We start from the raw sequence: 60,948 nt of genomic DNA on the forward strand, positions 1-60,948 counted from the left end.
GGGGCGAGAAAGGTTATACAACCTACTACTGGGGAGGGGAGCTCCAGGCTGGAGGTCAATAGCACAGTCGCACGAGCAATGAGGCATCAGAGACGGGGTGTGGTGCTTACTGAATACATGAGTTAAACTGTGATACTCTGGAGGAACAGAAGACAGGTCCGGGGGTTCTGGAATGGACTGGGGTACAGACAAGGCAGGTGGAAGGACAGAATGTAGACATTTGGAATGACAAAATGTACTCCAAGTAGTAACCCTCCCGGTGGTACAGTCAATCTGTGGGTTGTGTAGTTTTAACCATGGATGGCCCAGAACCAGAGGAGAGTAGGGACTGTCAATTATGTGGAAACTGATCTTTTCTTGGTGATTACCAGAGAGACGCAGGATGACTGGAACGGTTCTCACAGACATGGGAGAGAAGCTTACCATTAAGAGCGTAGGCATCGAGAGGTGAATTAAGAGGAACAGTGTCCGGGCCCAACTGGTTGACAACAGCTCGGTCCAAAAAGCTCTCGTCGGCACCTGAATCTATAAGAGCAGCGAGAGGAAAAGCCTGACTCTGCCACACAAGGTTGGCCTCAAACAGGGGTCTGGTGGAAGATGGGCAGACGATTTGACCCAATAGTATTTTCCCCATATCACCCAAGCCTCTTCTTACTGGACGCAGGGAACAAGTGGAAACCAGGTGACCAACCTGGCCACAGTATAGACAGCTCCTAGTATCGACACGCCGCTGCCTCTCCTCTGGACATAGGCGGTCCGGCCGAGCTGCATGGGTTCAGGTTCAGAACATGCCTGGGGTTGGGATACAGTCTCAGTGAGTGAGTTCAGGAATGCTCCCTGAAGAGGCTCCTCATCCCAGCCGCTCCCTGCGGCGAAGGTGCGGAACTCACATGTCATTTCAGCAACACTCTGGGAGCCTTAACGGAGGGACAGGAGTCGTTTAGCAGCGTCCTTTCTGCAGACCGGGTGGTCAAAAACCTTCCTCATCTCCTCCGTGAATCTACTATAGGAGAACAAATGGGTGACTGTCTCTCCCACACAGCAGTGGCCAAGGAAAGCGCTGCTCCACAGAGGCAACCAATCAAAAACATAATCTTGGCTCGTTCACTAGCATTAGAGTAGGGCTGTTGCTCAAATACTAGTGAACGTTGTACCAAAAAGGCTCTGCAGGTTCCGAGATTACCATCGTAGCGCTCTGGAGTAGGAACAAACGGCTCCCGGGGCGGAGAGGAGGGACTTGGGACAGGTTGTGAGCTTAAGGCGTAGGTTTGACTCTGTAGGACAGACGGGTGCCGGGAAAACTCATTGATTGTCTCCAGAAGGGTTTTAAGCGCTTGGTCATGTTGATTGAGCAGGGCGCCTTGACCAATGAGCATTTGGTGGCGAGTGTCCAAGTCTGCTGGGTTCATATCTTGGCCAGATCGTACTGTTAAGCGAAGCAGCACAGCGGAACCCAAGAGCAGACCAGGAAACAGAAATGAATGAACCAAGGTATTTATTGTAACACAGGGAGATATGGAGCGCAGATCCGGGGAAGCTTGGATGAGTTGTAGGAAACCAGATGTGGAGGCTGAAGTTGGAGTGTGCTGGGTTGGGACAGGGTAAACAGGTCCGGACCGGAATCCAAGGGAGTGGTGGTGTGGTGAATCCAGAACAGGGTAGCAGGGAGGTGAGATGTGGAACAAGAGCCAGAGTCAGGGCGGCAAAATGAGCAGAGATTACGACCTGGCAGAACTGAGTATTTGTAGAGGTCTTGATAATGGAACGAGTTGCAGCTGGTAGGGACCTGCTCTGACTCCGGCACACCTGTCTCCAATCACACACACACACAGAGAGAGAGAGAGAGAGAGAGAGAGAGAGAGAGAGAGAGAGAGAGAGAGAGAGAGAGAGAGAGAGAGAGAGAGAGAGAGAGAGAGAGAGAGAGAGAGAGAGAGAGAGAGAGAGAGAGAGAGAGAGAGAGAGAGAGAGAGAGAGAGAGAGAGAGAGAGAGAGAGAGAGAGAGAGAGAGAGAGAGAGAGAGAGAGAGAGAGAGAGAGAGAGAGAGAGAGAGAGAGAGAGAGAGAGAGAGAGAGAGAGAGAGAGAGAGAGTAAGCGTACGTACGTACTGGGGGAATGGCTGCAGGTCAAGCAGACACCGGATGACCACTAGGGGGGGGGTGTCAGGAGCAGATGTGACATTAACTGAACTGGGGTTACCAGTGAGTGAGTGTTTGTCTGTGTGCGTGTGCAACCTTTCTGAGTGCCTGGGCGCTCAGTGTACCATGCTAATAGCACTCAGACCTGGTCTCCCGGGATAACCAGATCTAGCAGTGAAGGGCCGGGTGACGGTGTTCTGTTACAGTACTAATGATCCGTTTAACAGAGCTGTCACAGGGTTGTCATAAAAATTCCTCTCCACTCTTCTCCTGTCCTCTGTTGTTTTAGTAATGTAAGTTGTGTATGTTTCTGTTCGGTTGAACCTGCTATTTAAAGTCTTCTATGGTCTGGTCGTTTAATAAATTGCAGGTTAGCAGTTTATATAATGTGTGATGTACGTACTTGATAAGAGTGTGTAGGTAAACAGTATTATAGACTGTAGTGTGTAGGTAAGCAGTATTATAGACCAGTATTATAGACTGTAGTGTGTAGGTAAACAGTATTATAGACCAGTATTATAGACTGTAGTGTGTAGGTAAACAGTATTATAGACCAGTATTATATATTGTAGTGTGTAGGTAAACAGTATTATAGACTGTAGTGTGTAGGTAAACAGTATTATAGACTCTAGTGTGTAGGTAAACAGTATTATAGACTGTAGTGTGTATTATAGACTATTATAGACTATTATATACTGTAGTGTGTAGGTAAGCAGTATTATAGACCAGTATTATAGACTGTAGTGTGTAGGTAAGCAGTATTATAGACCAGTATTATAGACTGTAGTGTGTAGGTAAACAGTGGTATAGACTGTAGTGTGTAGGTAAACAGTATTATATACTGTAGTGTGTAGGTAAACAGTATTATAGACCAGTATTATATACTGTGGTTTGTAGGTAAGCAGTATTCTAGACTGTAGTGTGTAGTTAAACAGTAGTATAGACTGTAGTGTGTAGTTAAACAGTATTATAGACTGTAGTGTGTAGGTAAACAGTAGTATAGACGGTAGTGTGTAGGTAAACAGTATTATAGACTGTAATGTGTAGGTAAACAGTATTATAGACTGTAGTGTGTAGGTAAACAGTAATATAGACTGTAGTGTATAGGTAAACAGTAATATAGACTGTAGTCTGTAGGTAAGCAGTATTATAGACCAGTATTATAGACTGTAGTGTGTAGGTAAACAGTATTATAGACCAGTATTATAGACTGTAGTGTGTAGGTAAGCAGTATTATAGACCATTTTTTATAGACTGTAGTGTGTAGGTAAACAGTAGAATAGAATGTAGTGTGTAGGTAAACAGTATTATAGACCAGTATTATATACTGTAGTGTGTAGGTAAACAGTATTATAGACCAGTATTATAGACTGTAGTGTGTAAGTAAGCAGTATTCTATACTGTAGTTTGTAGGTAAACAGTATTATAGACCAGTATTATATACTGTAGTGTGTAGGTAAACAGTATTATAGACCAGTATTATATACTGTAGTGTGTAGGTAAACAGTATTATAGACCAGTATTATAGACTGTAGTGTGTAGGTAAACAGTATTATATACTGTAGTTTGTAGGTAAACAGTATTATAGACCAGTATTATAGACTGTAGTGTGTAGGTAAGCAGTATTATAGACCAGTATTATAGACTGTAGTGTGTAGGTAAACAGTAGTATAGAATGTAGTGCGAAGGTAGGGCCTCCCGGGTGGCGCAGTGGTCTAGGGCACTGCATCGCAGTGCTAACTGCGCCACCAGAGTCTCTGGGTTCGCGCCCAGGCTCTGTCGCAGCCGGTCGCGGCCGCGACCGGGAGGTCCGTGGGGCGAATCACAATTGGCATAGCGTTGTCCGGGTTAGGGAGGGTTTGGCCGGTAGGGATATCCTTGTCTCATCGCGCTCCAGCGACTCCTGTGGCGGGCCGGGCGCAGTGCGCGCTAACCAAGGGGGCCAGGTACACGGTGTTTCCTCCGACACATTGGTGCGGCTGGCTTCCGGGTTGGAGGCGCGCTGTGTTAAGAAGCAGTGCGGCTTGGTTGGGTTGTGCTTCGGAGGACGCATGGCTTTCGACCTTCGTCTCTCCCGAGCCCGTACGGGAGTTGTAGCGATGAGACAAGATAGTAATTACTAGCGATTGGATACCACGAAAATTGGGGAGAAAATGGGATAAAAATAAAAAAATTAAAAGAAAGAAAAAAAAAGAATGTAGTGCGAAGGTAAACAGTAGTATAGACTGTAGTGTGTAGGTAAACAGTAGTATAGACTGTAGTGTGTATGTAAACAGTATTATAGACTATAGTGTGTATTATAGACTATTATAGACTATTATATACTGTAGTGTGTAAGTAAGCAGTATTATAGACCAGTATTATAGACTGTAGTGTGTAGGTAAACAGTATTATAGACCAGTATTATAGACTGTAGTGTGTAGGTAAACAGTATTATAGACTGTAGTGTGTAGGTAAGCAGTATTATAGACCAGTATTATAGACTGTAGTGTGTAGGTAAACAGTGTGATAGACTGTAGTTTGTAGGTAAACAGTATTATAGACTGTAGTGTGTAGGGAAACAGTATTATAAACCAGTATTATAGAATGTAGTGTGTAGGTAAGCAGTATTATAGACCAGTATTATATACTGTAGTTTGTAGGTAAACAGTATTATAGACCAGTATTATAAACTGTAGTGTGTAGGTAAGCAGTATTATAGACCAGTATTATAGACTGTAGTGTGTAGGTAAACAGTAGTATAGACTGTAGTGTGTAGGTAAACAGTATTATAGACTGTAGTGTGTAGGTAAACAGTAATATAGACTGTAGTGTGTGGGTAAACAGTATTATAGACTGTAGTGTGTAGGTAAACAGTATTATAGACTGTAGTGTGTAGGTAAACAGTATTATAGACTGTAGTGTGTAGGTAAACAGTAATATAGACCAGTATTATAGACCAGTATTATAGACTGTAGTGTGTAAGTAAACAGTATTATATACCAGTATTATAGACTGTAGTGTGTAGGTAAGCAGTATTATAGATTGTAGTGTGTAGGTAAACAGTATTATAGACTGTAGTGTGTAGGTAAGCAGTAGTCTAGACTGTAGTGTGTAGGTAAACAGTATTATAGACTATAGTGTGTATTATAGACTATTATAGACTATTATATACTGTAGTGTGTAAGTAAGCAGTATTATAGACCAGTATTATAGACTGTAGTGTGTAGGTAAACAGTATTATAGACTGTAGTGTGTAGGTAAGCAGTTTTACAGACCAGTATTATAGACTGTAGTGTGTAGGTAAACTGTGTTATAGACCAGTATTATATACTGTAGTGTGTAGGTAAGCAGTATTATAGACCAGTAGTCTAGACTGTAGTGTGTAGGTAAGCAGTATTCTAGACTGTAGTGTGTAGGTAAGCAGTATTACAGACCAGTATTATACATTTACATTTACATTTAAGTCATTTAGCAGACGCTCTTATCCAGAGCGACTTACAAGTTGGTGCATTCACCTTATGATATCCAGTGGAACAACCACTTTACAATAGTGCATCTAACTCTTTTAAGGGGGGGGGGGGGGGGTTAGAAGGATTACTTTATCCTATCCTAGGTATTCCTTAAAGAGGTGGTGTTTCAGGTGTTTCCGGAAGGTGGTGATTGACTCCGCTGACCTGGCGTCGTGGGGGAGTTTGTTCCACCATTGGGGTGCCAGAGCAGCGAACAGTTTTGACTGGGCTGAGCGGGAGCTGTACTTCCTCAGAGGTAGGGAGGCGAGCAGGCCAGAGGTGGATGAACGCAGTGCCCTTGTTTGGGTGTAGGGCCTGATCAGAGCCTGAAGGTACGGAGGTGCCGTTCCCCTCACAGCTCCGTAGGCAAGCACCATGGTCTTGTAGCGGATGCGAGCTTCAACTGGAAGCCAGTGGAGAGAGCGGAGGAGCGGGGTGACGTGAGAGAACTTGGGAAGGTTGAACACCAGACGGGCTGCGGCGTTCTGGATGAGTTGTAGGGGTTTAATGGCACAGGCAGGGAGCCCAGCCAACAGCGAGTTGCAGTAGTCCAGACGGGAGATGACAAGTGCCTGGATTAGGACCTGCGCCGCTTCCTGTGTGAGGCAGGGTCGTACTCTGCGAATGTTGTAGAGCATGAACCTACAGGAACGGGTCACCGCCTTGATGTTAGTTGAGAACGACAGCATGTTGTCCAGGATCACGCCAAGGTTCTTAGCACTCTGGGAGGAGGACACAATGGAGTTGTCAACCGTGATGGCGAGATCATGGAACGGGCAGTCCTTCCCCGGGAGGAAGAGCAGCTCCGTCTTGCCGAGGTTCAGCTTGAGGTGGTGATCCGTCATCCACACTGATATGTCTGCCAGACATGCAGAGATGCGATTCGCCACCTGGTTATCAGAAGGGGGAAAGGAGAAGATTAATTGTGTGTCGTCTGCATAGCAATGATAGGAGAGACCATGTGAGGATATGACAGAGCCAAGTGACTTGGTGTATAGCGAGAATAGGAGAGGGCCTAGAACAGAGCCCTGGGGGACACCAGTGGTGAGAGCACGTGGTGCGGAGACAGATTCTCGCCACGCCACCTGGTAGGAGCGACCTGTCAGGTAGGACGCAATCCAAGCGTGGGCCGGGCCGGAGATGCCCAACTCGGAGAGGGTGGAGAGGAGGATCTGATGGTTCACTGTATCAAAGGCAGCCGATAGGTCTAGAAGGATGAGAGCAGAGGAGAGAGAGTTAGCTTTAGCAGTGCGGAGCGCCTCCGTGACACAGAGAAGAGCAGTCTCAGTTGAATGACTAGTCTTGAAACCTGACTGATTTGGATCAAGAAGGTCATTCTGAGAGAGATAGCAGGAGAGCTGGCCAAGGACGGCACGTTCAAGAGTTTTGGAGAGAAAAGAAAGAAGGGATACTGGTCTGTAGTTGTTGACATCGGAGGGATCGAGTGTAGGTTTTTTCAGCAGGGGTGCAACTCTCGCTCTCTTGAAGGCGGAAGGGACGTAGCCAGCGGTCAAGGATGAGTTGATGAGCGAGGTGAGGTAAGGGAGAAGGTCTCCGGAAATGGCCTGGAGAAGAGAGGAGGGGATAGGGTCAAGCGGGCAGGTTGTAGGGCGGCCGGCCGTCACAAGACGCGAGATTTCATCTGGAGAGAGAGGGGAGAAAGAGGTCAAAGCACAGGGTAGGGCAGTGTGAGCAGAACCAGCGGTGTCGTTTGACTTAGCAAACGAGGATCGGATGTCGTCGACCTTCTTTTCAAAATGGTTGACGAAGTCATCCGCAGAGAGGGAGGAGGAGGGGGGAGGGGGAGGAGGATTCAGGAGGGAGGAGAAGGTGGCAAAGAGCTTCCTAGGGTTAGAGGCAGATGCTTGGAATTTAGAGTGGTAGAAAGTGGCTTTAGCAGCAGAGACAGAAGAGGAGAATGTAGAGAGGAGGGAGTGAAAGGATGCCAGGTCCGCAGGGAGGCGAGTTTTCCTCCTTATAGACTGTAGTGTGTAGGTAAGCAGTAGTCTAGACTTTAGTGTGTAGGTAAACTGTGTTTTAGACCAGTATTAAATACTGTAGTGTGTAGGTAAACAGTATTATAGACTGTAGTGTGTAGGTAAACAGTATTATAGACTGTAGTGTGAAGGTAAACAGTAGTATAGACTGTAGTGTGTAGGTAAGCAGTTTTACAGACCAGTATTATATACTGTAGTGTGTAGGTAAACAGTATTATAGACCAGTATTATAGACTGTAGTGTGTATGTAAGCAGTATTATAGACCAGTATTATAGACTGTAATGTGTAGGTAAGCAGTATTATAGAATGTAGTGTGTAGGTAAACAGTATTATAGACTGTAGTGTGTAGGTAAGCAGTAGTATAGAATGTAGTGTGTAGGTAAACAGTAGTATAGACTGTAGTGTGTAGGTAAGCAGTATTATAGATTATAGTGTGTAGGTAAACAGTAGTATAGACGGTAGTGTGTAGGTAAACATTAGTATAGACTGTAGTGTGTAGGTAAACAGTATTATAGACTATAGTGTGTATTATAGACTATTATAGACTATTATATAATGTAGTGTGTAGGTAAGCAGTATTATAGAATGTAGTGTGTAGGTAAACCGTATTATAGACTGTAGTGTGTAGGTAAACAGTATTATAGACTGTAGTGTGTAGGTAAACAGTATTATAGACTGTAGTGTGTAGGTAAACAGTATTATAGACTCTAGTGTGTAGGTAAACAGTATTATAGACTGTAGTGTGTAGGTAAACAGTATTATAGACTCTAGTGTGTAGGTAAACAGTATTATAGACTGTAGTGTGTAGGTAAGTAGTATTATAGACCAGTATTATATACTGTAGTGTGTAGGTAAGTAGTATTATAGACCAGTATTATATACTGTAGTGTGTAGGTAAACAGTAGTATAGACTGTAGTGTGTAGGTAAACAGTAGTATAGACCAGTATTATAGACTGTAGTGTGTAGGTAAACAGTATTATAGACTGTAGTATGTAGTTAAACAGTATTATAGACTGTCGTGTGTAGGTAAACAGGGTTATAGACTGTAGTGTGTAGGTAAACAGTATTAAAGACTGTAGTGTGTAGGTAAGCAGTATTATAGACTGTACTGTGTATTATAGACTATTATAGACTATTATATACTGTAGTGTGTAGGTAAGCAGTATTATAGACAAGTATTATAGACTGTAGTGTGTAGGTAAACAGTATTATAGACTGTAGTGTGTAGGTAAACAGTATTATAGACCAGTATTATATACTGTAGTGTGTAGGTAAGCAGTATTATAGACCAGTATTATAGACTGTAGTGTGTAGGTAAGCAGTATTATAGACTGTAGTGTGTAGGTAAACAGTATTATAGACCAGTATTATAGACTGTAGTGTGAAGGTAAACAGTAGTATAGACTATAGTGTGTATTATAGACTATTATAGACTATTATATAATGTAGTGTGTATGTAAGCAGTATTATAGACCAGTATTATAGACTGTAATGTGTAGGTAAGCAGTATTATAGAATGTAGTGTGTAGGTAAACAGTATTATAGACTGTAGTGTGTAGGTAAGCAGTATTATAGAATGTAGTGTGTAGGTAAACAGTAGTATAGACTGTAGTGTGTAGGTAAGCAGTATTATAGATTATAGTGTGTAGGTAAACAGTAGTATAGACGGTAGTGTGTAGGTAAACATTAGTATAGACTGTAGTGTGTAGGTAAACAGTATTATAGACTATAGTGTGTATTATAGACTATTATAGACTATTATATAATGTAGTGTGTAGGTAAGCAGTATTATAGAATGTAGTGTGTAGGTAAACCGTATTATAGACTGTAGTGTGTAGGTAAACAGTATTATAGACTGTAGTGTGTAGGTAAACAGTATTATAGACTGTAGTGTGTAGGTAAACAGTATTATAGACTCTAGTGTGTAGGTAAACAGTATTATAGACTGTAGTGTGTAGGTAAACAGTATTATAGACTCTAGTGTGTAGGTAAACAGTATTATAGACTGTAGTGTGTAGGTAAGTAGTATTATAGACCAGTATTATATACTGTAGTGTGTAGGTAAACAGTAGTATAGACTGTAGTGTGTAGGTAAACAGTAGTATAGACCAGTATTATAGACTGTAGTGTGTAGGTAAACAGTATTATAGACTGTAGTATGTAGTTAAACAGTATTATAGACTGTCGTGTGTAGGTAAACAGGGTTATAGACTGTAGTGTGTAGGTAAACAGTATTAAAGACTGTAGTGTGTAGGTAAGCAGTATTATAGACTGTACTGTGTATTATAGACTATTATAGACTATTATATACTGTAGTGTGTAGGTAAGCAGTATTATAGACAAGTATTATAGACTGTAGTGTGTAGGTAAACAGTATTATAGACTGTAGTGTGTAGGTAAACAGTATTAAAGACTGTAGTGTGTAGGTAAGCAGTATTATAGACTGTACTGTGTATTATAGACTATTATAGACTATTATATACTGTAGTGTGTAGGTAAGCAGTATTATAGACAAGTATTATAGACTGTAGTGTGTAGGTAAACAGTATTATAGACTGTAGTGTGTAGGTAAACAGTATTATAGACCAGTATTATATACTGTAGTGTGTAGGTAAGCAGTATTATAGACTGTAGTGTGTAGGTAAACAGTATTATAGACCAGTATTATAGACTGTAGTGTGTAGGTAAACAGTATTATAGACAAGTATTATAGACTGTAGTGTGTAGGTAAACAGTATTATAGACTGTAGTGTGTAGGTAAACAGTATTATAGACCAGTATTATAGACTGTAGTGTGTAGGTAAACAGTATTATAGACCAGTATTATATACTGTAGTGTGTAGGTAAACAGTATTATAGACTGTAGTGTGTAGGTAAACAGTATTATAGACTGTAGTGTGTAGGTAAACAGTATTATAGACTGTAGTGTGTAGGTAAACAGTATTATAGACTGTAGTGTGTAGGTAAACAGTATTATAGACTGTAGTGTGTAGGTAAACAGTAGTATAGACCAGTATTATATACTGTAGTGTGTAGGTAAACAGTATTATAGACTGTAGTGTGTAGGTAAACAGTATTATAGACCAGTATTATAGACTGTAGTGTGTAGGTAAGCAGTATTATAGACCAGTATTATATACTGTAGTGTGTAGGTAAACAGTATTATAGACTGTAGTGTGTAGGTAAACAGTATTATAGACTGTAGTGTGTAGGTAAACAGTATTATAGACTGTAGTGTGTAGGTAAACAGTATTATAGACTGTAGTGTGTAGGTAAACAGTATTATAGACCAGTATTATATACTGTAGTGTGTAGGTAAACAGTATTATAGACTGTAGTGTGTAGGTAAACAGTATTATAGACTGTAGTGTGTAGGTAAACAGTATTATAGACCAGTATTATAGACTGTAGTGTGTAGGTAAACAGTATTATAGACCAGTATTATAGACTGTAGTGTGTAGGTAAACAGTATTATAGACTGTAGTGTGTAGGTAAACAGTATTATAGACCAGTATTATATACTGTAGTGTGTAGGTAAACAGTATTATAGACCAGTAGTCTAGACTGTAGTGTGTAGGTAAACAGTATTATAGACCAGTATTATAGACTGTAGTGTGTAGGTAAACAGTATTATAGACTGTAGTGTGTAGGTAAGCAGTATTACAGACCAGTATTATATACTGTAGTGTGTAGGTAAACAGTATTATAGACCAGTATTATAGACTGTAGTGTGTAGGTAAACAGTATTATAGACCAGTATTATAGACTGTACTGTGTAGGTAAGCTTTTTCAGGGGACTGTAATGGGACGTGTGTGTGTGTGTGTGTGTGTGTGTGTGTGTGTGTGTGTGTGTGTGTGTGTGTGTGTGTGTGTGTGTGTGTGTGTGTGTGTGTGTGTGTGTGTGTGTGTGTGTGTGTGTGTGTGTGTGTGTGTTATTAAGCGTGTTCAGAGGATTACTGTGTGCTACTATGGCAGGATACGACCTTCATGCTGTCACACTAAACACACCTAATGATGAATAATGTGTGTGTGTGTTACAGTTAGCGCACCGGCCTCTCCCAGAGAGATGATGAGTATGAAGGAACGCAAGACCGAATACGACTCCACAGCAACCAACGCAGGTTTCCACGACAACAAAGGAGAACATACCTCCCGAAAAGACACCATGGCAGGTGTGTGTGTGAAGGAGAGAGAAATAACAGACTATTACTTTCTATTTCCATATCTCTTTCTGTCATTCTCTCTCTCCCCCTCCCTCTCTCTCACTCTCTCTCCTCCCTCTCTCTCTGTCTGACACCCCCCCTCTCTCTCTCCCTCTGACACCCCCCTCTCTCTCTCTCTCTCTCTCTCCCCCTCCCTCTCTCTCTCTCTCCCCCTCCCTCTCTCTCTGTCTGACACCCCCTCTCTCTCTCTCTCCCCCTCCCTCTCTCTCTCTCTGACACCCCCCACTCTCTTTATCCCCCTGTTTTCTCTCTCCCCCTCTCTCTCTCTCTCCTCTCTCTCTGTCCGTCACCCTCCCTCTCTCCCCCCCTCTCTCTCTCTCCTCTTTCTCTGTCTGTCACCCTCCCTCTCTCCCCCCTCTCTCTCTCTCCTCTTTCTCTGTCTGTCACCCCCCCCCCCCCCCCCTCTCTCTCTCCTCTTTCTCTGTCTGTCACCCTCCCTCTCTCCCCCCCCCCTCTCTCTCTCCTCTTTCTCTGTCTGTCACCCTCCCTCTCTCCCCCCCCTCTCTCTCTGTCTGACATCCTCTCTCTCTTCTTTCAGTCAGAATCTCCTGTGGAACATCCACGTTGTTCCGGAACTCTTATGTTACTACTAATGACGAGATCGAACACAACCAGGTGAGCTACACCACACACACTACTAATATTACACAACACACACACACACACTACTAATATTACACAACACACACACACACACACACTACTAATATTACACAACACACACACACTACTAATATTACACAACTAATATTACACAACCAGGTGAGCTACACCACACACACTACTAATATTACACAACACACACACACACTACTAATATTACACAACACACACACACACACTACTAATATTACACAACCAGGTGAGCTACACCACACACACTACTAATATTACACAACACAAATACACACACACACTACTAATATTACACAACACACACACACTACTAATATTACACAACTAATATTACACAACCAGGTGAGCTACACCACACACACTACTAATATTACACAACACACACACACTACTAATATTACACAACACACACACACACACTACTAATATTACACAACCAGGTGAGCTACACCACACACACTACTAATATTACACAACACAAATACACACACACACTACTAATATTACACAACACACACACACATACACTACTAATATTACACAACACACACACACACACACACACACACACACACACACACACACTACTAATACTACTAATATTATAACACACACACACTTCTAATATTACACAACACACACACACACACACACACATACACACTACTAATATTACACAACACACACTGCGAATATTACACAACACACACACAGACACATACACACATACATGAATGCATACAAACATACACGCACACACACACGCACACACACACGGACACACAAACACACACACACACACATGAATACATACATAAATACACACATACATACACACACACACACACACACACACACACACACACACACACACACACACACACACACACACACACACACACAAACAAACACACTGTCACGGCCGTCGTAGGGAGGAGACCAAGGCGCAGCGTGATAAGCGTACATTCTTCTTTATTTATGGAACGAACAATGAACACTGAACACTGAACACTGAACACTGAACAAAACGAACACTGAACACTGAACACTGAAAAAAAATGAACAAAAGAACAAAACGAACCGTAAAGCTAATATGGCTAGTGCAGACAGACAACTAAACATAGAATAAGAACCCATAAATACCCAAGGGAAAATGGCAACCTAAATATGATCCCCAATCAGAGACAACGATAAACAGCTGCCTCTGATTGGGAACCAATTAAGGCCACCATAGACATACATATGCCTAGACTTACCAACACCCCTAGACATATAAAACACCCTAGACAATACAAAACAAGCATACCCACCCTCGTCACACCCTGACCTAATAAAGAAAACATAGATAACTAAGGTCAGGGCGTGAGACACACATACACACACACACACACACACACACACACACACACACACACACACACACACACACACACACACACACACACACACACACACACACACACACACACACACACACACACACACACACACACACACACACACACACACACACACACCCATACTTACAAACACACACACACACGCAAACACATATACATACATACACATATACATACAGTTGAAGTCGGAAGTTTACATGCTCCTTAGCCAAATACATTTAAACTCAGTTTTTCATCATTCCTGACATTGAATCCTAGTAAAGATTCCCTGTCTTAGGTCAGTTAGGATCATCACTTTAGTTTAAGAATGTGAAATGTCAGAATAATAGAAGAGAGAATGATTTATTTCAGCTTTTATTTCTTTCATCACATTCCCAGTGGGTTAAAAGTTTACATGCACTCAATTAGTATTTGGTAGCAATGCCTTTAAATTGTTTAACTTGGGTCAAACGTTTCGGGTAGCCTTCCACAAGCTTCCGACAATAAGTTGGGTGAATTCTGGCCCATTCCTCCTGACAGCTGGTGTAACTGAGTCAGGTTTATAGGCCTCCTTGCTCGCACATGCTTTTTCAATGCTGCCCACAAATTTTCTATGGTATTGAGGTCAGGGCTTTGTGATGGCCACTCCAATACCTTGACTTTGTTGTCCTTAAGCCATTTGCCACAACTTTAGAAGTATGCTTGGGGTCATTGTCCCTTTGGAAGACCCATTTGCGACCAAGCTTTAACTTCCTGACTGATGACTTGAGATGTTGCTTCAATATATCCACATAATTGTCTTTCCTCATGATGCCATCTATTTTGTGAAGTGCACCAGTCCTTCCTGCAGCAAAGCACCCCACAAAATGATGCTGCCACCCCCGTGCTTCACGTTCGGGATGGTGTTCTTCGGCTTGCAAGACTCACACTTTTTCCTCCAAACATAACATAACAGTTCTATTTTTGATTCATCAGACCAGAGGACATTTCTCCAAAAAGTATGATCTTTGTCCCCATGTGCAGCAAACCATAGTCTGGCTTTTTTATGGCGGTTTTGGAGCAGTGGCTTCTTCCTTGCTGAGCGGCCTTTCAGGTTATGTTGATATAGGACTCGTTTTACTATGAATATAGATACTTTTGTACCTGTTTCATCCAGCATCTTCACAAGGTCCTTTGCTGTTGTTCTAGGATTGATTTGCACCTTTCACACCAAAGTACGTTCATCTCTAGGAGACATATCACGTCTCCTTCCTGAGTGGTATGACGGCTGCGTGGTCCTATGGTGTTTATACTTGCATACTATTGTTTATACAGATGAAAGTGGTACCTTCAGGCGTTTGGAAATTGCTCCCAAGGATGAACCAGACTTGTGGAGGTCTACTATTTCTTTTTTTTAGGTCTTGGCTGATTTCTTTTGATTTTGCGATGATGTCAAGCAAAGAGGCATAGAGTTTGAAGGTAGGCCTTGAAATACATCATCAGGTACACCTCCAATTGACTCAAATTATGTCAATTAGCCTATCAGAAGCTTCTAAAGCCATGACATAATTTTCTGGAATTTTCCAAGCTGTTTAAAGGCACAGTCAACTTAGTGTATGTAAACTTCTGACCCACTGCAATTGTGATATAGTGAATTATAAGTGGAATAATCTGTCTGTCAACAATTGTTGGTTAATTTACTTGTGTCATGCACAAAGTAGATGTCCTAACCGACTTGCCAAAACTACAGTTTGTTAACAAGAAATGTGTGGAGTGGTTGAAAAACGAGTTTTAATGACTCCGACCTAAGTGTATGTAAACTTCCGACTTCAACTGTACATACATGTACACACACACACACACACACTCAGAGACACACACACAAACTCACGTTGCTGCACGCACACACACAAACACATAAACACACGTATGCACACACACCCACCCACACACACACATACGTACACACACATACATATACACACACGCACACACACACAGACACACACATATTTGTATGTCCCATCTTGTCGCCAAGTTACCTTCTTGGCATCTGGTGCCATGGTGATGGTTGTCACGGTTACGTCTTCAGGAAGGCGGAGGTTCTGATAAGCTCTGATGCCTTCTGGAATCTTCCCCACAAAACCCGCCGAAAATCTGGAGAGCTTGAAACCGTTGCAACATGAATCCATACCCCGCCCTTATCCAATTAATAAACCTTATATTTTAACCTCAGATTAAGTTAGACAGATTAAACAGCTCTGTGTTTTCACTTCTTTTCCAGATCCCTCCCCAGCCCATGGCCCCTCAGGCAGACTGCTCCTCTACACCTCTAAAAGACTACGACACGTTCCCTCCATCCCTCCCTCCCTCCTTCCCCCCTCCGCAGAACCCTGGCCGCATGCTGGATGACTCGTTCTTCGAGCCTCCAGATCAGCCACTCCCCCAGCCCCCGTCTCAGGCCGCCACAGACCTCCGGATGCACCTTGGCCTTAAGTCCACTGGCAACTATGTGGACTTCTACTCTGCATCCCGGCCCTACTCCGAACTCAACTACGAGACCAGCCACTACCCGGCTTCACCTGACTCCTGGGTCTAAAGACAGGAGTCACAACTTAACATATGTCCTGGAGAGATACAGGCTGGTGTAGGGTTTAGCTCCAGCCCAACACTAACAAACAGCACACCTGCAAGGTGTAATGAACCATTGATTTGAGGATATTAGGTTTATTAGTGCTGGGCTGGAACAAAATCCTGCATATTCCCGTAGCTCTCCAGGATTGAGAGTGAAGAACACTGGTGTAGAGTAAATCGGGGGTGCGAGGTTAATGTTAGTAACCAACGGCAAACAGGGATTGAAGGGGCTTAGGGGGTTGTGAGGGGTTGAGGTGTGAAGAGAGACTGCGCATGTGCATGAATACCACAAGACATTTTGCTGCCAGTTCAGTTTGTTCAAAGCTTGTTCCACTGGGAAAGGGGGTGGATGGATGTGTCAGAGTGAGAGTGAGAGTGAGAGAGAAAGAGAGAAAAGTCCTTGACAGAAGAAAAGAAAGAGAACAACTGAATGATGACGGAAGGCTCTTACCTCTTTGGAGGTGCATTGCTTGACTTTCAGAAAGGAGGAGGAGAGGAGGAGGAGTGGAGAAATGGAAGAGAGGAAGAGTTGTGAGAGTTTTTTGGCAAGTCGGATTAAAAGTAACAGAACAGAGAACGGAGAGAGAAGATGAGAGAAAAACACCAAGCACAAGACAGGACAGGATGTTTACAGGAAAAACAAAGGGGGCAGCTTTCCACCCGTTCATTACATTGACTTCTGACTTTCATTGTCAATCAAAGGTTCTACCTTTCTATGGAATGTTGTCTGTTGAAGAAGAATCTTCCAGCTTTTTAAGTTTTTAATTTCACATCTTTTTTATTTGTTATTTTTTGAAGTTGTACAGTATTTTGGTGTACAGTACAGTTGACCTGGATGGTATTGTGTATATTACACATCTTGTCACTACCGACCGACCGACCAACCGACCGACCGGCCACTGGATATTGTTTTCCAGGAACAGAATAGAGACTGAGAAGAAAACACTTCCCACTGGGCACACCACGTCATTTCAATGTGGATATTTGGTTGAGACATCAATGAGATTACAACCTATATTCACCCACTGAAAAAGACTGCCAAAAGTTAGTTGAATGTCCAATGTGTTATCACTGTGCTTTCAACCGTCTAAAAGCACAACCAAATTCCAATGGAAAAACAATGTCTAAGTTTTTGGTTTAGTTGTCACCCAAATGTCTATCACTGTGCTTTCAACCATTTAAAAGCACAGCAAAGTTCAAATGGGAAAACAATGTCAGATATTTAGTTTATTTATACAACCAATTAATGTGTTATCCCTGTGCTTCATCTAATTACATTACAAGTACATGTGCAAGTGATTAATACCGATTTAGATTCTACCAGATTATTACAACAACTGTGAAGATCTGCACAGACCTGCGACCACCTATACATGCTATCTTGATCACGCACGCTTTATATGATTACATAACAAGAAATGTATAGATACAGTACAATCTAAATGTGGCCATTGGATGTGTTGCTAATTTTAAGGTTAAATGTTACATTCGTTTGTCAGATAGCCTTATCTTAATTAAGACTTTTTACTGTCTTACAAAAATAATATTGAATTGTGTTCTGTTGACCAAGCAATCAAATATCAACATTTATAGGAGATGTATCTACTGTTTGGATAGCTCCATCTGACCCACCGGCGTCATCATTAACTGGTATTTTTGGTTGAGTTGGTGACATGAATCCAACATATAATTTGTAACTTGTCGACAATTTAACAGGCTATTTATTGTATTCAGGAAGTGATATTGAACTATGTTTGGTTGTCAACACAACCACTTTTCAACATTTGAAGATGTATCTTCTGCTTGAATAGTTCCATCTGTGCCACTGAGACTGTGTTAAATCGGATCAGCTGTGAAAAAAATCTGATGTGAAAAGTTCTGATGTGATTGGTCAAAAAAACAATTAGTGAAAGACAGATCAGAATTGGGATGCCTGTGTAAATGCAGCGTGACTTAGTCCGTCTTTAGTTCCAGTTTGTATACAAATTAATGACTGTTGGATTCACGTCTCTACCTCAACCATAAATCAAAGTTTAAAGAATATTAGTAAATCAAACTTGAAATGCACTTTAAATAACGTTTGATTTGATGTAGTCCTAGTCTTTAACTTAGATTGTTGGTTGAGATGGAGATGTGAATCCAACATATCAATCACTCATTTGTAGACAAACTGGAATTAAAGCCAGACTAAGTCAGTGGCTCAGATGGAACCATCCAAGCAGAAGATACATTTCCTTCAAATGTTCATGGTTGCGTTGACAATTCAATATCATTACATTTGAAATCAACCAGAGCCTGAAACCCTGGGCCTTTAGTATATCCATTTTTAGTTGAATTATGGGTTGAATTGAAACAATAGTTGTTAATGACTTTGTAAATGCTATATTGGCCTTAGTAGTATAATTGATGGTATATTCGTGATATAGTATGGTCACATTTCAACTTCTCTGTCAAACTTGGCCTTTGGAATGACTTTGCCACCAACACTGAATCTATTTAGTTTTTAAGTGGAGATTTCTGAACAGTTATTCTCACGATAGCACATTGGCAATAGTCAGTCACAAATATTGTAGTTAAGCAGGACTGGGCTTGGTTATAGCCCTGGATGGGAGACCAAACAGTAGCTGTAGGTAGATCAACTATCCAGTAGGAGGTGCTGCCCAGCCTGTTACTTTATTCTGATAGTGAATATAATGTTGAAGATCTGATGTTGTTTTAAAGGTACAAATTCAACATGTTTTTTACAAGGTTTGTCTATGTTGAAATTTGGTTACCTGATGATATAATTATGTGGTTGAAATTTCACCCTCAAAACAACAGTAATATTGATACTGTATTTTCCACATAGATTCCAAGTCACAATAAGTTGACAAATTACGTCGAAAAAACGGTGATTCACCCAGTTTGTGTCCAGTGGGTTTGAAACAATGTCAATCAATGATCACTGTCCTGTCTCCCCTTTCCAACCCACGTCTGTTCTAACAGCCAGAGAGATGTGAGTCTGTTCTAACAGCCAGAGGGATGTGAGTCTGTTCTAACAGCCAGAGGGATGTGAGTCTGTTCTAACAGCCAGAGGGATGTGGGTCTGTTCTAACAGCCAGAGGGATGTGGGTCTGTTCTAACAGCCAGAGGGATGTGGGTCTGTTCTAACAGCCAGAGGGATGTGGGTCTGTTCTAACAGCCAGAGGGATGTGAGTCTGTTCTAACAGCCAGAGGGATGTAGGTCTGTTCTAACAGCCAGAGGGATGTGGGTCTGTTCTAACAGCCAGAGGGATGTGGGTCTGTTCTAACAGCCAGAGGGATGTGGGTCTGTTCTAACAGCCAGAGGGATGTGGGTCTGTTCTAACAGCCAGAGAGATGTGAGTCTGTTCTAACAGCCAGAGGGATGTGAGTCTGTTCTAACAGCCAGAGGGATGTGAGTCTGTTCTAACAGCCAGAGGGATGTGAGTCTGTTCTAACAGCCAGAGGGATGTGAGTCTGTTCTAACAGCCAGAGGGATGTGGGTCTGTTCTAACAGCCAGAGGGATGTGGGTCTGTTCTAACAGCCAGAGGGATGTGGGTCTGTTCTAACAGCCAGAGGGATGTGGGTCTGTTCTAACAGCCAGAGGGATGTGGGTCTGTTCTAACAGCCAGAGGGATGTGGGTCTGTTCTAACAGCCAGAGGGATGTGAGTCTGTTCTAACAGCCAGAGGGATGTGAGTCTGTTCTAACAGCCAGAGGGATGTGAGTCTGTTCTAACAGCCAGAGGGATGTGGGTCTGTTCTAACAGCCAGAGGGATGTGAGTCTGTTCTAACAGCCAGAGGGATGTGAGTCTGTTCTAACAGCCAGAGGGATGTGGGTCTGTTCTAACAGCCAGAGGGATGTAGGTATGTTCTAACAGCCAGAGGGATGTGAGTCTGTTCTAACAGCCAGAGGGATGTGGGTCTGTTCTAACAGCCAGAGGGATGTGGGTCTGTTCTAACAGCCAGAGGGATGTGGGTCTGTTCTAACAGCCAGAGGGATGTGAGTCTGTTCTAACAGCCAGAGGGATGTGAGTCTGTTCTAACAGCCAGAGGGATGTGGGTCTGTTCTAACAGCCAGAGGGATGTGGGTCTGTTCTAACAGCCAGAGGGATGTGGGTCTGTTCTAACAGCCAGAGGGATGTGGGTCTGTTCTAACAGCCAGAGGGATGTGGGTCTGTTCTAACAGCCAGAGGGATGTGAGTCTGTTCTAACAGCCAGAGGGATGTGGGTCTGTTCTAACAGCCAGAGGGATGTGAGTCTGTTCTAACAGCCAGAGGGATGTGGGTCTGTTCTAACAGCCAGAGGGATGTGGGTCTGTTCTAACAGCCAGAGGGGTGTAGGTCTGTTCTAACAGCCAGATGGATGTGAGACTGTTCTAACAGCCAGAGGGGTGTGAGTCTGTTCTAACAGCCAGAGGGGTGTGAGTCTGTTCTAACAGCCAGAGGGATGTGGGTCTGTTCTAACAGCCAGAGGGATGTGAGTCTGTTCTAACAGCCAGAGGGATGTGGGTCTGTTCTAACAGCCAGAGGGATGTGGGTCTGTTCTAACAGCCAGAGGGATGTGGGTCTGTTCTAACAGCCAGAGGGATGTGAGTCTGTTCTAACAGCCAGAGGGATGTGGGTCTGTTCTAACAGCCAGAGGGATGTGGGTCTGTTCTAACAGCCAGAGGGATGTGGGTCTGTTCTAACAGCCAGAGGGATGTGGGTCTGTTCTAACAGCCAGAGGGATGTGAGTCTGTTCTAACAGCCAGAGGGATGTAGGTCTGTTCTAACAGCCAGAGGGATGTGGGTCTGTTCTAACAGCCAGAGGGATGTGGGTCTGTTCTAACAGCCAGAGGGATGTGGGTCTGTTCTAACAGCCAGAGGGATGTGGGTCTGTTCTAACAGCCAGAGAGATGTGAGTCTGTTCTAACAGCCAGAGGGATGTGAGTCTGTTCTAACAGCCAGAGGGATGTGAGTCTGTTCTAACAGCCAGAGGGATGTGAGTCTGTTCTAACAGCCAGAGGGATGTGAGTCTGTTCTAACAGCCAGAGGGATGTGGGTCTGTTCTAACAGCCAGAGGGATGTGGGTCTGTTCTAACAGCCAGAGGGATGTGGGTCTGTTCTAACAGCCAGAGGGATGTGGGTCTGTTCTAACAGCCAGAGAGATGTGAGTCTGTTCTAACAGCCAGAGGGATGTGAGTCTGTTCTAACAGCCAGAGGGATGTGAGTCTGTTCTAACAGCCAGAGGGATGTGAGTCTGTTCTAACAGCCAGAGGGATGTGAGTCTGTTCTAACAGCCAGAGGGATGTGGGTCTGTTCTAACAGCCAGAGGGATGTGGGTCTGTTCTAACAGCCAGAGGGATGTGGGTCTGTTCTAACAGCCAGAGGGATGTGGGTCTGTTCTAACAGCCAGAGGGATGTGGGTCTGTTCTAACAGCCAGAGGGATGTGGGTCTGTTCTAACAGCCAGAGGGATGTGAGTCTGTTCTAACAGCCAGAGGGATGTGAGTCTGTTCTAACAGCCAGAGGGATGTGGGTCTGTTCTAACAGCCAGAGGGATGTGAGTCTGTTCTAACAGCCAGAGGGATGTGAGTCTGTTCTAACAGCCAGAGGGATGTGAGTCTGTTCTAACAGCCAGAGGGATGTAGGTATGTTCTAACAGCCAGAGGGATGTGAGTCTGTTCTAACAGCCAGAGGGATGTGAGTCTGTTCTAACAGCCAGAGGGATGTGGGTCTGTTCTAACAGCCAGAGGGATGTGGGTCTGTTCTAACAGCCAGAGGGATGTGGGTCTGTTCTAACAGCCAGAGGGATGTGAGTCTGTTCTAACAGCCAGAGGGATGTGAGTCTGTTCTAACAGCCAGAGGGATGTGGGTCTGTTCTAACAGCCAGAGGGATGTGGGTCTGTTCTAACAGCCAGAGGGATGTGGGTCTGTTCTAACAGCCAGAGGGATGTGGGTCTGTTCTAACAGCCAGAGGGATGTGGGTCTGTTCTAACAGCCAGAGGGATGTGAGTCTGTTCTAACAGCCAGAGGGATGTGGGTCTGTTCTAACAGCCAGAGGGATGTGAGTCTGTTCTAACAGCCAGAGGGATGTGGGTCTGTTCTAACAGCCAGAGGGATGTGGGTCTGTTCTAACAGCCAGAGGGGTGTAGGTCTGTTCTAACAGCCAGATGGATGTGAGACTGTTCTAACAGCCAGAGGGGTGTGAGTCTGTTCTAACAGCCAGAGGGGTGTGAGTCTGTTCTAACAGCCAGAGGGATGTGGGTCTGTTCTAACAGCCAGAGGGATGTGAGTCTGTTCTAACAGCCAGAGGGATGTGGGTCTGTTCTAACAGCCAGAGGGATGTGGGTCTGTTCTAACAGCCAGAGGGATGTGGGTCTGTTCTAACAGCCAGAGGGATGTGAGTCTGTTCTAACAGCCAGAGGGATGTGGGTCTGTTCTAACAGCCAGAGGGATGTGGGTCTGTTCTAACAGCCAGAGGGATGTGGGTCTGTTCTAACAGCCAGAGGGATGTGAGTCTGTTCTAACAGCCAGAGGGATGTAGGTCTGTTCTAACAGCCAGAGGGATGTGGGTCTGTTCTAACAGCCAGAGGGATGTGGGTCTGTTCTAACAGCCAGAGGGATGTGGGTCTGTTCTAACAGCCAGAGGGATGTGGGTCTGTTCTAACAGCCAGAGGGATGTGGGTCTGTTCTAACAGCCAGAGGGATGTGAGTCTGTTCTAACAGCCAGAGGGATGTGAGTCTGTTCTAACAGCCAGAGGGATGTGAGTCTGTTCTAACAGCCAGAGGGATGTGGGTCTGTTCTAACAGCCAGAGGGATGTGGGTCTGTTCTAACAGCCAGAGGGATGTGGGTCTGTTCTAATAGCCAGAGGGATGTGGGTCTGTTCTAACAGCCAGAGGGATGTGGGTCTGTTCTAACAGCCAGAGGGATGTGAGTCTGTTCTAACAGCCAGAGGGATGTAGGTCTGTTCTAACAGCCAGAGGGATGTGAGTCTGTTCTAACAGCCAGAGGGATGTGGGTCTGTTCTAACAGCCAGAGGGATGTGAGTCTGTTCTAACAGCCAGAGGGATGTGGGTCTGTTCTAACAGCCAGAGGGATGTGGGTCTGTTCTAACAGCCAGAGGGATGTAGGTATGTTCTAACAGCCAGAGGGATGTGAGTCTGTTCTAACAGCCAGAGGGATGTGGGTCTGTTCTAACAGCCAGAGGGATGTGGGTCTGTTCTAACAGCCAGAGGGATGTGAGTTTGTTCTAACAGCCAGAGGGATGTGAGTCTGTTCTAACAGCCAGAGGGATGTGGGTCTGTTCTAACAGCCAGAGGGATGTGGGTCTGTTCTAACAGCCAGAGGGATGTGGGTCTGTTCTAACAGCCAGAGGGATGTGAGTCTGTTCTAACAGCCAGAGGGATGTGGGTCTGTTCTAACAGCCAGAGGGATGTGAGTCTGTTCTAACAGCCAGAGGGATGTGGGTCTGTTCTAACAGCCAGAGGGATGTAGGTCTGTTCTAACAGCCAGAGGGGTGTAGGTCTGTTCTAACAGCCAGATGGATGTGAGACTGTTCTAACAGCCAGAGGGGTGTGAGTCTGTTCTAACAGCCAGAGGGATGTGGGTCTGTTCTAACAGCCAGAGGGATGTGGGTCTGTTCTAACAGCCAGAGGGATGTGGGTCTGTTCTAACAGCCAGAGGGATGTGGGTCTGTTCTAACAGCCAGAGGGATGTGAGTCTGTTCTAACAGCCAGAGGGATGTAGGTCTGTTCTAACAGCCAGAGGGATGTGGGTCTGCTCTAACAGCCAGAGGGATGTGAGTCTGCTCTAACAGCCAGAGGGATGTGAGTCTGTTCTAACAGCCAGAGGGATGTAGGTCTGTTCTAACAGCCAGAGGGATGTAGGTCTGTTCTAACAGCCAGAGGGATGTGAGTCTGTTCTAACAGCCAGAGGGATGTGAGTCTGTTTTAACAGCCAGAGGGATGTGGGTCTGTTCTAACAGCCAGAGGGATGTGGGTCTGTTCTAACAGCCAGAGGGATGTGGCTCTGTTCTAACAGCCAGAGGGATGTGGCTCTGTTCTAACAGCCAGAGGGATGTGGGTCTGTTCTAACAGCCAGAGGGATGTGGGTCTGTTCTAACAGCCAGAGGGATGTGGGTCTGTTCTAACAGCCAGAGGGATGTGAGTCTGTTCTAACAGCCAGAGGGATGTGAGTCTGTTCTAACAGCCAGAGGGATGTGGGTCTGTTCTAACAGCCAGAGGGATGTGAGTCTGTTCTAACAGCCAGAGGGATGTGGGTCTGTTCTAACAGCCAGAGGGATGTGAGTCTGTTCTAACAGCCAGAGGGATGTGGGTCTGTTCTAACAGCCAGAGGGATGTGGGTCTGTTCTAACAGCCAGAGGGATGTGAGTCTGTTCTAACAGCCAGAGGGATGTGGGTCTGTTCTAACAGCCAGAGGGATGTGGGTCTGTTCTAACAGCCAGAGGGATGTGAGTCTGTTCTAACAGCCAGAGGGATGTGGGTCTGTTCTAACAGCCAGAGGGGTGTGGGTCTTTTCTAACAGCCAGATGGATGTGAGACTGTTCTAACAGCCAGAGGGATGTGGGTCTGTTCTAACAGCCAGAGGGATGTGAGTCTGTTCTAACAGCCAGAGGGATGTGAGTCTGTTCTAACAGCCAGAGGGATGTGGGTCTGTTCTAACAGCCAGAGGGATGTGAGTCTGTTCTAACAGCCAGAGGGATGTGAGTCTGTTCTAACAGCCAGATGGATGTGAGACTGTTCTAACAGCCAGATGGATGTGAGACTGTTCTAACAGCCAGAGGGATGTGAGTCTGTTCTAACAGCCAGAGGGATGTGGGTCTGTTCTAACAGCCAGAGGGATGTGGGTCTGTTCTAACAGCCAGAGGGATGTGGGTCTGTTCTAACAGCCAGAGGGATGTGGGTCTGTTCTAACAGCCAGAGGGATGTGAGTCTGTTCTAACAGCCAGAGGGATGTGGGTATGTTCTAACAGCCAGAGTGATGTGGGTCTGTTCTAACAGCCAGAGGGATGTGAGTCTGTTCTAACAGCCAGAGGGATGTGGGTCTGTTCTAACAGCCAGAGGGATGTGGGTCTGTTCTAACAGCCAGAGGGATGTGAGACTGTTCTAACAGCCAGAGGGATGTGAGACTGTTCTAACAGCCAGAGGGATGTGGGTCTGTTCTAACAGCCAGAGGGATGTGGGTCTGTTCTAACAGCCAGAGGGATGTGGGTCTGTTCTAACAGCCAGAGGGATGTGAGTCTGTTCTAACAGCCAGAGGGATGTGGGTCTGTTCTAACAGCCAGAGGGATGTGAGTCTGTTCTAACAGCCAGAGGGATGTGGGTCTGTTCTAACAGCCAGAGGGATGTGGGTCTGTTCTAACAGCCAGAGGGATGTGAGTCTGTTCTAACAGCAAGAGGGATGTGAGTCTGTTCTAACAGCCAGAGGGATGTGAGTCTGTTCTAACAGCCAGAGGGATGTGAGTCTGTTCTAACAGCCAGAGGGATGTGAGTCTGTTCTAACAGCCAGAGGGATGTGAGTCTGTTCTAACAGCCAGAGGGATGTAGGTCTGTTCTAACAGCCAGAGGGATGTGAGTCTGTTCTAACAGCCAGAGGGATGTGAGTCTGTTCTAACAGCCAGAGGGATGTGAGTGACTAGCAATACAGTCTGTTCTCTGAGGATGTGAAGTTGTTTTGTGGAAACTAAAACAGAAATGTAAAGCAGAAGCGGTCCAAGACCGATTACAAGACCAATGACATCATTCCACACTCCTTGTTGAAAAAGTGCTTTTTCACTGCCTAAAAAATAAGATGTAGATATTTCAAATAGATGTTTTTGATTCTCCGTTTCCACACTCTGATATTTTATTTTGAAGATATAGTGTTTAAAAGGTTCTGAATTCAAATGTTTTTTACACATTTACATGATACAACCAGTCCATTCTACAAGAATCAACATTCTGCATTCTAAGATGCGGCAGTTCGCGTGGCTGTTAAGAGTGTGGGGTCAGTAACTGAAAGGTTGCCGGTTTGAATCCCCGAGCAGGTTATGTGAAAAATCTGTAGTTCTGCCCTTGAGCAAGGCACTTAACCCCCAACAACAACTGCTCCCTGCATGCTGATGATGTTGATTAAAGCAGCCCCTCTCTGATTCAGAGGGGTTGGGTTAAATGCAGAAGACACATTTCAGTTAAATGCATTCAGTTGTACAACTGACTAGTTCTCCCTTTTCACTACTGTACATTAGAGAGAGAAGTGACATTGTGCTAGTCTTTGCCCTCTCTGGTTCCAGCCCTAGACTGGAGGATGTATGAGACACTCAGTTTACAGACAACCATGACCCCTGACCCGTCATTCCCTCACCTGTTTGTAACTGTGTTTTGATGGGAGTAAGTTACATAGTACAAAGAGGTATCACTATAGAAATTGGGTACGTACGTCCCCTTCTCAAATGTACAGATCTGCCTATGTTAGTTGAGCGTGTGTGTGTGTGTGTGTATGTGTGCTTGTGTGCGTTCGTGTGCGTGTCTCTCGATCATTGTCTGAAAGCGGAGGTATCCCTCCAGATAAGTCAGATTTCTCAAGGTAAAAATCACTTGACTGACATATCCATAGAGAATGAATGCCAAATCTATATATCGATATTACAGAATTTTTATGTGTAGGTGTCGGTATCATTAAAAGCAACAACATTTTAAGGTGAAAAGACTTGTACGATATGCCTCTGTTCACTTGACTGTACTGACGATGATGATGATTATAATGATGAAGATCGAAACCCCTGTTTCTTGAGAAGACTGCTTTGCTCCAATATCCACACTAGCATATCAGTCATTGGCAATGTATTGGCCATGGATTCTAAGTAGGTTGCTAGCTAGTGTGGATATTGGAAGGTTTCCTAACAGAACCCAGCTGATGATAATGAGGATGTTGACACTATGGTGTGAGTTGTGTTGTCGTGTGTCCTGGCTTATTAGAAGACTCTACTGCGTATGGATGATACCTTTAACACCAGGTAAATAAAAGACTCTTTGCAATCTATTGTACCTATTCAACCTTTATTTCATCAAGGTAAGTCATGGAGAACATGTTTAATGAATCACATTTTATTCATTATTTTAGTGCTATTTTTAAAGTCGTATGTCACTGAACTTTCAAGAGAACTTGAAATGCCAAGGTCGACAGTGACAATAAAAAGCTCCCTTGAGGTTGGAGAACCATTGAGATGCCAGGGCATCAGTACAGATAATGTTTTTGACAATTAGTTCATCAATTTCACCCAACCTGGGCGTATCCTTTTTTTTAAATCACATGTTAGCCTGGCTGACGTGACTCACAGCGAGGGAGCGCTGTGACACTGGCCACTGGACACAGGCGTAAATTCAACATCGATTTCATTGAAATGACATGAAAACAACGTTGATTCAACTAGTGTGTGGCCAGTGGATGGTCTGGACAGGAGTGCATTCTAAATGCACTATTCCTGGATAAATGTGCTCCTGAACTTTTATCAGTTCTCTCAAAAGTGTTTTTCTTTCATGGGGGGTTGAGACCGCACGTTGTTTGGATTTGAAAATTCAACAGTTGTAGTGGAAGGGGGCGGTGCTCTGGGGTTGTGTGTGATTGTGCATCCCTTTCATTATCTACATATCGTGCAGACAACATCAAAATAACCTTTCCAGACTAAGGTCAGGAGGACTTTGAGTTATGTTTTAGCCAGACTAACCACATGTACCCAGATCTAAGAGTTAGGTGTTAGCCAGACTAACCACATGTACCCAGATCTAAGAGTTAGGTGTTAGCCAGACTAACCACATGTACCCAGATCTAAGAGTTAGGTGTTAGCCAGACTAACCACATGTACCCAGATCTAAGAGTTAGGTGTTAGCCAGACTAACCACATGTACCCAGATCTAAGAGTTAGGTGTTAGCCAGACTAACCACATGTACCCAGATCTAAGAGTTAGGTGTTAGCCAGACTAACCACATGTACCCATATCTAAGAGTTAGGTGTTAGCCAGACTAACCACATGTACCCAGATCTAAGAGTTAGGTGTTTGTTTTTTATATTTTTTTATTTTAATTTTATTTTAAGCCTATCCCAAACCTTAACCCTTACTTTAACTATTTGGAGTTAACCCTAACCTTCAAAATGTTGAGTTAATGCCTACACTTAACCTTAAACACTTTTAAATTTGAAGTTTGAGCAACATGGATGAATGTCTAGTTCTGATGTAAGACTGTGAGAGCTGTTGTTGTGAAAAGCTTGTGACCACAGAGGTGATGCACTGTAGATGCCATGCATACACTGATATGTTTTAAATAGGTTGATAATCCTACATACCACTCTATAGATGAATAAGCACAGTGACAACCCCTCTAATTTTCCTGAGTTGGACAGTGGTCTAAGACACTGCATTTCAGGGCAAGAGGTGTCACTGCGGTACCTGGTTCGAATCCAGGCTGCATCACATCCGGCCGTGATTGGGAGTCCCATAGGGTGGTCCACAATTGGCCCAGTGTCGTCCGGGTTTGGCCGGGATAGGCCGTCATTGTAAATAAGAATTTGTTCTTAACTGACTTGCCTGGTTAAATAAAGGTAAAATGAAAACTTTATTTCTATGCTGTCACCTTTGATTCCATTCATCATAGAGGTACAGATGTATGATATTAATTTGACCGGTGTTGTCAAAGCAAAATAATCCTGCAGCAACAGGATTTGAACATTTAGTCCAAAATGTTGCTTGATCAGTGGTTAGGCTATTATCTGGCCAAAATGAGGCTACATGAAAAGTGCAATACTGTTAATATAACCTCGTGTTGCTGCGGGTTTTCAGTGAATTTATGTAAGTCCTGCGGCTCAGGAAAATTGTCAGTGATAAAATTAAGATCCCACACCTGTAGGTTTCCATTCACAAAGCCAGCCTGGAGGAGTGAAATAAAGAGGTAGTGACAATTGACTGGAACTCATTTCCCCAGTCTGTGTGAAATGCAGTGCTTTGTATTAACTAACTATTAACTAACTGAGTATTACCCTTCACAATAAGTAGAGAAGTTAGACTCTACCAGAGAAAAAAAGTCCCACATCGGATGGATGGTGGTACGTAATGTGGCATGAAATAGCTCTTTAATTTCACCTCCATTTATGTCTCCGTTCTAACACGGCAGAGAGAGGCACCGTGCAGTAGACGTGGTACTGCGTGGTTCTGTTCCTCTCTGCTCTGATCTGCCCCACTTTTCCCATCCAGACGTGACAAACCTTGGGCACAGAGTCTATGCCGCTCTGACGTCGCTCGTCCATATATTTTTATATTCTTCATTCCATTCCTCACTTAGATGTATGTATTGGGTATATGTTGTAAAATTGTTAGATATTACTTATTAGATATATTACTGCACTGTTGGAGTTAGAAACACAAGCATTTCGCTACAGCCGCAATAACATCTGCTGAACACGTCTATGTGACAAATACAATTTAATTTGATTTGATTTGAGGTGTGTGTGTGAATGTGTGGGTGTACATGTGCATGTGTGTAAGTGGTGGTTCACTCTGGAGGGTTTGTCACAAAAATCTATTTCTGATTAAACAAAGGTGAGCCTCTGATACAGACAGACAGACAGATCTCAGACAGACCCAAAACAATGATGTACGAGGAACATAAATCTCATCCGCTTTAGGAGCGAGGTAGGGAGAAAGATGGATAGATACATAGAGTCAGAGAGGGTGCAAGACGGTGGGAGGCATAGAGAGAGAGAAGGGGGGAGAGGAAGAGGTAAAGAGTGTGTGTGAGCGAGAGAAAGAGAGAAGAGAGGGGAGAAAGAGAGAGAGGAGCCCAGACTGCTCTGAGTGATTTATTTAGGGCCGTGTTAGGAACCCTGACAGATCAATTTGAGCACTGCCTAGGAACCTGGCGTTGGGTGGAAAATGGGAAGGATTAATGTTGCTGATGAGCTAAATACAGAACCTCCAGTGTGTGGAACAGCAACATGAATGGAACAGGATAAATAATGGTAAACAACCCTGCTATGCACCTCACCTAACCTGAGTAACCTTTGACTGGCAGGGAATGGTTTGGACCTAAACAGCTGTTGTAGAGATGCCACAGTAGGTGAGACACATAGTAGGCCTACTGTGTCTCGTACGTCTATTGCCTTGTGAATATAACTCCATTTCATTGTGTCCCTCCCTCCCTCCCTCTACACCTCCTGCTACTCCTCCTGCTCGTCCACACACAGAGGCACACACCATGAGGTGTCCTGTCAGGTGGAATCATCTCACCCTGAATGAGGCATGACAGTACAGTAGAGAGTTACCCAGCGGAGACATGGATAGACAGTTATTCTTCAGTGTTGCAGCAGCCGCTGTCTTTGGTTTTAGCCTGCTGTGAACCCCTACCCCCTACAGAGAGAAGAGAACCTCCTGTGGGGAAAGGGAGTGATAGAGAAAGCATGTGTTCTTGTCAGATGCAGCTTATCACTCACCAGTGACTTCCCCATTCTGTCTATGTAAACTTAACCATCACAGAGAGCTCTCAGAGGCACACGCACATACACAGACAGTAACAGCAATAGCAATAGTTCTACGACTTTGTTTGTCATTAGCTATGGTCGGAAACCCCCAGAGACAGACAGACAGACAGACAGACAGACAGACAGACAGACAGACAGACAGACAGACAGACAGACAGACAGATTTCTGAATGCTGATTGGCTGACAGCCATGGTACAATTTGCAAAAAAAATCTAAAAACCTGTTTTCACTTTATCACTATGTCATTATGGGGTATTGTGATGTCATTATGGGGTATAGTGTGTAGATTGATGAGGAAAACATTTAATTTAATCAATTTTAGGATAAGGCTGTAACGTAAAAAAAAAAATGTAAAAGGGAAGGGGTATGAATACTTTCCAAATGCACTGTATATCAGACCGTATACCACAGGTATGACAAAACATTATTTTTTTTAATGCTCTAATTACGTTGGTAACCAGTTTATAATAGCAATAAGGCACCGTGGTATATATGGCCGATATACCACGGCTAAGGGCTGTGTCCAGGCACTCTGTGTCGTGTAGTGCACAAGAACAGCCCTTAGATGACCAACATACGTGGCTATCACACCTCCTCGGGCCTTATTGCTTAAATATACAGTACCAGTCAAAAGTTTGGACACACCTACTCATTCCAGCTTTTTTCTATTTTATTTTTTACTATTTTCTACATTATAGAAATATAGTGAACACGTTCAGACTATGTTACAGTCGTGGTTGGAATGAGTGGACCAAGGCGCAGCGTGGTAGGCGTACATCTTTCTTTATTCAATGAACACCGAAAAACAACAAATACAAACGAAACGTAAAGTCTAGTAGGGCTAAACAGCACAGTACCAAAACAAGATCCCACAAACTACAGGTGGAAAAAAGCTGCCTAAGTATGATCCCCAATCAGAGACAATGATAGACAGCTGCCTCTGATTGGGAACCATACCCGGCCAACAAAGAAATAGAAAACATAGATTGTATATATATATATATATACGTGGTTTCCATGTGTTTGATGCCATTCGCACCATTACAGCCATTACTATGAGCTGAAGCCACTGAAGCCTCTACAGCAGGGGTGTCAAACTCATTCCACGGAGGGCCGAGTGTCTGCAGGTTTTTGGTTTTTCCTTTCAATAAAGCCCTAGACAACCAGGTGTGGGGAGTTCCTAACTAATTAGTGATGTTAATTCATCAATCAAGTACAAGGGAGGAGCGAAAACCCGCAGACACTCGGCCCTCCGTGGAATGAGTTTGACACCTGTGCTCTACAGAATAAAAATATTCCAAAACATGCATCCTGTTTGCAACAAGGCACGAAAGTGAAACTGTGCAAAGCAATTACATTTTTTGTCCTGATTACAAAGTGTTATGTTTGGGGCAAATCCAATACAACACATTACTGTATAACACTCTTTATATTTTCAAGCATAGTGGTGGCTGCATCATGTTATGGGTATGCTTGTAATCATTACCTTAACAATTACAAGCAAACCCAAAACATGATGCAGTTTTTCAGGATAAAAAAGAAACGGAATGGAGCTAAGCACAGGCAAAATCCTAGAGGAAAACCTGGTTAAGTCTGCTTTCCAACAGACACTGGAATATGAATTCACCTTTCAACAGGACAATAAATCAAATCAAATCAATAACGTTAAACACAAAGCCAAATCTACACTGGAGTTGCTTACCAAGAAGACAGTGAATGTTCCTGAGTGGCAGAGTTACAGTTTTGACTTAAATCTACTTGAAAATCTATGGCAAGACCTGAAAATGGTTGTCTAGCTATGATCAACAACCAATTTGACAGAGCTTGAAGAATTTTGAAAAGAATAATGGGCAAATGTTGCACAATCCAGTTGTGGAAAACTCTTAGAGATTTACCCAGAAAGACTCCCAGCTGTAATCGTGGCCAAAGGTGCTTCTACAAAGTATTGACTCATGGGTGTGAATACTTATGTTAATTCGATATTTCTGTATTTCATTTTTTTTAATACATTTACTAAAATTTCTAAAAACATGCTTTAACTTTGTCATTATGGGGTTTTGTGTGTAGATGGGTGAGAGAAAACAAATGTTTAATCAATTTTGAATTCAGGCTATAACACAACAAAATGTGCAGTAAATCAGGGGGCATGAATACTTTCATCTACTTGGTTCTATAAAAAAGGACGGAGAGCAGTAACCTCCTTGCCTTTTGATTGATTGAGAAAGATAAGATTGCCTGCTTTTACTGTATCTATCCATGGGAAATTCTTTATTCTGGCACCAGCCGCATCCCGTACCACCCTCCCGACGTCAGACTAAACGTGACTTTCCTATTTGTCTGATATTTTCTCTGTCGTCATCACGCACAGTTGCCAAACAAGAAGCCACGTTGACGAACTGGACTGAAGTCGACTGCTGCTGTTTACCCCAGAAAAGAAAAGGAATAACAATTTAAACGAGTGTTTTCACGCTTCCGACAGACATTAGTTAGATATGTCTTCGCCGCCGAAGGAGAAAATCGAGACCAAAGGAGGACACCTCCCGGCTGGTATTGAACCTTATGTTGCTTTTTTACAACACAAGCAACATCGCTTTTTGTATTCACGGTTCAGTTGACGTATCACGGCATATGCATTAGGCCTATGTCAATAATTGCATTTGACAACGTTAGTTCGATATACCTACATTTCAAGTAGACTAACGTGTGTACTCTAACATGTGCTGCTGTTGAATAATATCGTATAGTTTAGCAATTAAATCAGTTTGTTTTCCTGTCGTTAGGTCCTCTTTCCTGGATGACGTGCCATATTGTAACGTTAGCTAAACGCCTGATCCACACCACGCCTATCGAATACGACTTAATCTTGCAAGACAATTTGATAGACGTTACCAATGCTAGATTGCCTGAGTGCCATTAAAGCTATATATTTGATTATAGCTTAGTATCGTGGAAGCTACCATTTTAAAAGTCTATGTGGGGAATCTGATAACACCTAAGGAGTACGTGGACAGAAAGTAGGGCACGATAGTATGCCATAATTGCCAGAAGACACTGACCCCTCCCATTACGCATGTTTACACTGGGCTGCACTGAGGTCAGTACGCAATTAGGAGTTACATTAACACCATGGAGCGGTGCAAGATATGGGTCGAAAAACATACCTCAAGGCAGGAATGGGATTAGCCCTTGAGCATGACTCTGTTACATTACACATGAGTCATTGGACAAAGGTGTCTTCTATATGCGGGAGTTTTAAGAGCCAGGGGAGTTTTCCTAAGAGCCGTGACTCTCTGAACATTAACACGGGTACGGTTTTGGAAGAATAAGTACCTTATCTTTTCAAAGAACAAAGGTTAAAGTGATACACCTTTTATAGGGTTAGAATTCCCACATGGCCACATTTCCATGTTACAGCGCTTGTTTACGGAAAACATATGGAAGACAGATGACCTGTGTGAATTAGGAAGACAATGTGGCCTACCTGTACTAATTAGCTATCTGCGTTTCTGAACGTCTGTGCTGTGTGTAAACGGAAGACAGACGCCACACAGCTCTGAGTAGCGCAGTGGTCTAAGGCATTGCATCTCAGTGCAAGAGGTGTCACTACAGACCCTGGTTCGATCCCGGACTGTATCACAACCGGCCGTGATCGGGAGTCCCATAGGGCGGCGCACAATTGGCCCAGCGTCGTCTGGGTTTGTCCGGGATAGGCCGTCATTGTAAAATAAAAATTTGTTCTTAAAACGTCTTACGCATGAGATCCCGTTAACGGGATCGACTTGACAACAGCCAGTGAAAGTGCAGGGCGCCAAATTCAAACGACAGAAATCTCATAATTAAAAATCCTCAAACATACAAGTATTTTACACCATTTTAAAGATAAACTTGTTGTTAATCCCACCACAGTGTCCGATTTCAAAAAGGCTTTACGACAAAAGCACACCATCTGATTATGTTAGGTCAGTACCTAGTCACAGAAAAACACAGCCATTTTTCCAGCCAAAGAGAGGAGTCACAAAAAGCAGAAATGGAGATAAAATGAATCACTGACCTTTGATGATCATCATCAGATGACACTCATAGGACTTCATGTTACACAATACATGTATGTTTTGTTCGATAAAGTTCATATTTATATCCAAAAATCTGTTTACATTGGCGCGTTATGTTAAGTAATGTTTTGCCTCCAACATCCGGTGATTATGCAGAGAGCCACATCAATTTACAGAAATACTCATAATAAACATTGATAAAAGATACAAGTATTATACATGGAACTTCAGATAAACTTCTCCTTAATGCAACCGCTATGTCAGATTTCAAAATAACTTTACGGAAAAAGCACACCATGTAATAATCTGAGTACGGCGCTCAGACACAAAAACAAGCCATACAGGTACCCGCCATGTTGTGGAGTCAACAGAAGTCAGAAATAGCATTATAAATATTCACTTACCTTTGATGATCTTCATCAGAATGCACTCTCATGAATCCCAGTTCCACAATAAATGTTTGTTTTGTTCGATGAAGTCCATAATTTATGTCCAAATACCTCCTTTTTGTTCACGCGTTTAGTTCAAAAATCCAAATTCATGACGCGCAGGCCAGACGAAAAGTCAAAAAATTCCATTACAGTCCGTATAAACATGTCAAACGATGTATAGAATCAATCTTTATGATGTTTTTAACATAAATCTTCAATAATGTTTCAACCGGAGAATTCCTTTGTCTTTAGAAACGAAAAGGTACGCAGCTACCTCTCACGGAGGCACGCCTGAGTGAGCTCATGGCACTCTGCCAGACACCTGGTTGAAACAGCTCTCATTCCCTCATCCTTAACAGTAGAAGCCTGAAACAAGGTTCTAAATACGATTGACATCTAGTGGAAGCCTTATGAAGTGCAATGGGACCAAATTTTACACTGTAAATTGGATAGGCAAAGACTTGAAAACCGACAAACCTCAGATTTCCCACTTCCTGGTTGGATTTTTTCTCATGTTTTTGCCTGTCATATGAGTTCTGTTATACTCACAGACATCATTCAAACAGTTTTAGAAACTTCAGAGTGTTTTCTATCCAAATATACTAATAATATGCATATCTTAGCTTCTGGGCCTGAGTAGCAGGCAGTTTACTCTGGGCACCTTATTCATCCAAGCTACTCAATACTGCCCCAGCCATAAGAAGTTAATTGACTTGCCTAGTTAAATAAAAAATGTGTTGTCACTGAAAAATACTGTTTACTGTTAAAACCGGTTAAATCAGTGTACAGTGTGTGTATTTTGTTTTTGTGAAATTATTTTGATGTGATATGAAAGTAGAGGGATATGTTTCTAGAACCATACTGCAATTGAGAATCAATTCACGTTTAGAGAGATTATTTGGGTTCGATTCTCAAGGGGGACCAGTACGAAAACTGTAGGCCTATGCACTCACTACTGTAAAGGCGTCCATATGCTTCCCAGCCGAAAGTGTTCGTAAGAGTTTGTGCATATATTATGACAACATTTTGTGACGTTTTGGACTTCGGCAAGGTTTTATTTTTGGTTGTTCGGGGGCACACTTTTTGTCTTGAGGCAAGCCAAAGTCCGTATCTGAAGTCTACGCCCCTTCGTCGGGGATTGATCAACAGTAGGGATTCTTCAATACATTTATTTTGTATTGATTTAACTCTTATTTTACCAGGTAAGTTGACTGAGAAAACATTTTCATTTACAGCGACGACCCGAGTCTTTATTGCCATTCAATGAGAGATGACTCACTTCCATGCAATTTGTCAAATACTGCACCAAACATCTTAGTTGGATGTAAAGTTGAGTCACTAAGATCTTCTCTGCAAAAACGTCAAAATTAATGACAGATTTACTGCGTTATCTTAGATTAATTCAGACAATTTTGAGGAAGTGTATACTGGCTACGGTGTCTCAAAATGAACAAACAGTACTATCGCTGCTTTTTCTAATTTTTCAAACAAAGGTCTTTTAAGGGAGTATGTGAGCACACTCGTTTAGGCGCCAGACGAACTGAAGCATGCTGACGCCTTAAATCGCTCTGGATTAGAGCGTCTGCTAAATGTAAAACAAATATGTATTTCAGCATGATATGAGTGCAATCACTGTCTTCATTCTGGATCACAATCTATCTACTGTATGTCCTTTATATTACACTGATTGGCCTGTCGCCCAGTTAGGCTATCTGATTATCTGTCTGTCTGTGGTTTATTTAACTGCTTTGGTGAAGGACAATTTCATTTTGCCTGAGCCTTTTTATCTACTCTGTACCCTAATGCAGCGCTTTCCAAACTCAGTCCTGGGGATGGTTTTGTCTAGAAGGGATACAGCTTTTGTCAAAATTGACTTTTCATAGCAGGTGTAGGACAATTTACGCAGCAGGTTAGGAAAATTAACGTTTTGAGTTGATACGTTGATTATTTGAAACAGCTGTGTAGTGCTAGGACAAAACACTAAATGTGCACCCTTTGGGGTCCCCAGGACCGAGTATGGGAAAGGTATCTGCTATCCGGGATCCTTGGGACGTCCCTACCCTAAACCCTTAACTTAACCATCTTAAATGTCAACTTCAATGGGGTAGGGACGTCCCAAGATAGCATGGACCGTTTGGGGGACGCTGTCCTAATGTGTGTCAACGTGCATGTGGTGTGTGTTTGTTAATATGAAACAGTTTTGGTGTTTTAATGTGCGTGTTTGTTTGTTAATGTGTAACCGTCCTAGTGTGTAGCTAATTGCGTGTGTCTGTGTGTGTGTGACAGTAAAGGCAGGGGGGATGAGGATAGTGCAGAAGCACCAGGGAGCAGCTCCACCTGAGACCCCTCCCATCGTAGACGAGGACGAGGACTTTGTGGAGGAACCTAGGTAACACACACACTAAACTTTGACCTGTGGCATCTGAACAGCATGCCAGAGTACTCTTGCTTCTTTTATTATCAATATACACACACACACACACACACACAGTCCTAATGTTTCATTTTTAGAACTGGTGAAAACATTCTACAAACAAGCAAATTACCCTCTAATTCACCAAATAACCTGTGATTGGCCGGTAGCTGTACTAGAGGAGAAAACCACCAGGTCTGATACTATCTGTTCAACAAGGTGAGGGTCACCTTGTTTTATTTAGATGGTTGTTATGGCCTACTGTTTAGTGGTTTTTCTGAACATGTGTTTGAGGCTTCATTAATGTGTTGTCTGAGGCTTCATTAATGTTGGGTAAATGCATGGTGCTTTACACCCCCGCTAAGTTCCGCTCTGCGTCTCCACTCTTGAGCAATGTCTGTTTATACAGGTGAAATATTCCCACCACACTATCTGTGTGTGTCTGTGTGCGCGCTTCTTTGTGCATACGTGCACGTGTCTGTTGAGTGTACTCTGCAAAGACAACCGAACGGTTGAACAACCTGTTGAGTTCTATGGAATCATTCAAACTCAGCTAGTCTTGTATTTTATTAGGATCCCCATTAGTTCCTGTCAAGGCAGTCACTACTCTTCCTGGGGTCCAAACAGGAACAACAAAACAATAGTCTGCATCATTAGTACAACAATACATCACACAATACATTGTGCGCTATACAAGTGTACACTGTTCCACCAATACAAGTGTACACTGTTCCACCAATACAAGTGTATGCTATAACATTTATAATATTACAACAATAGAATGTTAGTGTGTGCTGATGTCCTTAAGAGCAAACGAGATCTGTCTTTAGGTCTGGAAAAGTAAAGAGGGCAAGAGGTTTAGAGTATCGGAATGCACCCGGCAGGGTGTGCCCTCGACTGAGCCTGTCTAGAGAGGACTTCCCTATTCGGGAGTGTAGTAGTCACATGATTTCTCTTGACTGCAGTGGTCTGACCGACAACAAACTCTCTGTTTATCTTTAATACATGTATACAGTATGTACTATAATTCATTTACATTTCTATAGTACTCTGGAGGAACTTTTCTCAGAGAGATAGATATATATATATATATATATATATATATATATATACACACAGTTGAAGTCGGAAGTTTACATACACTTAGGTCGGAGTCATTAACTCGTTTTTCAACCAGTCTACACATTTCTTGTTAACAAACTATAGTTTTGGCATGTCGGTTAGGACATCTACTTTGTGCATGACACAAGTAATTTTTCCAACAATTGTTAACAGACAGATTATTCACTTACAGTGAATTATATCACAATTGCAGTGGGTCAGAAGTTTAAATACACTAAGTTGACTGTGCCTTTTAAACAGCTTGGAAAATTCCAGAAAATGATGTCATGGCTTTAGAAGCTTCTGATAGGCTAATTGACATAATTTGAAGGCCAGCGTCCCGGAGTCGCCTCTTCACTGTTGACGTTGAGACTGGTGTTTTGCGGGTACTATTTAATGAAGCTGTCAGTTGAGGACTTGTGAGGCGTCTGTTTCTCAAACTAGACACTCTAATGTACTTGTCCGCTTGCTCAGTTGTGCACCGGGGCCTTCCACTCCTCTTTCTATTCTGGTTAGAGCCAATTTGCGCTGTTCTGTGAAGGGAGTAGGACACAGCGTTGTACGAGATCTTAAGTTTCTTGTCAATTTCTTGGATGGAATAGCCTTCATTTCTCAGAACATAGATTAGACTGACGAGTTTCAGAAGAGTTATTTCTTTCTGGCCATTTGAGCCTGTAATCGAACCCACAAATGCTGATGCTCCAGATACTCATTTAGTCTAAAGAAGGCCTGTTTTATTCTTTCTTTAATCAGAACAACAGTTTTCAGCTGTGCTAATATAATTGAAAAGGGTTTTCTAATGATCAATTAGCCTTTTAAATTGATAAACTTCGATTAGCTAACACAACGTGCCATTGGAACACAGGAGTGATGGTTGTGGATAATGGGCCTCTGTACGCCTATGTAGATATTCCATAAATAAACAGCCGTTTCCAGCTACAATAGTCATTTACAACATTAAAAATGTCTGCACTGTATTTCTGATCAATTTGATGTTATTTTAATGGACCAAAATAAATGCTTTTCTTTCATAAACAAGGACATTTCTAGGTGACCCCAAACTTTTGTACGTGTGTGTGTGTGTGTGTATGGTGGTAGAGGAGGAGAGTGGTTGCTGTGTGATAGCTGAACCACAGAGAGAGGCTTACCTTCCATCCTGGCCTAAAGAGGGAGGCTGCCATAATGGCTCCGGGTTCTCTCTGGAGAGAAGAGGCGGCTGTGAATCTGCCCGTGTGAAATGCAGTAGAAATCCCTACTGATGCATGCAACTTGGCTCTTGCCCTAGTTCTGGCTCAAGCTGTCGCTCATTAAAGAGCTAGTTTAGAGTGTGTGCATGTGTGTGTCCACCTGCTCTCGACAGTGGGCAGGTGGGCTCTGTGTAGATGTGGAGCGGAGTGGCCAAGGGAATGCCTGTCACATACAATTTAGACCTCTAAGATGGATGGGAGGAGAGAGAGAGAGAGATGGACAGACTGAGAGGGGGGTAGAGAGGCTTGGTTCGCTCTCTCAGTCCAAGTAAATATTGAACTGTTGAAGCCAGTGTGGAAGTTGACAGTAAAGTCAACAGAGCGTTTTCACCATGGTCAACTCTGCTCTGCCACAAACACTTCCTGGTCTTCTGGGACCGGTTGCACCAGTTGGGTGTAAAATAAAGTTGGGCTTAAATTATTGGTCAAATGTTTTGCACAACCAAAAATATGACTAGTAGTTGCTTCATCGTTCATGAGATTTAATGATTCATAATGACGTTTGGTATGTGGCGCCTGTTACTAAGCTGTTACCATCCTCGTGGCAAAATGTACACTGTTTGTAAAGTGCGCTCTGCCCATAAAGTATACACTTCACACATCATTTTGTAAAGCATCACCACATACGTTTTCTTAACCAACTGGATGAATCAATAAATGATTACTGTGAGAATGACTATCAAGGAGTGACCAGAATATTTAAAATAAAGTAGGCTAATGCCATTGAAGGCATGTATCAAATCTTTACTTACTCCTAAAGTCATGTTTTTTTTATTTATTATGTTAATCATTTCCCAGTGTGTGGTCAGCTATAATTTCATCAGCGTTTTTGATTGGACCAGCACCATTGCGCTGATTTGATACAAGCACAGGGACTCGTGTCAATGGCAGATCTCCATTTTGATATTTATGTAAATTGAGTTGATGCTCATGATGATCTGCTCATTAGTTATTTATTGAACATTTTGTTTAACAAGACGGTTAAGAACAAATTCTTATTTACAATGACCGCTTACCAAAAGGCAAAGGCCTCCTACTGGGGCTGGGATTTAAAATAAACATGAGAGACTACATGGCTAAAGTAGATGTGGATTCGGCTATTTCAGCCACACTCGTTGCTGACATGTATAAAATTGAGCACACAGCCATGCAATCTCCAGAGATTAACATTGGCAGTAGAATGGCCCACAATGAAGAGCTCAGTGACTTTCACCGTGGCACCGTCATAGGATGGCACCTTTCCAACAAGTCAGTTCGTCAAATTGCTGCCCTGCTAGAACTTCCCCGGTCAACTGTAAGTGCTGTTATTGTGAAGTGGAAACGTCTAGGAGCAACAACGGCTCAGCCGCGAAGCGGTAGGCCACACAAGTGCACAGAACGGGACCCACAAGTGCTGAAGCGTGTAGTGCGTAAAAACGCCTGTCCTCGGTTGCAACACTCACTACCGAGTTCCAAACTGCCTCTGTCCTCGGTTACAACACTCACTACCGAGTTCCAAACTGCCTCTGTCCTCGGTTACAACACTCACTACCGAGTTCCAAACTGCCTCTGTCCTCGGTTACAACACTCACTACCGAGTTCCAAACTGCCTCTGTCCTCGGTTACAACACTCACTACCGAGTTCCAAACTGCCTCTGGAAGCAACGTCAGCACAAGTACTGTTCGTCGGGAGCTTCAGATGAAATGGGTTTGAATTGGAACGCCGACTGCGAGCCAGGCCTAATCGTCCAACATCAGTGTCCAACCTCACTAATGCTCTTGTGGCTGAATGGAAGAAAGTCCCCACAGCAATGTTCCAACATCTAATGGAAAGCCTTCCCAGAAGAGTGGAGGCTGTCATGGCAGAAAAGGGGGGACCAACTCCATATTAATACCCATGATATTGGAATGAGATGTTCGACGACCAGTTGTCCACATACTTTTAGTATATGTGGTTGTTCCACCTAGATATGTTAAGATGAATGCACTAACTGTAAGTCGCTCTGGAGAAGAGAGTGTTTAAATGACTAAAATGTAAAAACATAGTGGATCATTTTGCTCTTCACTGGTTTAGGCTAACAGTAGTTTATATCCCAGCCAAAAGCCATTGGACTTGTCTGTTAATCAATCAATGTGATGTTTCACTGAGTCGCTGTCTGTAGGCTATATTTGGTTATTTGATAAGTGGAGGTGGTTCATCTATCACTTATCAGACTCATGTAGCATGCTATAATGTAGTGTAAATCAATTATTATTATTATTTTGCTATTGACACGTATAGGCAACTCCAAAAACCTGCGGCGGTTGTGAAATATGAACACTATCCTCTGTCTCTCTAAAGATACAACTATTTCTATATCATATGTTGACGTAATAAACAGAACCAAAAAGAAGTGGGCCCCCACCCAGCCAACATCTCTCCATCCAGGGGTACAGAGTCTACATTTGGTCCATTGGGGGGAGGCAAAAGTCCACCCTACAGATCAAGGCATTATTGTGAAATATTGGAATATGGACATGCCATCTTCATTCCCAGTTACATTGTTTTTCAATTTTGTGCCAAATAGAAATTGTGTGAGCAGTAATAGGACCGAAGTGTAGTTTACATTGTTTAGGGGTTATATCAGTGGAGACCACCTCTCGCAGGGCAATAAGAGGCACCATATTTCTCTCTACTCAGCTAGGGGGCAGAAGAATCATGTCTCAACCAATTTTGGATGGAGCGAAACGCTAGTGTCTGGAATTACAATTTAAAGTTGGGTACGGCTAGTCCTATGTCTTTTGCTCTTTGTAAGTTTAATTTTATCTGGGATCGTTTACCATGTCAAATACATTTTGAAAGCACACTGTTGTATACCAATAGCCAGATGAGGTAACCATGGGTGTCTTTGAAGTACAGAAATTAAACTGTGGCAAAATATACATTTTGACAGTAGATATTCTGCCGGTTAACACTAGAACCGCTTGGCCTCGAGTGACCCCCTCAAGCTAATGAGCAGTCATGCTGACCGTGTAATTAATACATATATGCTATCACAAAAAATTATAATTTGGTTCTGTTTATAAAGGTCTTGGGTAATGTTAGAATATGAAAATATATAGATTTAAATTAACACAATAGCATTTTCATGAGTTTGTTACTGTAGGCTGTATGTAAAAAATAAATGTAAACTAAACACATTCAAGTATTCAACATTTTTATTTGTCGAGTGCCTTTTTTACAACTATGAATCAAAAAGCAACTCTGTTGGATCGCGGTAACGTTGTCTATTGACTAAAAGACAAAAAATATCCCAACCTGAGATGCACGGTCAGCAAGACGCACAATCAAATGAAAATCAGGAGCGTAAACATCATTATAAGCACCAAATGTAGTTAATAAATTGTGAAAATCAGCACAGAAGCAATAATGACATTATAATGAATGTGTCTATGACCGCAGTCAATTATTGTCTGCTAGTGCTTAATGGTGCGTCTTCACACAATGTCATCTGTTGGAGCATGTCACATAAACAACGAAAGCTGGTGAGTGAGTTGTTTTTTTGTTTTTTTTGCTTGAGATGTCGAGCCTGCTCTCTGTGATGACATTTTGTGCTGATAATCGTCCCGTAGCATTGTCACCGGCTTGTTCTATCTAAATGGTGCCCTCCCTTCCTCTCCTGTCTCAGTTTTATTTGGTGGTTGTGAAGTCGCGTTCTCGCTTTTTTTGCGCTCAGGCCTCGGAGGTGTAGGTTAAGGCTGAGGAGGAGGCTCAGGCTGAGGAGGAGGCTCAGGCTGAGGAGGAGGCTCAGGCTGAGGAGGAGGCTCAGGCTGTGGAGGAGGAGGAGGCTGAGGAGGAGGAGGAGGAGGCTCAGGCTGAGGAGGAGTAGGTTAAGGCTCAGGCTGAGGAGGAGTAGGTTAAGGCTCAGGCTGAGGAGGAGGCTCAGGCCTCGGAGGAGGCTCAGGCTGACGGGGGATTTTTTTTTTAAATGACATGCCCTCCTTAAACTGGTTATAACTTCATTTCTGTTGTGATATTAAGATTCTATCACTGACAGTGTTACATAGACTTATTTAAGAAAAGTCAAGGACTGAGGGGGGGCATGACTTGAAAAATGGCAGAGTAATAACAATGCATTTAATTTTGTAAAGTGGTTTCTTGCATCAAACACAGCAACATGTAACTTAAAGCGGGTACAGCCGCCGTGGTCACAGTAAACTAGCACTGGAAGTTGCACAGTTTGTGCTCATCAGAACTGAAAGTGGACAATGGAAATGGAGCCTGTGACCTGACTTCCTCTTTTGGACGTTACCATGGCGACACTCCATCTTAACTCCTCCTTCACATTTCTGGATTGGTTGAACAGTGCAGAAGTTTTTTATTATTATTTGTATTCTTTTTTGGGGTCAAGACCAGTAGTTTTAGGCTTTTCTTTTATGCTTGCTACATTAGGTTAGTCAGTCGTTAACTTCTTGACAAGGTCGCGGGTGTTGTACCATGGATGCTAGCTACAATATGTAGACTACCTTAAGTGTGTATGCTACTTTATGTCTCCCTGTAGCCCTGCCCAAACTTCCAGAGGTAGTGGCCGAGGACAGCATTTTACCTCCTGTAATAGTTCTGCTGTTAAACTAGACCGGACTCGTTTCTCATGTCAAGGTCCATGTCCACCTCGGAATGATCCCGCTTATTCTCTCTCATTCCTTCCCTCTCAACTCAACCCTTTTCCTCTCTCTCCCTGCTCCAAAGGTGTGTTCTCACCCCTCCCCCCTATCTGCTGTTTGAGTTGCAGTGTAGATCCAGACCAGGATTAATGTTAGTCATTTAGCAGGTTGGCAGGCAGGTCCACAGTACTGTGGCTAAGCTCAGGGCTCTCTTTTCTCTCTCTCCCTCTGGAGTCATACTAGGCCAGGATGTTCCTTTCCTTATAACACACTGTTCAATGGGATCAAACAGAAGTGATTTCTGTTCCTGTCTTTGTAACATCCTGAAAGTCGATGGTCAGTGGTTTTGATATTGACACTGACATTTCATCTCAACAAAATGTTATTTTGTCCCGTCAGTGTTGCCATGGAGACAGTCAGTCTGTTTTTATAATCTCTCTCTCTGTCTCTTTCTAGCCCACCAAAGCCCACTGTGGTCGTTTCAGGAGTGGTTACAAAGGTAAGTTGTCTCTCTCACACACACACACACACACACACCTACCTTAGCCCACCCCATTCCACATACGCCATACTGACCCCCCCTAGCTAAGCTCACCCCCCTGTGGTTCCTACTGACCATCTGTACCTTTTTAATCCTCTATCTGTCTGTGTTATTACACCTGCAGGCTGCGACAGGCTCTTTAGCTCTACCCCCAGTCTTTCCATGTATCCCCCAACACGCCTGCAGGCCCTTTACCTCTCTGGTTCTACCCCCAGTCTTTCCATGTATCCCCCAACACGCCTGCAGGCCCTTTACCTCTCTGGTTCTACCCCCAGTCTTTCCATGTATCCCCCAACACGCCTGCAGGCCCTTTACCTCTCTGGCTCTACCCCCAGTCTTTCCATGTATCCCCCAACACGCCTTAAGGCTGCGACAGGCCTTAAATAAAGCCTGGTGAACCAGGGGGCAGCTGTTCACATGACTTTATATTCTCCCACTGAGATGACCTTGGAGAGAGGAGCTACATCTCCCTGATAAAGCCTTACTGCCTCAGTTCTATCTGTTGAGGTTTGGTGAACTAGGGGTTAACACTGTCTAAATTCCACTCAATTATATTGCATTCCTATGGAGAGAGATCTCTCTCTCAAACCCTAACTTTCTCTCTTTCTTCCTGCTTTACTGTCTTTTCTGGTTGCCAGCGATTTTAATTCTGCATCATTAAAGTGTAAATATGTAACTTTTTGGGCGACCCGAACAAATGCACATAGAAGTGCGAGTTATAGATCTATCATTCTCATTGAAAGCAAGTCTAAGAAGCGTTAGATCTGTTCTATATGCGCTATTTCTATTTTTCCCGTGCTTTTGTCTTTTACTTTCGGTTTTGTACACCAGCTTCAAACAGCTGGAACAATATTTTTGCTTTGGGAAAATATATTTCACAGCTGTTTAGATGGTATAATGAATCTCTACACTATACTGAACAGAAATATGAATGCAACATGTAAAGTGTTGGTCCCATGTTTCATGAGCTGAAATAAAATATCCCAGAACTTTTCCATAAACACAAAAAGCTTATTTCTCAGAAATGTTGTGCCCAAATGTGTTTACTTCCCTGTTAGTGAGCATTTCTCCTTTGCCAAGATAATCCATCCACCTGACAGGTGTGGCATATCAAGAAGCTGATCAAACGGCATGATCATTACACAGGTGCACCTTGTGGTGGGGACAATAAGAGGCCACACTAAAATGTGCAGTTTTGTCACACAACACAATGCCACAGATGTCTCAAGTTTGTGCAATTGGCATGCTGACTGTAGAAATTTTCACCAGAGCTGTTGCCAGATAATTGAATGTTAATTTATGTACCATAAGCTGCCTCAAATTACATTTTAGAGAATTTGGCAGTATGTCCAACCGACCTCACAACCGCAGACCACATGTACCACGCCAGCCCAGGACCTCCATTTCCGGCTTCTGATACCAGCCACCCGGATAGCTGATGAAACTGAAGAATTATTGCACAAACAGTCAGAAACCGTCTCAGGGAAGCTCGTTGTCCTCACCAGGGCCTTGACCTGAATGCAGTTGGGTGTCGTAATTGACTTCAGTGGGGAAATGCTCACCTTGTGCTCTTCACGGATGAATCCCGGTTTGAACTGTACCGGGCAGCTGGCAGACAGCTTGGATGGCGTCGTGTGGGCGAGCGGTTTGCTGATGTCAACGTTGTAAACGGTGTGCTCCATGGTGGAGGTTGGGTTATGGTATGGGCAGGCATAAGATTTCACACAATTCCTGGAAGCTGAAAATGTTCCAGTTCTTCCATGGCCTGCATACTCACCAGACATGTCACCCTTTGAGTATGTTTGGGATGCTCTGAATCGATGTGTACAACAGTGGTGTGTTCTAGTTCCCTCCAATATCCAGCAACTTCGCACAGCCATTGTAGGTAACATTACCTCCGCCACACTCATCCTCAACACAGGGGTGTGTGCTTAGTCCTGCAGCCCCATCCACGTCGATGGGGTTGCAGTGAAGCGGGTCAAGAGCTCCAAGTTCCTCAGTGTCCACATCATTAAGGACTTAAAATGGTCCACACACGCGCCTCTTCCCCCTCAGGAGGTTGAAAAGATTTGGCACTACAGAGGGTGGTGCGGACAGCCCAGTACATGGGGCTGAGCTTTCCGCCATCCAGGACCTCTATATCAGGCGGTGTGAAATGGAGGCCCGGAAGATCTCAAGCCACCCAAGCCATAAACTGTTCTCACTGCTTCCGCACGGTACCGGTGCTTCAAGTCTTACACCAACAGGCTACTAAACAGCTTCTGTTCCCAAGCCATAAAGCTAACTGAATAGCTAACTGAATAGCTAACTGAATAGCTAACTGAATAGCTAACTGAATAGCTAACTGAATAGCTAACTGAATAGCTAACTGAATAGCTAACTGAATAGCTAACTGAATAGCTAGATGGACTATCTGAGTTGACCCTTGTATTTAATTTTATTCTATGGACACTGACACTCCAACACACACACTTCATAATTTGCTCACACACACACAATATGCACATACAGTGCCTTCAGAAAGTATTCATACCCCTTGACTTTTTCAAAATGTTGTTACAGCCTGAATTTAAAAGGGATTCAATTGAGATTGTGTTCACTGGCCTACACACAATACTCATAATACTCAATGTCAAAGTGGAATGATGTTTTTACAAATTAATAAAAAAAATTAAAAGCTGAAATGTCTTGAGTCAAAGTATTCAACCCCTTTGCTTAACAAAGTCATAAGTTACATGGACTCACTCTGTGTACAATAATAGTGTTTCACATGATTTTTGAATGACAAGCTCCTCGCTGTACCCTACACATACTTTTGGCCATGTCGTGCAATTGTATGTGGACACCCCTTCAAATGTGTGGATTAGGCTATTTCAGCCAAACCTGTTGCTGACAAGTTGTTAAAATCGAGCACACAGCCATGCAATCTCCATAGATAAATATTGGCAGTCGAATGGCCCGTACTGAAGAGCTCAGTGACTTCCAACGTGGCACCATCATAGGATACCACTTTTCCAATAAGTCAGCTTGTCGAATTTCTGCACTTCTAGAGCTGCCCCGGTCAAAGTGCTGCTGTAGTGAAGTGGAAACGTCTAGGAGCAACAACGGCTCAGCTGAGAAGTGGTTGGCCACACAAGCTCACAGAACAGGACCGCCGAGTGCCGTAGCGCATAAAAATTGTCTGTCCTTGGTTGCAACACTCACTAAAAAGTTCCAAACTGACTCTGTAGGAAACGTCAGCACAAGAACTGTTCGCCGGGAGCTTCATGAAATGGGTTTCCATGGCCGAGCAGCTGCACACAAGCCTAAGATCAGCATGCACAATGCCAAGCGTCGGCTGGAGTGGTGTAAAGCTCGCCGCCATTGGATTCTAGAGCAGTGGAAATGCGTGATGGAGTGATGGATCACGCTTCACCATCTGGCAGTCCGACGGACTAATCTGGGTTTGTCGGATGCCAGGAGAACGCTACCTGGCTGAAGGCATAGTGCCAACTAAAGTCTGGTGGAGGAGGAATAATGGTCTGGGGCTGTTTTTTCATGGTTCCGGCCCCTTAGTTCCAGTGAAGGGAAATCTTAACGCTACAGGATACAATTACATTCTAGAAGATTCTGTGCTTCCACCTTTGTTGCAACAGTTTGGGGAAGGCCCTTTTTTTGTTCAGCATAATGGCCCAGTGCACAATGCGAAGACCATACAGAAATGGTTTGTCGATCGGTGTGGAAGAACTTGACTGGCTTGCACAGAGCCCTAATCTCAACTCGATCGAACACCTTTGGGATGAATTGGAACGCCGACGGTGAGCCAGGCCTAATCGCCCAACATCACTAATGCTCTTGAAGCTGAATGGAAGCAATGTTGCAACATCTAGTGGAAATTCTTCCCAGGAGAGTGGAGGCTGTTATAGCAGCAAAGGGGGGACCAACTCCATATTAATGCCCATGATTTTGGAATGATATGTTCGAGCATAATACTTTTGGCCATGTACAATTATCTGTAAGGTCTGTCAGTCGCGCAGTGATTTTCAAACACAGATTCAACTACACAGGTCAGGGAGGTTTTGCAAAGAAGTGCACCTATTGGTAGATGGGTAAAATTAATACTTTTAATCTTGACGTTATTAATTACATTTTGGATGGGGTATCAATACACCCAGTCACTACAAAGATACAGGCGTCCTTCCTAACTCCGTTGCCGGAGAGGAAGGAAACCGCTCAGGGATTTCATCATGAGGCCAATGGTTACTTTAAAACAGTTACGGAGTTTAATGGCTGTGTTAGGAGAAAATTGAGGATGGATCAACAACATTGTAGTTACTCCACAATACTAACTAAATGAAAAGAAGCCCGTACAGAATATAAATATTGTAAAACGTGCATCTTGTTTGCAATAAGGCTATAGTAAAACTGCAAAAAATGTCCTGAATACAAAGTGTTATGTTTGAGGAAAATCCAACACTACACTGAGTGCCACTTCATATTTTCAGGTATGGTGGTGGCTGCATCATGTTATGGGTATGCTTGTCATTGGCAAGGACTATGAAGCTTTTTTTTTTAGGCTAAAAAGAAATGGAATTAAGCTAAGCACAGGCAAAATCCTAAAGGAAAACATGGTTCAGTCTGCTTTCCAACAGACAACGGGAGACAAATGCACCTTTCAGCAGGACAGTAACCTAAAACACTAGGCCAAATATACACTGGAGTTGCTTACCAAGATGATATTGAATGCTCCTGAGTGGCCTAATTACAGTTTTGACTACAGTTTCAGGAAACTAGGTGTATGTCGCAGGTCACTACTTCACAAGAGGGCCATTTGAATGTAAACTTTTTTTCTTTTTTATTATCAAAATGCCACAGAAAAAGCCAGCAACCTTCCGGTTAGCCATGGTTGGCTGAGATAATGAGTGGGCTGGACATGCTGAGAGATGAGTTAGGATTGGTCTGCCATATAGCACGCTTCTGTATATTTGAGCTGGTCAGTATGTGAAGGTAATCCTGTCTAATGTGGCATTTTTTAAAGATTTATCGCGTAGTAGAACTGCATAAGTGTTGCTCTCCACTTTCTGGAGGACCGAGTTTTGAAATCAGTGGAATTAGAGTATGATAGCTAAGGAGATGGAGAAAATACCTGTCTCCGGATTACATCTTCAAACTAAGGGAAACCATGGCATTCATGTCAGGGAGAAGCGTCCATCCATGACGTATATAGGTAAGATAGTCTAGCTAGCTACGTTTTCAGATTTTACATGTTTCTAATTGAGTCATTTTCATTTCAAGTTAAAATGTACTGTTCGCTAGCTAGCTAACATTACGTGTAAGATCTTATTTGTATCTGAGCCATTTGCTTTGCTAGTCATACCCTAATGTTAGCTAGCTGACATTGAACCTAGTTGGTTAGCGACACCTGTTGAATATGGCCAGTGTCAGTAAACGTTGGCAAAAAAGCGTAAGTTGTTGCCAGCAGCACAGTTAGTCACCAACGCTCTGTATAACAAAAAAACAGCCTAACCAACTCTGTTAGGGTGAGTAAAATGGTCAGTGAGCTGTTCTCATTTGTGTCTGGAAGTAGATAGCCAACGTTAGCCAGCTAGCTTGAGTGCCTGACTGTTAGTACAGAACGCTCGGATCAACCCTTAAAGAGATGGGTGGGGCTAAAGCTTAAGAGGGTGTGAACGATGCTGAATGGGTGTAGACAAAGCTCTCCAGTAGGTACCAAAGCATTCAAAGGGGTTACAAGTTTATCAACTTTCAAAGCAGAATTACTTTCCCATTGTTCCTCAAATGCAGTGTATGAAATACCATTTTGTAGCTCTGTCTGCTTTTATCCAATGTAAATAAATCAACTTGCAAACAATTCTAAAAAACATATTTTCACTTTGTCAGTATGGGTTTTTGTGTTGATGGGTGGGGTTTTTTGGGGGGGGAACCCATTTTGAGTTCAGGCTGTAACAACATAATTTACACTGACTCTGCACACCCACTCACATACAATTATCATATACGCTTCTGCTACTCTGTTTATCATATATCCTAATGCCTAGTCACCTTACCCTATACATATCTACCTCTATCACTACAGTATCCCTGTCACCTTAACCCTATACATATCTACCTCTATCACTACAGTATCCCTGTCACCTTACCCTATACATATCTACCTCTATCACTACAGTATCCCTGCACATTGTGAATATGGTACTGGAACTGACTGACCCTGTATATAGTATGTTTACTTGTGTTTTTATTTGTTGTGTTTTTGTTTTACGTTATTTCTAGTGCTACATTGAATATTGATTATTGCATTGTTGAGTTTAGAGAAGCAAGAAAGCCATTTCACTGTACTTGTGAATGTAGCATTTCAACTTGAAACTCTATCAAACTCCTAGATGTATCCCCATCCTAGTTTGACCCTAATCGAGTGTGTGTTTTTTCCAGAGGTTTATATAGATGATGTAACCTTCCATCTGGTCTCCCTACTGCATCATAATATGAATCCATCCATGCATAAATGTATTTATGTTTACAAAAAAAATATGACCTATAATTTACAATATGAGGGAACTAGTTTTCCGTCCAATTGTTGGAATGGTGTGGGCGTACCCCAACAACAGAATGGTGTGGGCGTACCCCGACAACAGAATGGTGTGGGCGTACCCCGACAACAGAATGGTGTGGGCGTACCCCGACAACAGAATGGTGTGGGCGTACCCCGACAACAGAATGGTGTGGGCGTACCCCGACAACAGAATGGTGTGGGCGTACCCCGACAACAGAATGGTGTGGGCGTACCCCGACAACAGAATGGTGTGGGCGTACCCCGACAACAGAATGGTGTGGGCGTACCCCGACAACGGAATGGTGTGGGCGTACCCCGACAACGGAATGGTGTGGGCGTATACCGGTCATAAAAAATATTCATGCGAGTAGACTGCTGATTGGCCAGGTCATCCTCTCTTTGAGGGAGAAGTTGGAGGTGGGGTTTTTAACGTTTTTGTTTATATCCAAAGCTTTGGCCACAAACGAATATAGGATGAGTCAACAACATTATTTGGGTATGAGTTAACAGAATATGGACTTTTTAAAAGTGAGATTTTCACTGGACATTTACTTTATGACTTTCCGGGAATGAAACACAACAGACCGTCAGCACAGATTTCCCTATAGAGTTCAGACTACATACTAGTTCCTTTTTATCGTACCATAAGAGGGTTCAGAGTGATGAGATGCCCAGATGTAGGTCTCCTAACCTGGGTAACGAGGTCTGTCACCTCCCTGGCTTCTAGATCTAATATATCAGCTGTCTGAATTGTTTTCAATAGGAGTTATGGTCATAAACTGCAACCGTTATCTGACCAAAAGAGATGGCCTTCATGAACATTACAAAACACAGACATGGCACCTACAACACTGCAGTTTTGCCTGTCCTGTGTGTGTGTGTGTGTGTGTGTGTGTGTGTGTGTGTGTGTGTGTGTGTGTGTGTGTGCTCTATAGCCTCAGATATTCTGATTTCACTACTGTAACAACACAACTCTTATCTATAGCCTTGTTTACACTTGCAGTTTTTGAAGTGACTCAAATAAAAATGCATATCTGACTCGAATCTGTTCTTTTACCTATACATACAAGTGATAGTGCTCCTCCATGTAGTTTCTAAGGCCAGTGTCATGTAAACAGTATCTATAGGGCTCTGAATAAATGGTCTGGAATCAGATTGAGGAAAATATGTGGTAAAAAAAATGCATTTCAAAGAATTCTGAGATACTGTGTAAGTTTCTGTAACACAGCTGTACTAAGTGTCTGTGTTCTGTAACACAGCTGTACTAACTGTCTGTGTGGTTCTGTTCCCAGGGTGATAAGGACTTCACCCCTGCAGCGGCCCAGGTAGCTCACCAGAAGCCCCAGCCGTCTATCACCAAGATGCCCCAGAACCAGCACCTCACTCAGCACATTCACCAGCCCCGCAAGTGAGGCTACCGCCAAGCTTACCCTCCCTCCACTAACTCTGCTACAACTGGCCTCACAAGTAATCACCACAAACACAGATCTACGATCAGTTTTGTGTTTACCCCGTCCAATGCTTAAGTAAAGATTTGAGGAAGGGAAGCTGATCCTAGATCTGTGCCTAAGGGAAAGCCAACGCAATGTGATCAATGGACCACAGCAGCCTACCGACCAACCCAACAACCAATCATAAGCCAGAGATGAGCTCAAGCTCCTGCCTTCCCGCCACAACTGTCCTCACAGACCATAGTAGCCAGAAAGCAGCTTCTTAAGCCTGCAACCCACCAATTATGTGCCAGAAAGCAAAGTGAAAGAAACGGTGTGGAACCACAGAAACAGAAATCAACCAATCAAAGAACTACAGAAACCCAATCAAGCATGCACCCAATCTTCATATGTGCTCAGGTTACCAGGGCAACCCTTGTTAAGCATTCCATATGATTCCATTTCCTCTTTGTTCTTAACTTTCTATGAACTAAGAACCTGTCATCATAGAAAATGATAGAGGCCTCTAGTTGCGTAAAGGCAGCCTTTGCATGGGCAGCGAAATTAAGGCCTTCCACCATTTTAATGTAGTCAATCGAGTGGGACATCCAACTTCATTGGCTGATCCCTCCTGGTGAACCTGTTGGAGTCATGTCCAACCTGGTCATCAGGAGGGATCAGCCAATCGTGACGTAGAAGAAAACTGACAACTTCAAAATTGAGATTAGGGTTGAGGTGCTATAATGGCACAGATACAAGATGAGTCTCTATGGTTGTCATAGACCGCAAATACACACCATCCCGTTTATGCCAGGTGTTGTTCATGTCAACTATAATTTCAGACTTTATTTAATCAAGAAGGATTTTTAGTTTATAAAGTGTAAAAAAATATATTAAAAAATCCTTAGTCTGTGAATGGACTTAGGTGTGGTTGTCATAATAAATAAAGATTTAACTTTAAAGTCATTGTTTTATGTCTTCAATGTTACTGGGTAATTATGTCATTTTGTATTGTCTGTGAACAAATGTTGTGTATTAACCTTAGTGACCTGCATATATAGTACCAGTCAAAAGTTTGGACACACCTACTCATTCAAGAGTTTTTCTTTATATTTACTATTTTCTACATTGTAGAATAATAGTGAAGACATCAATACTATGAAATAATACACATGTAATTATACAAAAAGTGTTTAAAAAATATTTTTTATATTTCAGATTTTTCAAAGTACCCACCCTTTGCCTTGAAAGCTTTGCACACTCTTGACATTCTCTCAACCAGCTTCATAAGGAAATCACCTGGAATGCTTTTCCAACAGTCTTAAAGGAGCTCCCACATATGTTGAGCACTTTTTGGCTGCTTTTCCTTCACTTGTGGTCCAACTCATCCCAAATCTCAATTGGGTTGAGGTTGGGTGATTTATGGAGGCCAGGTCATCTGATGCAGCACTCCATCACTCTCCTTGGTCAAATAGCTCTTACACAGCCTGGAGGTGTGTTTTGGGTCATTGTCCTGTTGAAAAACAAATAAGCGCAAACCAGACGGTATGGCGTATCGCTGCAGAATGCTATGGTAGCCATGCTGGTTAAGTAAATAAATCAGACTGTCACCAGCAAAGCACCATCACACCACCTCCTCCAGGGGGCGGCAGAGTAGCCTAGTGGTTAGAGCATTGGACTAGTAACCGAAAGGTTGCAAGTTCGAATCCCCGAGCTGGCAAGGTACAAATCTGTCGTTCTGCCCCTGTTCCTAGGCCGTCATTGAAAATAAGAATTTGTTCTCAACCTCTCTTGGGTATGTGAGACGTTAGCGTCCCACCTCTTCAACAGCCAGTGAAACTGCTGGGCGCCAAATTCAAATACAGAAATACTCATTATAAAAATTCAGAAAACAAAACATATTTTACATAGGTTTAAAGATTAACTTCTTATGAATCCAACCACAGTGTCAGATTTTAAAAATGCTTTACGGCGAAAGCATACCTTGCGATTATTTGACATAACCCACTAGACAAATCATTACAAACAGTAGCCAGCCAAGTAGAACAGTTACACAAGTCAGAAATAGAGATAAAATTAATCCCTTACCTTTGATGATCTTCATATGGTTGCACTCAGCAGACATTAATTTACTCAATAAATGTTCCTTTTGTTCGATAAAGTCTCTTTATATCCAAAAACCTCAGTTTTGTTCGCATGTTTTCTTCAGTAATCCACAGGCTCAAACGCAGTCAAAACAGGAAGACAAAAAAAATCTAAATTGTATCCGTAAAGTTCATAGAAACATGTCAAACGATGTTTATATTCAATCCTCAGGTTGTTTTTAGCCTAAATAATCGATAATATTTCAACCGGATAATAATGTCGTCAATTTAAAAGGTAAACAAGAAACGCACTCTCTCCGTCTCGCGCATGAAAAAGCTCTGTGACACTTTAGGGTCCACTCATTCAGACTGCTCATTTTTCAGAATACAAGCCTGAAACAATTTCTAAAGACTGTTGACATCTAGTGGAAGGCATAGGAACTGCAATTTGAGTCCTAATTCAATGGATACTGTAATGGCATTAAATAGAAAACTACAACAAAAACAAAAAAACTACTTCCTGAATGGATTTTTCTCAGGTTTTCGCCTGCCAAATCAGTTCTGTTATACTCAGACACTATTTTAATATATAATATATGCATATCATATCTTCTGGGCCTGAGAAGCAGGCAGTTTAATTTGGGCATGCATTTCATCCAAAATTCAGAATGCTGCCCCCTACCCTAGAGAAGTTAACTAACCTGCCTAGTTAAATAAATGTAAAATAAAAGAAATAAATGCTTCACGGTGGGAACCACACATGCAGAGATCATCCATTCACCTACTCTGCGTCTCACAAAGACACGGCGGTTGGAACCAAAAAGCTCAGATTTGGACTCATCAGACCAAAGGACAGATTTCCACTGGTCTAATGTCCATTGCTCGTGTTTCTTGGCCCAAGCAAGTCTCTTCTGCTTATTGGTGTCCTTTAGGAGTGGTTTCTTTTCAGCAATTTGACCATGAAGGCCTGATTCAGTCTCCTCTGAACAGTTGATGTTGAGATGTTTACTTGAACTCTGTGAAGCATTTATTTGGGCTGCAATTTCTGAGGCTGGTAATTTTAATGAACGTATCCTCTGCAGCAGAGGTAACTCTGGGTCTTCCTTTGGCGGTCCTCATGAGAGCCAGTTTAATAACAGCGCTTGATGGTTTTTGCGACTGCACCTGAAGAAACTTTTCTGGATTGACTGACCTTCATGTCTTAAAGTAATGATGGGCTGTCGTTTCTCTTTGCTTATTTGAGCTGTTCTTGCTATAATATGGACTTGGTCTTTTACCAAATAGGGCTATCTTCTGTATACCACCCCTACCTTGTCACAGCACAACTGATTGACTCAAATGCATTAAGAAGGAAAAAAAATCCACAAATTAACTTTTAACAAGGTACACCTTTTAATTGGAATGCATTCCAGGTGACTACCTCATGAAGCTGGTTAAGAGTGTCCAAAGCTGTCATCAAGGCAAAGGATGGCTATTTCAAAGAATCTCAAATATAGAATATATTTTGATTTGTTTAACAATTTTTGTGGGGGGTTACTTCATGATTCCATATGTGTTATTTCATAGTTTTGATGTCTTCACTATTATTCTACAATGTAGAAAATAGTACAAATAAAGAGAAACCCTTGAATGAGTAGGTGTGTCCAAACTTTTGACTGGTACTTTACTTTGTGATAAACTACACACACACCATCTACACAATGTAATATTAGACTCTACACACTACTAATATTATACTACACACAAACCATAATATTATACTCTACACACCATACTATTATACTACACATCTACACACCATAATATTATACTGCACACCACAATATTATACTCTACACACCATCTACACACCATACTTTTACACTACACACCATAATATTACACTACACACCATCTACACACCATACTTTTACACTACACACCATAATATTACACTACACACCATAATATTATACTGCACACCATAATATTATACTGCACACAATATTATACTCTACACACCATCTACACACCATACTTTTACACTACACACCATAATATTACACTACACACCATAATATTATACTGCACACCATAATATTATACTACACACCATCTACACACCATAATATTATACTACACACCATAATATTATACTCCACACCATAATATTATACTACACACCATAATATTATACTACACACCATCTACACACATAATATTATACTACACACCATAATATTATACTACACACCATAATATTATACTACACACCATAATATTATACTACACACCATAATATTATACTACACACCATAATATTATACTACACACCATCTACACACCATAATATTATACTACACACCATCTACACACCATACTATTATACTATTACCCTCTCTCTATCATCCCTCTCTCTACTCTCCCCCTTCACTATCTCAACTCTTCCCTCCCTCTCTACCCTCCCTCCCTCTCTCTACTCTTCCCCTGCTTCCCTCTCTCTACTCTCCCCAGCCTCCCCCTCCTTTCCCTCTCTGTACCCCTCCCTCCCTCTCTGTACTCTCCCCTGCCTTCCACTCCCTCTCTCTACTCTCTCTCCTCCCTCTCTCTACTCCCTCCCTCGCTCTACTCTCCCCTGCCTCCCCATCCCTCTATCTACTCTACCCGATCCTCCCTCTCTCTACTCTCTCCTGCCTTCCCTTCCCCTCCCTCTCTTTACTCTCCCCCTCCTTTCCGTCTCTGTACTCGACCCTGCCTCCCCCCTCCCTCCCTCTCTGTACTCTCCCCTGCCTTCCCCTCCCTCTCTCTACTCTCCGCCTCCCCTCCCTCCTTCTCTACTCTCCTCCCTCCCTTCTCTCTCTCTCCTCTTCCCTCCCTCTCTCTACTCTCCCAGGCCTCCCCTCCCTCTCTCTACTCTCCACCCTCACCCTCCCTTCTCTCTCTCTACTCTCCCCCCTCCCCTCCCTCTCTCTACTCTCCACCCTCCCCCTCCCTTCTCTCTCTCTACTCTCCCCCTCCCCTCCCTCTCTCTACTCTCCACCCTCCCCCTCCCTTCTCTCTCTCTACTCTCCCCCTCCCCTCCCTCTCTCTACTCTCCACCCTCCCCCTCCCTTCTCTCTCTCTACTCTCCCCCTCCCCTCCCTCTCTCTACTCCCCCCCTCCCTTCTCTCTGTCTACTCTCCCCACCCTCTCTCTACTCCCCCCCTCCCTTCTCTCTGTCTACTCTCCCCACCCTCTCTCTACTCTCCCCCCTCCTTTCTCTCTCTCTACTCTCCCCTCCCTCTCTACTCCCCCCTCCCTTCTCTCTGTCTACTCTCCCCACCCTCTCTCTACTCCCCCCCTCCCTTCTCTCTGTCTACTCTCCCCCCTCCCTTCTCTCTGTCTACTCTTCCCCCTCCCCTCCCTCTCTCTACTCCCCCCTCCCTTCTCTCTGTCTACTCTCCCCACCCTCTCTCTACTCCCCCCCTCCCTTCTCTCTCTCTAATCACCCCCCTCCCCTCCCTCTCTCTACTCCCCCCTCCCTTCTCTCTGTCTACTCTCCCCACCCTCTATCTACTCTCCCCCCTCCCTTCTCTCTGTCTACTCTCCCCTCCCTCTCTCTACTCTCCCCCTCCCTTCTCTCTCTCTCTACTCTCCCCCTCCCTTCTCTCTCTAAACAGACCTCTACTCTGATACTATGTCCCACTGACACAGACTTCTACTCTGATACTATGTCCCACTAACACAGACCTCTACTCTGATACTATGTCCCACTGACACAGACCTCTACTCTGATACTATGTCCCACTAACACAGACCTCTACTCTGATACTATGTCCCACTAACACAGACCTCTACTCTGATACTGATACTATGTCCCACTAACACAGACCTCTACTCTGATACTATGTCCCACTAACACAGACCTCTACTCTGATACGATGTCCCACTAACACAGACCTCTAATCTGATACTATGTCCCACTAACACAGACCTCTACTCTGATACTATGTCCCACTAACACAGACCTCTACTCTGATACGATGTCCCACTAACACAGACCTCTACTCTGACACTATGTCCCACTAACACAGACCTCTACTCTGATACTGATACGATGTCCCACTAACACAGACCTCTACTCTGACACTATGTCCCACTAACACAGACCTCTACTCTGATACTATGTCCCACTAACACAGACCTCTGATACTATTTTCCACTGACACAGACCTCTACTCTGATACTATGTCCCACTGACACAGACCTCTACTCTGATACTATGTCCCACTAACACAGACCTCTACTCTGATACTATGTCCCACTGACACAGACCTCTACTCTGATACTATGTCCCACTGACACAGACCTCTACTCTGATACTATGTCCCACTAACACAGACCTCTACTCTGATACTATGTCCCACTAACACAGACCTCTACTCTGATACTATGTCCCACTGACACAGACCTCTACTCTGATACTATGTCCCACTAACACAGACCTCTACTCTGATACTATGTCCCACTAACACAGACCTCTACTCTGATACTATGTCCCACTAACACAGACCTCTACTCTGATACTATGTCCCACTGACACAGACCTCTACTCTGATACTATGTCCCACTAACACAGACCTCTACTCTGATACTGACACTATGTCCCACTAACACAGACCTCTACTCTGACACTATGTCTCACTAACACAGACCTCTACTCTGATACTATGTCCCACTAACACAGACCTCTACTCTGGTACTATGTCCCACTGACACAGACTTCTACTCTGATACTGATACTATTTCCCACTGACACAGACCTCTACTCTGATACTATGTCACACTAACACAGACCTCTACTCTGATACTATGTCCCACTAACACAGACCTCTACTCTGACACTATGTCCCACTAACACAGACCTCTGATACTATTTTCCACTGACACAGACCTCTACTCTGATACTATGTACCACTAACACAGACCTCTACTCTGATACTATGTCCCACTAACACAGACCTCTACTCTGATACTGATACTATGTCCCACTAACACAGACCTCTACTCTGACACTATGTCCCACTGACACAGACCTCTACTCTGATACTATGTCCCACTAACACAGACCTCTACTCTGATACTATGTCCCACTGACACAGACCTCTACTCTGATACTATGTCCCACTAACACAGACCTCTACTCTGATACAATGTCCCACTAACACAGACCTCAACTCTGATACTATGTCCCACTAACACGAACCTCTGATACTATTTCCCACTGACACAGACCTCTACTCTGATACTATGTCCCACTAACACAGACCTCTACTCTGATACGATGTCCCACTAACACAGACCTCTACTCTGATACTATGTCCCACTGACACAGACCTCTACTCTGACACAATGTCCCACTGACACAGACCTCTACTCTGATACAATGTCCCACTAACACAGGACTCTACTCTGATACTATGTCCCACTGACACAGACCTCTAATCTGATACTATGTCCCAC

At 43.2% G+C, this 60,948-nt stretch overlaps 2 protein-coding genes across 2 annotated transcripts in view; both read left to right on the forward strand.

Moving 5' to 3' along the window:
* Nucleotides 1-16,441, forward strand: part of LOC120050489 (catenin delta-2-like) — a 363,309-nt gene extending 346,868 nt beyond the window's left edge. Inside the window, exons 22-24 of the mRNA XM_038997076.1 lie at nucleotides 11,666-11,797; nucleotides 12,387-12,463; nucleotides 16,127-16,441. Coding sequence (XP_038853004.1) covers nucleotides 11,666-11,797; nucleotides 12,387-12,463; nucleotides 16,127-16,441 — 524 coding nt within the window. The remainder of the gene's footprint in view (nucleotides 1-11,665; nucleotides 11,798-12,386; nucleotides 12,464-16,126) is intronic.
* Nucleotides 16,442-33,344: 16,903 nt separating this feature from the next.
* LOC120050930 (death-associated protein 1-like) lies at nucleotides 33,345-54,345 on the forward strand. Its single transcript, XM_038997465.1, has 4 exons — nucleotides 33,345-33,539; nucleotides 37,762-37,864; nucleotides 45,316-45,358; nucleotides 53,246-54,345. The coding sequence occupies exons 1-4, from the start codon at nucleotides 33,485-33,487 to the stop codon at nucleotides 53,363-53,365; spliced, it is 321 nt and encodes a 106-aa protein (XP_038853393.1). The 5' UTR covers nucleotides 33,345-33,484; the 3' UTR covers nucleotides 53,366-54,345.
* The last annotated feature ends 6,603 nt before the right edge of the window (nucleotides 54,346-60,948 follow it).

The sequence above is a fragment of the Salvelinus namaycush genome, chromosome 7 (genome assembly GCF_016432855.1).
Source record: "Salvelinus namaycush isolate Seneca chromosome 7, SaNama_1.0, whole genome shotgun sequence".
Classification (NCBI taxonomy): domain Eukaryota; kingdom Metazoa; phylum Chordata; class Actinopteri; order Salmoniformes; family Salmonidae; genus Salvelinus; species Salvelinus namaycush.

Bases quoted from the DNA above. Each gene is read 5' to 3' on its own strand.
- LOC120050930 (XM_038997465.1), top strand. From the start codon at position 33,485: ATGTCTTCGCCGCCGAAGGAGAAAATCGAGACCAAAGGAGGACACCTC. The intron at 37,865-45,315 runs GTAACACACACA...GTCTCTTTCTAG, and splicing joins GACTTTGTGGAGGAACCTAG to CCCACCAAAGCCCACTGTGG. The intron at 45,359-53,245 runs GTAAGTTGTCTC...TTCTGTTCCCAG, and splicing joins TTTCAGGAGTGGTTACAAAG to GGTGATAAGGACTTCACCCC.